Below are 72,089 nucleotides of genomic sequence, written 5' to 3'. Positions count from 1 at the left end.
ATTTCCAAAAACTACATAATAACATAAATAACAAAAATTATATTTCATATTTGTTCTTTTTCTTTTTTCTTTTTTCTTTTTTGATAAGCTTATTGTGTCCTTCACTAGCCACCTGTGAAGGAGATCTGAGGGCAAAGGGAATGATTGGAAAACACAAGTTTCTAAGCTACAGGTTGCAAAATCTTTCTAAGGACTTTTTAGGCCACCTATTCTAAATTTGAAGCCAACATGTGTAGACACGTTTGTCCATTAATCATTGCATAGAACCTTTTTAGGGTTTGATTTATCACCAAAAAGATAGCTTGGCTACGGGAATATGCAGCACCTTCATCTACTTGAAAGAAGTTATTTGTACAGTCTCATATGTGTATTATATGCTGGAATATCTAACCAACAAAAAACCCTAAAGGACTGCCATGTTCAATCCAACCTATCAATTACTCACTAAAGGTCATACATTTTAGGAGAGCTAATAAAACAAAAAATATACAAAGATTCTCTTCAGAACAATTCTTGTTCTTTCTCTGCCTGTTTATTTCAACAAGATGGAAGATCTTATGTGCCAGAATGATATTATATTGGGGACTTAGATTAATTAGGTTTTCAGTTTTGAGAACAAGTCAATGTGAGTAGCTTATAGCTCTTTTACCATGAAGCATCCTATAAAAAAACAGTGGAAAACCCAAACAGTGAAACAGTCATATCCTTCACTGTGTTTCCAGCTGTGATAAAAGAATAAAGTCGTAAAGCCTAAGAGCCTTCAAGGATCTTAGTTGGAAGATGACACTTTCAACTTGTTTCTCATTTTTTATGAGCACACAGAATGGTATTATCTTTTGGTTTGATTGGTTGCTAGAGAAAAATATCATTAAGAAAGCATTTCTTAATTTCCATCCAATATCATCTTTTATAAAAATATATATATCCATAAAGTTACACCACCTTATGATGATGATGGAGATGTGAAAAAAGAATAATGTTTGGGTTATTACAAATTTTATTAGTACATAAGTTTTACAAATTAATATGTCATCAAGCTTGGAAAATTAATTTAAATATTTAATTATAAGTTGATAAAATGGCACAAGTTATGTTTACTTTCACAGTAATTTGTAAGTATTTTGTATTGCAATTTGTAATAACTAGTAAGTTATCCGTGCGATGCATAGATAATTTTGTGATGTTTTTTGTGAGTTTTGGAGAATGTTGTACATATATTATAAATAAAAGGTAAACTAAAATAAAATAAAGAAACTTCTATATCTTAAGATATTAAAAATTAGTTTAGTAGCTTCACTGCACATTTGTTGCATTCTTAAGGTAAGATTTTTTTTTTTTTTTAAATCATGAAATCAAAATAAATGTAAAAGAGTAACAGAACCATAAAAATTAATTAATTTTTGTTATTCACGAATTGCATACTATGAAATGAAAGTATACCCAACTCTCACCGTCTTCCACTCATTGATAGTGCTATATTAAGACATGGCGCGGGCAAGTACGTATGTAGGGATGGACCTAAGGTGGCCCGGGGCCCACTTGGCCCAAAGAAATTTTTTTTCAATTGTTATATTTTTCATTTTTGTAGCTAGGCCCCCTCTTCCGAAACCTTAGGCCCCCCAACTCTCCAATCAGTCTAGCCAACCAAGTCCAATTAGCAATTATTCAACCCAAAAACTTAACAAAAATAATAAAAGCATTTACAATGGTGATTGTATTTTAGAAAAAAAAAAAACTATTTTACCACCAAGAAACCATGTACTATTGGAGAAGCTAAAACTAAATTTTTGCAACTACGGTAAACAAGTAAAAATACTAGTTGGCTGTAGTAAGTTGTTAAAAATAAAATGCAATATTTTATTAGGATTCTCTCTCTTACTTCAATTAAAAAACTCAAATTTTCTCTCTTCCTTTATTATTTTAACGAGTTTTTTATATTATTCTAAATTAAGCGATAACATTTGGTGTTTGGTGTATGGTAAAGTGAGGTGGTAAAATAGACAAAGTAGTTTTCTAAGGTGCTAAAAGCTAAATTTTTCAGCATCACTATTGTGAATGCTCAAACTTCAACAAAAAAAAAATCCTAGCCAACTTTTTTGTCTTTGTTGGCAAATGATTGCATCTTAATATATTAAAAAAATGAAATCATTTATTTATAATTTGTTAATACTATATGAATGTCTATTTTGAGTAAAAAAAAAAATTGCTTATACTCCGGCCCCCTCTAGCTTTAAATCATGGGTTTGTCCTTGTGCACATGTATCTGTCTTATAGATGATTTAAAATCATGCAAGGTAGAATTTGGTTTTACATTGCACACCAAATATTCTCTCTACTTATATACCCAAAGCAAAGCTATCCAACTAAATTACTCAAACCTAAATCATGTTTAAGGCCCTAATTCAAAAAGAAAAATTAAAATTTACTACTTGTAGGGTTTTTAGTAGCTTGATGGTCATGGAAAACCAGTGTGATGGAGGTAGTGATCCCTCACATTCCTCTTTCTCTCTCTTACAAATGTTTTGTCAATCTTAAGTGTTTTATCTAGGTAATGGTGAAACAATGCATTTCATTTAATAATTCACAACATTTTCTTTTCTCTCAATCTTTCCCGAGGGCCTTATTTGGTTAGTTATTACTATTAGCCCATAATTTTATTTTATTTTCTTAGCTTTTGTTTTTAATACTAAAATGGTGAGTATGCTAAAAGACATGAAGAAAAGAAAAATGTGTGGTGTAAACTCAGGAAATTATTGAGTGATTAATGAGATAAAAATAAAAATAAGTTAATGTGATATTTTGGGTAACATAAAAAAAAAATTAAAAAATTAATGAAGAGGTAAAAAAAGGCTAAATGCAAAATTAGAATGCCACATAGCAGAACCTCATACACTCTCACATAAGGTCTCTGCTTTTATTTATACTAGTATTATGTCCGTGCGATGCACCGTTTAGTCATGAATTATGTGTAAATTAATGAAAATAAAAAAAAATTATTTTAATTAAAATTAAATAGATAATAAAAATAAAGTAATCTTTTACTCTATTTTTTTAAATGAAGTAACCTTTTACTTTAAGTTATATAATGAATGAATATTGTGTAAGATTAAGCTTTTATTAATAAATAAAAAAATCATATATAAGTCCAAAATTAATTGAATGGAATATGGTAGATAATTATACAACTAATATAAAAGGAGATGCCTAAAAAAATTATAATGGGAGTTTGCATAATTAAATCCAATATTTAAATGAAAAACCTTGAATTCAATCATTTTGAAAAATGATTGAAAGCATATTTAAGTGATAACCTCAATGTAATAGTTAAGAACTATGAACAACTCAAATTACTAAACTTTTTAAAAAAAATAGAAAAACTTATATAAAAATTGAATTTTTGTCTTTGAAAGTGAGGGAGGAGGCGCCAAATTTTACTCTATCAAAACCAAATGTGTAAATATAAACTTCAAGAAATTTTTTTGAGAGAAACTCAATACCAAGAGTATTGTTTGATTGAGTGTTTTGAAACCTCAAGGAAACTCCCTGAAAAACAAAAACAAAAACAAACAAAGAAATCAAAAACAAACAAACAAAAACAAAATTAGGAGTTTACTTTTTGAAGCGATGATAGATTCTTGGACGTTCAAGATATTAATAAGAAAAATCATGAATCTGGCCTTATTATTTATAGTGACCTGAAAATTTAAAGATAAGAGTCATGGTATAATAAAACTATTCTCCATAATCATTCCAATATCTTTCCAACAAACAAAATTTCAACCATGGTAAACTTCAACCAAAAAAGAAAAAGTTGATAAAAAGTTGTTTCTATTTAAAATAATAAATTTATGTTGTGAAGAAGTTGATATAAAAATCAATTTGTTAATGTTAATTACAAGTATTTTTTCTGTTATACCATAAAATTCAAGTTGTTAACATTATTAGCTTTTTTTCTTTTTTTTTGGTTATCCAAAAATTTGATATTTATACAAAAAAATAAATTAAAACAAAATATATTTGAAAAAACAAATTAGATAATAAATTTATTATCAATTCTTCCCATTTGTATATCCTCCCAATGAATTTTTTTTTTTTAATTCATGGGATTAACTATACTTCTACGTACACAACTACACATTTTAATATTTTATGCTTTGGATTTTTTTTCTTTCTATCCTATTATTTTAGGCTTTGTGGATAATATTTAGATAGACACAATTGTAGATTGTAGTTGTATGGCACCAACCAACTAAATTTACCTCTCAAAGAAAAAAACCAAATAAATACGTGTAGTGTAGTAATTAAACAATAAGAAAGTTGCTGCTTTTTTTTATAATACACTACACTTAAAAAATAAGGATTAGATGGATAAGATGTGATGAATTTGGATTATAATACACTACAAGTAACAAAAATAAGGATTAGATGGATTAGATAAAGAATTTGGATTGTAATTAAAATTATCAACTTAGAAATTATAGGAGAAGAAAAATATTAAAATCTAAAAAAAATTCTACAATTTGGCAAAACCACTTGGCCCAACCATGGCTTCTAAGCCCAACTTTTATTCTATAGTATATGATATTGATATTGATTAATGATTTTAACATTTTCTGTAAGCAAAAAATGGTATTTAGATATGGGTTTCAATTAACTCAATTAGTAACTCTCTTATCTCGAATAAAAAATTTATGATTCAATTCCCACTAACACCCAAAATCAGTTGGTGTCTTGACCTAATAATAAAAAGCAATCATTATGGAACCATAGGTTTAATATATAGTATTAACATATCTAAAATTTAAAAAAAAAAAAATTAACATTGAGTTACGTACTTATTTTAAGGTATTTGGATAATTCAGCCAATTAACTCTAGACTTTTACTTTCATAATATTTCCTCTCTTGAGCAAATTCCTGCAAGTCGGATTGGAGGTGATCTTCCTAAACTCCATTTTCCTTAAAAGTATATCTTGTTAAGTTGTCTATGGTTTCATTTAGTGATTTAAACTTACTCTAGATGTGACCATAGTTCCTAGGATGAAGATCTAACCAGATTCTCAAAGTTCAAGCATTCTCAAAGCCGGCTCAATAGTGAAAGTAAATGATGCAGTCACCTAAGCCCTAAGGAATAAAAAAAGATATGTATTAAGCCCAAATATTAGCGAATAAATAAAATAACTTTTTATCAAATGAAAAATGAGAGAGAGAGAGAGAGAGAGAGAAATGTTATGTCCACAATATTTTTCACAATAAATTCCAAGTGTTAAGTTGTTACAGGCTGTTATTGATGACAAAAAATTAATTTCATTGATGGCTCCAGTAACAACTTATTATCTAGGATTTGTTGTAAAAATATTGTAAATATAGCACTTCTCAAAAAAAAAATACACAAAAATTCACAACATTTTTTATTAGTTGAGTTCGCAAAGTTTTACTAGTTTTTATCTAAGTCTATCACTTAATCACTTTTTTACTTACTACTATCAATAAGCCACCTCAACAGATATGAAAAGTTGTCAAATTTTCTGTCTATAGATTTTGTAAAAAAAAAAAAAATCTACGTGATTCATGTTAATTAATAGTAATTTTGCATCCAAAACAAGATAATAGAGTTTAAGTAATATTCATTTTTAATAAAAAAAATTATATTTAAATATATAATATGACTCAATTTCAATTTTTATTATAATAGTATTAATTAAGCCCAACTATTAGCGAATAAATAAAATAACTTTTTTATCAAATGAAAAAAAAAAAAAAAAAAAAAAAAGAGAGAAATGTTATATCCACAATATTTTTCACAATACTTTCACAATAAATTCTAAGTGGTAGGTTATTACAAGCTATTATTGATGACAAAAACTTAATTTCATTGATGGGTTCAAATTAAAAATAGTAACAACTTATTATCCAGGATTTGTTGTGAAAATATTGTGAATGTAGCATTTCTCAAAAAAAAAAAAAAAAAAAAGCATTACACAAAAACTCACAACATTTTTTATAAGTTGAGTTCGCAAACTTTTATTAGTTTTTATCTAAGTCTATAGACTTTGTAAAAAAAAAAAAACTACGTGGTTCATGTTAATAGTAGTAAATAGTGGAGGGCCCGCGCGCTGCGCGGATAATGTTGTAAGCTGTTATATGAGAATGTTATGTAGAATATGGAACATATGTTAAAGTAATAACATGAACATATTTTTATCTACTAAAAAAAATTGCAATTAAATTTTCAATTAGAAATATACCAATGACATTTGCTAATTAGTTACATGCTGCATCAATAGAATTTTTCCTTTAACATAACATTTATCCACGACTCCACAAATTGTAGATGACTTCAATAAAACAAAACTCACTTGAAGTTAAATAGGGGCACCACCAATTGTACTTGAGCAGAAAAAAAAATGAAGTTACATGCTACATCAAAACAATTTTCCATTAACCACTACAAAAAAATTGGGTTTAGGTGGGGTTTAACATTTATCTCCAACTCCACAAATTACAAATAACTTCAATAAAACAATTAAAAAAAATAATATAAAATAAAAAAAAAAAAGAAGTAACAACTCACTTTTAGTTAATTAGGGGCAGCACTAAATGTCACTAAACAACTATCACAACTTGATATAAAAGGAAATCAGAAACCTTGACATCAAAGACATGTACCTCACAATCTTTGTCTGAGACCCCAACATCGCCACTCACATCCAGTGGAGTTATATCCCTCTACTTGTGAATTGCAAACACAAAAATCAAAACACATCAAATTGTGCCCTCAACTAAAACAATAGTACCTATACAAAATAAGTTTGACATTTAGTCCTTAACATCGACACAGTAAGCAAAAAAAATCAGAGAGCTTTAAAAAAATCCATGCATTCTACTTTCATGGCTTCGATTACTACTTAGAACCAACTCAGCTTCTTCCTCGGTGAGACTTTGTTCTATGTGGAGATTTATATAAGAGTAAAGTAAAATCACAAAAGTTAAAGTTAAAGGGTAATTTCACCCTATTATTCATTTCTATTAGGGGCTAGCCAAATGAAATAGGAGGTATGTTATCAAAATCAAATTCTAAAAAAAGAAGAAAAAAAAAAAAAAGCAAAACACTTAGGCATTTTAACAAACACTTTGCGTGCAAATACCCATTTGATATTCAAGTAGACAACTGAACTATTTAAATAATAAAAAGGAGAGAAGAAAATAGAAGGCAAAAAATACCTTGAGTTTAAAGAAGGAATGAAGTTTGAATCTGATACATAGCTATCAGAGGAAGATGTAAGCTTCAAAGAAAATGGGTATCGATGGAGGAAGCAAAGGGAAAGTGAGAGAATAAAATCAAAGGTATATCAATATAATGGCATTTGGGTTATTCTTTAAAAAAAACAATACACCGGTTCACTTTTCTTTGTCCAGCAAACTGTAGGACTATAACAGGTTTTTATAACATGCAAATAATGGAAGAAACTCTTTGATTTCAGAATAAATAAATAAATTAGTAGTGGAAGAGTCCAATACTGAAGTCCAAAAGACTAAAAACGTTGAAATCTTTTAATCTTCAGAATTGATTGACTAAACCGATCACTACATTGAGGCAACAAATCCTAGTTTTGAGATGAGCGAAATGCGGGAACAATCAATTACTATCATCTAAATGTGGGGACAATCAATAGAGTTACACTGGGCGTAATTTGCTCTAATTTGTCATCTTAATGGGCTTCGTGCCTTTAATGAAGTTTAAAACACCAGCCCATGTTCTGAAGTATAGTAGGATGAGTAGGAAGAAAGTTAATGATTAAGGCTAAACGTAGAATTAGAGTACCACGTAATTTTGGAGAATGTTGTACATATATTATAGCATATCACGTGCTAAAGAACGTAATTATAGCATATATATATATATATAAACAAACAAAAACAAAGCACAAGCATAGTGTTTTTTTTTTCTTTTTTAACCTTGATAGGCCATCAATAATCACAGTTCGACTTGAGATTCTATGCCAATCCATCTGGCTAGGATCATTCATAACATTAAAAGACTACATATAAACCTAAAATCCATTTAATTTTGAAAGGAAATGTTTCAGAATTTTTTTTTTTTTGAGATGTTACTTTCTATGAAAACCAAATAACTTTGTCCACTAACCATCATAATTAAGAATAATGTCGCCCACTAACCTCATGGATCTTATTGCAGTAGGAAAAACCAATGTAAGACAAGAAAAATATCTGCTTATGATTACAATGTAATGAAAACACATTAAAACAAAGAGAAAAACCAGCAGCGTTGCAATACAAACCCAATACAAATATTCATCAGTAAACATGCCTCTTTCCTTGAGACGGGTCTTTCCAACGCTTGGTTTACTGGAGTTAATTGCAGGCTGTACCAAAGGAATCAAAATGATATTTAAGCAAATTTCATTGAGTGCATATTTAAGTTTATCAAATATATAAATTCATATATGTTATTTATGGGAAGAACTAAATACAAATTGAAGGAGTTTTTGAACTTGTTAATTGAGTTCATCGTAGGTTAATCTCATCTACATATCAAGATGAGAATGAACCTTTTTAATAATATAGAACATATGGAAGAATCATATTGTTTATCAATATATATGAAACTAATGACTTTAAGCACAAAATACCTTGGAGAGTGAATAGAGAATGATTTCTAATCTTTGGTCACAATGAAAGCACAAACACCCTCTAGGGAGGGTCCCATTTGATGTATGTCAAGGAAAGCCAAAAAGTGTATGAAGAACTGGAAAGATTAGTACATATATCATTAGAAGAAACTTTCAGCTGTCAAACTATCAAACTCCATTAAGCAAAAACATAAACGTATGTGATCATATACAGAAACATATTAAGCCAAAAAGCTGACACTATGAGATTGATTTGAGAAGATACTTCTAGTGCTTGCGAACATAAAAAGAATGATCCTGGCTCTCAACAAATTAAGACGCAGTCTTTTCTTTTGTAACATCAAATGCGGAAAGGGTCTTCACTACTTAGTCTAGAATAAAGATCTAGTTTTCTCATCAATATTCAGTAGTCAAGAAATGCATAAGAAACTCACAAACTACACTTCATGATAAATATAGCAACAACGTAACGTTAAGTCTTATAGCAAATCTAAAAACCTATACACGAAATTTACTTTAATTTTGGTTAAATAAAAAAAAATTTACAAATTACCACATATATAGAACATTGTAGCACTCTAAGAAATTGAATCAAAGGATTACAAACCACCTTTCTTAGAGAAATTTAATTAAACACATTACATGCAACAACTTTTTCTGTTCATAAAGTTGATCTTTCAAATAAAATAAACAAACGAAGGGATTAAAAAAAAATTGCATAAACATAGAGACAGTACATTCGTATTAAAAAGAAGAAGAATGATTAACCTTCAATTAAAAGCAAGTTAGGCCTGGCCTTTGAAGATTATTCCTTTTGTATCTGTGAATATCTTATTTAGCCTTGAAGTTCTTTCTTTCTTTCTTCCTGAGTAGCAATCATCTTTCTTTCTCCTTTTTTTTGGGCAGTCTCATTAACGGGTTTAATGTTGATAAAGAGAAGACGTGAGAGAGAGAGAGAGATAGTAATTGAATTTAAATATATTATGGCAATGACCCTTAGGTTCATTTCACTTATAATAGATGAAAACAGAACGTAAGAACAGTCATGTTAATTATGAGGAAGACAGAGAGGTTGGCAATTTGAAACGACTAAAGCTTGTAGAAGAAGAGGAAACAACAGCTAAGCTTTTGAAGATAAGACAGAGAGTGGAGTCCTACGTAGCACTGCACAGTGTAAATGGTAACAGTAAAAAATAAAATTAAAAAAAACAGTTAACACGATCTTTTGGGTAACAGTAAAAAAGGTATTTAGGCCCTTATGCATTAAGCCGCCTCTGAGCATTCTTCACCAAATTTTCACAAGATGAATTGCTAGTCAACAAAGTCTCAAATTTGAGAGGTTCATGGAAGGAGAACCAGGCCCCAGAAGTGTGCAGCTAGATAGCACTGAGGTTGGAAGCAACAACAAAAAGGTGAAACACAGTAGTTTTAGGGAATGTCATTGTCCATTCATCCTTAATATTTTGATAGCCGACTCAACAGTTGCATTACGTGAAAAAATTGTAACAAGAAAAAAGCTATTGTTACTTTCTCAAATAATAATCTAAAGTCACAAAAAAATTTATTTTATTTAAAAACCCAAATAAATAAGGAGAAATTATCATTTATCCTCCTAACTGATTCCTCATTTTACATTTGCAATTCTAAATTATGGGAATGCACATACACTTAGCCCCACTAAACTTTTACGTCCTGCACACTTTGCACCCCGCTGATTATTTCTTGTTAACTTGAATGGAAATTAGGCCCATTTACAAATCATGTGACAGCTGCAAAGTTGCATATTATCAAAAGACCAAATTATCCCGTTTTAAACTGTTAAAACATTGCAAATCTCTAGAATGCCCTCGTCTCTTCTTCCTCTGTTCATTTTGCAGGCTATGCCTCATCCCTCCCTCTTCTTAGCCCATGCAGTAATTCAATATTAATTGGCAATCAAACACAGCTGGAAATTATTATTAATTTAACCCAGCTGGAGGAAGCACAAGTGCAACTCAGAACACAAATATCATGAAAGTAGCAGCACCAAGAGCTTATTTAATTTAGGGAAAAAAAGAAGATAAAATTGTAATAGATTTGGATTGAGTGGAATTTTAGATTTTAGACAATAAGACCTAGCTCATTCAATAAAATGTTTCCAAAACTTAACTTGTGTGAAAAAAATTATTGGTAGTATTACTTTTTTGACAAAAAAAATGATAAGATAGTGTGCTTCATTAGACATGTAAAACCATGAAATAAAGATGAAGCCAAAAGGCAGCTTCCCTTTTTAAGGGGTAATTCTAGTCCGATCTAGTTTTACATACATTTAGTAACAATTTTACTATGCAATTAACAATGAGGTGCGAAAAATAATTGTGAATTCATATAAAAGTATCAGATAATCAATGTAATCTACCTAATAAAAGACAAAGAATAAGTAAAAGGGCAGTACTAAAATTATTTCTTTTTAACAAATTTGAGATATAATCGCATTAAAGTCTCCTTCGTAAATTTTTAGGGCCCATCGAAAGGGATTGAAATACTTTTTTTTTTGTAAGTGTCATGCAGTAGGGCCATGTCCAGATATTGGAGAGAAAAATATCTTTTATATTGTTTGGTTAGAAGAGAAGATAGAAAAAATCTTGGTGAGGACTAGGTTTTTTTTTTTTTTTTTGCATCTACCCAAAGCTTATCTCGCTTCCCAGTTTGGAGTGATTGAGAGGAGAGAAAATTGAGAGAAGAGGGGTAGATGTAAAATCAACAAATCTGCCTTTCCATTCATTTCCACTGTGTGTGCACCTAAAGTTAGTTTTTTGTTTCTCTTTTAATCAAAATAGGTAGCATTTCTTTTTCTTTTTCTTTTTTTGAGGAACAATAGGTAGCGTTTCTTAACTCTACAAGTGTGGAGGATATTTTGTACTAGTTAGTTTTGTTTCAATGAAAAGAAAATAGTCATGTGTGTAGCTTCTAACCAAGGGCTGAAAGAGATCTTATTACCGAGGACCAAGCTACATCACAACAATCCCATGCTAAGAGAATCACAGCGAGTGGTAGAAAGTTTTAGCCCGCCTCTTTGGCCTCAACTGAAGATGGGATATTTGGCAAGGTTTTTAGGCTTGGCCTCGGTTTCTGCAAACTTGCTTCAGGGTTTCTCAGATGGTTAACAGATGCATTGGACGCTTTAGATGCGGGATGGGATTAGCATCTTTTGCAATAACCATAATCTCGTCTATACTAATACAACTATACAAGACATGGTCAGGGCATTGGAAATTGATGGGGCTTGAGTTGATCTCAAATCCAGAAATTAGTATTTACTTTGGGCAAGACTATTTTTAATTGGGCTAAACTTTCTTTTTGAGATTCTTTGGGTGGGCTTGTGACTTCGGAAAAATTGGGGCCAAGTTTGATGGTTCAATTGGGTTATGAGAGTGTTTAGGTTCTTGAATGTTAATAATTTTGGATGGAGGTTAATTTGTTGAAAATAGAGGGGGCATTAGAGGGCCAATTTTGTGAGTTTGGTCTTTTGCTTTATTGACTCTCCTCAAGAAGAGGTCATTCAGTCAAAAGTATATGGGAAATTTGGTCAGCATTCAGATCAATCTCTTTAGATTTTTAGGTAAATTAACCCAAAAACTCTAATTTTCCTAGTTTAGCTAGGATGTTTTGTATGCACACATACCAGAGTCAATACTCTATTTTTTACTACATTTTAAATATTAGTGAAAAAGAAAGTCTAAAAATACGACAAAAGGCTAAATATTTTTAATTGGTAAATTTGAACATAACATTTTTTATTTTATTTTATTTTATTTTATTCAACTTTAGCTACAGCTCAATTGTTGTGAAAATAATGTACCATTTTGTTGTGTTTTCGCAATACTCCTAGTCAAATTGTCAAAAAGGGAACAAATTTTATAGTTTTAAGAAATATTACTGTTCATCTATCATAAAATTATTATCAAAACCACATATCATGATGGTAAGCAACTATTTTTAACAATACGTGTCAATAATTGTATGAGAGAACATAACATATATATATATATATATATATATATGATATATAGAGAGAGAGAGAGAGAGAGAGAGAGAGAGAGATTGATTTTATTGGAGTAGCAAGAGACAGTAACTCGCTCCTTTTGGCGAAGTAAAACTCGGTGTTAAATTTTTTGGTAGTTTGTTGAGACTAATGCGTAGACTTTTTGTGGTTTTTAGCTATATTTTTAACTTCAAGCTAGTTTATCGAGACTGATGTAAATGCTTTTATTAATTATTATCTAATTAGAACTTTTGGATGGGATCCCTAGTTTGCTACCAGGGACATGAGTTGTATGATGGTAAGGTTTAGGGATCTTCGCATTTAGTTGAGAAAGTTTAGGAACGCAACTTTTGTTATAACTCTAAAGTAGTTGATGAGTGATGTAGAAAAAGTGATAGATTCATGTGAAAGTAATTGTTTATCACTCACAATCAACTATTTTTAAGGACAAAATTTAATTAACAAATTAGTTGTAAGCTAAGGCTACAAACTTACTCAATATCTTTTTATTGCAGGTGAATTTTGACAGATCCACCATTAGATTACATCTTCTTCGTATATCCTTCATACTTACAAAATTTCAAGAAAATTAAAGATCAATAGCTATGTCATCAATAAATTATTTAAATTGCAAGTTTTTGTAGTTTAAATTATGCATAAAATATAGACTTATAGATCATATAGTAAATAACATCTAATTGACATAAAATTTGATATATGTATTAAGAGTGTAAAGAAAGAACATGCAATTTAACAACTTAATTTTTAAAATATGTAGTAATATTTATTTTATTGAGTAAGATTATAACCAATTTTGTAGCTAAATTTTGTCCTATTTTTAATATAACTTTGCTCCATAAATAGTATGGAGATGGGATTGAACAAGAGCTATTTTGTCATGGTGCCATCAAGGCTTAAATACAAGGAGCATTAAGGGTGATTGGTCTAGGATGGTAGTGAGAAGACCTCGTGGTTGTAGAATGTGTAAAGGCATTTTAGCTGGTTGGAAAAGACTTCATAATTTCATATTGATTAGGGTGGGAAATGAGAATAGTGACAACTGACAAGTTTTGGCATGACGTGTGATGTGAAGATCAATCTTTGCAGGTCTTGTTTCCAAACTAACACTCCATTGCAGTGGAGAAGGTTGCATCATTGCATTAGTTGATTATGTTTGAAGAGGATGGTAGGAATCTTTGATTCCATAGGGATTTCTATGATTGGGAGCTAGCTAGGAGTGAAGTAATTGATGGTTTACTTTACTCCAGGCTGATGGTAAAAAGGAATGAAGATTGTCTACTTTTGGACTTCAAAAAGGGGAGTTTAGTGTGCTCGTGACGTACAACTAACTCCAACTTCGCTTGTTGATGGGGAGGCAATACTGTTGTGGCATGCAACAATTATGTGAACCATATGGAGGGATCCGAACTACTGAAAACAAAGAACAATCCATATGCAAGATATTAAATATGCTCCTTGAGATCATTTTTTTATATATATAAAAATATTGTACTTCGATTGGGGGGAGTGTCTTGAAGTTCTATTGTCATTTTTCAGACCTCATTTGTGTCCGTATGTATTTAAGGACTCTGTCCTTCGGGCGTTCATTCTTTCTAACAAATTACTCTCTTACTTAAAAAAAAATACAAACGAGATTAGACCACATGCATATGCCATCAGTTTAGCAAAAAATAAAATAAAATAAAATAAAAAAGATGATAACTTGCTAAAGTGATATCAAATAGTAATTTAAGTCAACAAAATCATACAATCAGTACCACTACCACTTGCACCAGAGAGAGAGAGAGAAGAAAAGGGGGGAAGAGTGTACAAGTACATAATTAAGCAGATCACCATGACAAACAAGGCATTTTGCTGTAACAAGGACCAGTATAAATCGTATAACCCAAACCAGTCATTGCCCTGTAATAAAAGTTCTCCCCAGTTTCTTAATTAAAGGAGAATGAACTACTCCACTTCAGCCAAGTAATCATCAATTTCAGCCGGTGTTAGTACTCTGCCAAAATTTAGATCATGTAAACAAGAAAACATAAGCAACCAAACTTTTGTACCTTTATAACCAAAGGGTGAATTAGGATAGTGAAGGTCAAAGCCAAAGTTTAGAGAGTTTAATTCAAAACTCAAATGGAAATATGATCTTCTGTGATAAGTTTAAAATCAAAAACTGCATTATAATAAATAACTGGGATTACTTTTAACATTCCACTCATATTTATGAAGATCCATAGTACATTTTATGAATTAAAAATATTATATCAAACAAACTGTTTCATCTTCACATTTCTGCTAGGTCTTTAATTTTCAAATTCATGCTTGTACAAATGTAAATAAGTCAGTTCAGACATGCCCCCATGGCTTGGATAAACACTAAGCCAAGCACAAAAATCAGATCAGTTTTACTTATTCATGCCATAGCATTAATAAACCATGATCTTAGATAAGAAACAAATACATAAAAATACCAAGAAACCACCACCCCACCCTAAAAAAAATTTAAAAAATAGAAAGGGAAAAATCCACCTACAACCACGTGTAGTTATATGGAAAAGAGAACAGGGAAACTTGCCTGAACTTTTTGTCTGTACCAATTATGCCAATCTCAATGTTTTTGCTAGAGATTTGTCCCTCAAACCTAGACAGGATGCAACAATCATTAGCAAGCTGAATTAAACGAGCAGAATCTGGAATAATGCTAAAGTTAATACATTGCTACACAGTATTGTTGAAAGGGATTCCTCAGTGAAGCTATATTTAGCATGAATTTGATGAAGAATATTGAAAGAAGAGAGAATTAATTCCTCTTTCCTTAATAGATTTTAGGCAACTCTTTTTGAAAGGAAATGGGATATTAATCAACCAGAACAAAAAAGAACCAAAGAATTAGATTTATTTGATTGGCATTCATCAAAGAGAACCTTCACATTTATACTGTGACAGTGGTTTTAGAACAGAAGTAGAACTCAAAGCTACAATACCTACCCTTCCTTCAAGGTTAATATTGAAGTGTGGACGGCATCATCAAGCTCCATATCATCTGTATACCTGTAAGACGGACAGGTAAACAATATTATAGGAGGAAATTATGGCCAATGCAAAGGATGTTAAAAGGGTAGTACGTGTGAAATCCACATACATGAGCCCTAATTCAATTCATTTCATTTTATGAATTGAGACAAATGATATATTAACCCCCACACCCACCCACCCCCCCCCCCCCCCACCCCAAAAAAAAAAAAAGTTTTCTCTTAACACGTAGCTGGTAAGTAAATCAAACCTAATACCTCTTTTCAAGAAATGTCTTTGCATTAGAGACATTTTTCCCCATTGCAGAAGCTTTCCAAGAAAAATATGAACCTGATGGATCCACCTACAGCAAACAACAAATAACAGGAACATGTTAAGGTTGAGATAATTTCTACAGGAAAGTGTAATTTGAAAGAATAAATTCTAAGAGGCTTCTACATCTGTGTCTCTGTTGCAAATCCAATTGAAATGCCTAACCAAAGTCTTATCACATTTTTTTTTCAAAAACAATAGAAATGGGCTCAAGTTACAAATCGTGAAACTTTAACAATATATACTATATAGACATTTATACGAGATTAATATTTTGTCAATCCTACTGTTAGATCACATGTTCTCTTTCTGCTCATCATTTACTATCACATCCACGACTTCACACATTTAGTATATTTTTCAAAACATAAAAAACTCAAAATTTTGACATTTGTTAGATGAGATAGCCCTTAATTTCTGATCTTCTGTTCTATAGAAATGAACAAAAGTTTAACTTGACATTTTTCTCTGCAACCATGGAGTTCTCAGAAAATAACATGCTTTTTATCCAAAGCATATTGGAGGAGCATCATTTTGAACTCCATAATCTGGGTTTGGATTTAGTTCAAACTATTTAATGCATGGCCAAAGCATATATTATATATGGTGTCATAAATATAACTGAAACCAAAGTTCTGGGGAAAACAGAGCAAGAAAATTCAAGCCTGCTCAAATGCATCACAAATATAAAATAAAAAATCCATAGCTAACAGTCAGAAGACTGAAAAAGACTAGATCTTAACATGCCATGGGATGTTATTCAAAAAAATTGGATTTTTACAGATGCGCACAGATGTTCTCATAAGCCCAAAATTTGTTGCATCACAGATTAAGAATCAGATCCAAATAAGATCTCATATTAATAATCTCTAACAGCTTGAGCTCAAATGCAATGGCATCTGAAAATTGTTTAACACAAGATTAGGACAGAACTGATGTACCTGATACAATTGTGGGCCTTTGTCGTCAAACCCAGCAACCAGTAGTGAAACTCCAAAAGGACGAACGCCACTAACAGAACCAAAAAAATAAAAATCAGAGTTCCAAAACAGAATGAAATATAGTTGAGTTTACACAAATCAAGCATCCACACGTATTAAAGCTCTATAATTGAAAATCAGGTTCAAAATCTGATTCATCCAATGACAATGCAGCTCCTCCTCCCCTTATAAGTTATAGGCGCTGGATGAGGTCATGGACTCATGACACATTGGGAGCATAACTTACCAATCATAAATAGATACAAAATCTAATTTGACCAACTTTAAGATCTTTTAAGTTTTTCGTGAAAATACACATCTAGAGAAAATCTTGGCAAATCATTTTCAATTATTCAAGTTTCTCAAACATACCAAATTATCCTCAACATGGAACAAATGGAAGTCCTGAGGGTCCCAAGGAACTCAATATAGGGGTATTCAAGATCATTCTGAAAGGACTAAAAGGAATTTTGGCAAACATGATTCAGTAATTCATTAGAATTCTGTTGTTGATATCTTCGTATCCTCTTTTTGTATGTAGAATAAGGTTACAATTTGTGAACAATCAAGCCCAACAAGTGGTGGGCCAACCTCAACAAGCGGTTGGTCAGACCAAACCAATGGGGGCACCTCTTCCGTCATTCTTGGATAGTATCTAGGAAGCACAGGTGCGGATTCTGGTTTGGGTTCAGGTGCAAGTGCAGATGTGGTGCAGCGACTCGGCAATTTTTGAAAAAGTAGAATGCAGGTGCGGTGGGATACATTTATTAATAAATTATTAAATATATTTTTATTTTTATTTTCTATATATTGCTAAGCATATTTTTTCATATAATGGTAAACATATACCAATTTAAGAGCAATAATAAATAAAAAAACCTTAGGGATCAATTTAATATTTATAGCTAATATTTAGGGGGGTAAATTTTGCAAAATAATGTTATTTTTTAATGATAAATAATTATTTAAATTGATACAATTACTAAATTATTTGGATATTATTAAGCTAAATGATATAAATTGTTGAATTTAATATAGTGTTTAAAAAAATCATAATAAAGATATTCAAATTTGGGGGTTTTATTATAAATAAACAAATATGTTGGGATATTTATAAACACAGAAGCTTCCAAGAAGCTGCATTGCCAAGTCCCACCACTACCAACGTGCATTGCTTTATTAATATCACATTTCAAGGCTCTATTTGAAAGCCTACACATCTCCACGTCATCTTCTTCTCCTTCTTCTTCTTTTTTTTTCCTTCTTTCCTCACAAATCATTTGGTAGCAGATCTTTCTTCTTCTCCTTCCCTTTTTTTTTTCTCACAAATCTTTTGGTAGTAGATCTTTCTTCTTTCTCTTCTTATTCGGACAGAATCAGACCGAATTGGGGCTGTTTCGGCCAGTTTCTCACCCAGCTTTGGCGGATTTCGGCCCAAAAAGTGGCGAATCGGCGCATCGAGTGTGAATCGGCGCGTTGAAACAAGTCAGGTGCAGTGGCCCTGGAGCTGCACCCGTGCTTCCCAGGGTGGTATGCCCCAAATGCCGCCACCACCTATGATGCCAATTCCCTAAACTTCACCAGACCCCTCACGATGTACTAAAGGGGTATACCCGGCTTCTACATATCCCTTGAACAGACCAACATGGAACAACAGAAGCCACCAGACCAAAGTAACTTAGCAAGAGCTTGGCATCTGCCCCAGGTTACATTTTGTACTAGGAAAAGCAAAACTGATCCTGAATGAGTAGAAATTTCTCTGCAAGTTGGAGGCTACTTGAGGTAACAACTGGTGTCTAAACAGATGAAAAGTAAAATTCAGATTTGCACTGAATTTTAAACTTGTTTTGGAGTCATTTTCAAGATGATGTACTTGCATCCTTTTAAATTTCAATAACCTCAGCCTTGCGTCCTGTACATTTCTTTTTTCAAATCACCTATGATTAAGGTGCATAATGATACCCAACAGACTTCAACCACCCACCCACCCACCCCCACCCCCCCCCCCCAAAAAAAAAAAATCAAAAACAAACTGCCACTCTTCTCATAATGAGCATGAACTAATTGAAAGAAGCAAATCATATTCCAGAAGAGAAATAATTACCCAGACTGAGTGAACTCCTGCATAACAGCAGCAATTTCCCTCACAAGCTGTGTAACAGGGATGGGCTCCTATAAAATTCCATTGACATATCACTTAGCAACTTATAAATAATCAATTCGCTCAATGAACAAAGTAACAAAAGAAAAGATTTTCTAAGTTGGGAATCCAAAATAAAATATAAAAAACAGGAAAAAAAAGAATGCAGCAAGAAAAATGCCATAAGTAAAACAAGCTAGTGAGTGAATCCAAAACTAAATTGACTTCAATCCAATAGAAGTCATACCTAACAAGTCAATATCAAAGCATGTTCATCAAGATCATTTCAACTAATGTTCCTCCATGTAAGAGAGAGCAAGAAAAGACAATGTCCAAAAGAGGTGAATCATGAATGCCACTACAAGAACAACACAAAGCCATTGCCTCCTCAGAGATGGAAACAGAGAAAGATGCCAAAATGTGAAGCTCTATTTCAAAAGTGCCAATGACCTTTAGGTCAAATAGAATTTCCCAGTCTCTCCAATGGAATCATCCAAGGTATGATTTCCCCCTCTCTGGCCTCCCCCACATCAAAGAGTAGTGAAGTTTAACTCAAAATAGGAAGACGGAAGCTAAGATTCCCTAATTAAAAAATCATAACCTAGATGCACAAATAATTGATCGTCCTCACTTATTCTTCCAAGTAATTTAAATTATGTCAGCCCAAGAAAACCAGCAAGGGCAATCCAGGTTGTTTTAAAAGCCAAATATGGACATTAGTTAGCAACTAGTGGCATCTAACAGAACAAGAAAGGTCAAAATGGAGGTTTATGAAATATTATTGAAGTCTATGTAAATAAAACTTGATGGAACCATTATTAGAAAAAGATGAAAGATCGAAATGACAGGAAAGAGAAAGTCAGATGGTATGGTACGGAGACATGAGGCACAAGAGCATATAATTAATATACAGCTTGAACTTTATTGTGTTGCAATGTGTGCAGAATGATATATGCCAAAGAAAAATAACATTGGTTACTATTCCACAACATAATGAACTGACATGTCATTGGGTTAAAAACATCAAGACCCATTACTTATCTTCACAATTTACATAAAATGAATATATATAAAGAGAAAAACTTTTAGAAACATTATACCAGTGTATGATTGAGAGCAACTTCTGGAACGGCAGAAAATCGACCAAACAACCAAATTAATCATCAGTCACCAATAGAACCATGTAAAACAATCACCACATTCCTTAAAATTTTAAATGCAGAAAACAACTAGTACTTCTCAAATGGAAGGCAACCAATTTCGATCAAGTTGGAAGGTTGTGAAATTTGCAGATTACCCTACAAGATCAATCCAGTCTAGGATACAGACTCCTAAACTATGAGTCTTTGGGAACACAATTGCAATCCAGTCAACAGAATATTATCTGCTTCAATCTAAACACAGATCACTCTATCCAGGACACCAACAAATTCATCCATGATAAATTCCTTTCAAAAAACTGTAAACAACCATTTTTTTACAAGTATGACATTGCCAAAAGCATAAATGATGTAGTATAAATCAAGGAGACAAAGGAGCAATAGCCTCTAATCAAAGCTTTACAACTTAGCTCTATAAGTGAAACCAAATGATAATGTGACAAAATAATATTATAGAGAGAGATATGGATGATGAGGAAAATGAAAAAAAGACAAAGGAAGTTGACACATACTTTGTATAAGCGGTGGTATTGCTCTGCCTGCTTTCTACTTTTTCGTACCAGAACTCGAAAGTCAGGACCCATGCCACTGCACAACAGTTCATTTTAGTTAAAACTCAATTGTTTACCATGTTTGAAGTGGAGGAAAAAATAAGTCCAACCAATACAATGAACAAAAATAGAAAGGTTAATCATGTAGATGGAAACAACCAACAGTTTAGCTTGTTGTCTTGCCATTGTGCCAAATGAGCTATCTCATCCAAAGAGGTAAGGAGAATAGTAAGAGAATCACAATGTCAATCAGTTACAATCTTATTTTAAAGGCAGGCATCCTTGCCATTTTGACTCTTTAAAAAGTGTTTCAAGAAAGAAAATCATATGCTAAGACTTCCCCCAAAAGCTTAACATAAGCATACATACATCTTTGGATAGTAATATAAACCAGCAAATGTGGCAAATTCCGTAGTCTATAGTTACATTGTAATTCACAGTATGAGACAAAAGATAAATACATTTACTCAGAATTCACGTGATGACCAAGGCTAATATGTAACATAAGTAACCCAAGGCATACAGCTGAGATGGTGGTATCACCTATTATACAACAATCCTCAGACAATAACAACTAGTTCTCCACAAAATAACATTCCTATTCAAAATTGTCCGCCTAAATAAAATAACTAGCAAGGTCGTATTTCTAAGTTAACCTAAATGTTACACAATTCTAGAAAAATACTTCTTAATTAACAAATAAAAGAAAAAAAAAATCCTCTATGTTTTCTCAAACTACTTATCAGACACATATCATTACCAAGGGCATTAACACAATTAGACTACAACAAAACCTTAGTTCTAAAACTTTGGATTGGCTATAAATCCTCAACATATTAATTAACTTCACCTCTTTGGGTGGGCTATATATCAGAATATATCCTCAACATACTAATTAGATTCAGCTACTTGTATACTTTTTATCATTCTTTCTAATCCAAATCATACTCTCTCACCTTCTTACTTAACACGTCCTTTTTCACTATTTCTAGATTTACCTATATATATATATAATTTTTGATAATTTAATAATAAGGGGAAGGGGGATTTGAAACCTAGACATCTCCATTAGAAACACCAAGAGGTGTCAATTGAGGTACAAAGCTCTTGGCTTCTAGTTTTACTAATATTATTTTATGTTTTCCTCTTACCTCTTTTTCATTCTCTCAATTTGAATCTAATAACTTTTTGTTATTGGTACATTAATCACACTCCTTGGTGTATGACCATCTTTTTTTTTATAAATAAAAAAGATATATATTCAAGAACACTACCTTATGCAGAAAAACATAAGCCAGAGAGATAAATACAAAGGGAAAAGAAAAAGTAAAAAGAAAAGGAAAGGAAAAAAAAAAACTAAGTACACAGAAGAGAACTAAAGAACATAGGGAGAGAATCACTAGAGGTGAGTCTCCAAGCCCTAGACCAATCAAACAGAGTGCCACTAAGAGAGGCCAATAGCTGGTCATCTGAGTTTTCCATGTCCTCGAACGTCCTCCTATTGCGCTCGCTCCAAAGACACCACATCAAGCATAAAGGAGCTAAATTTCAAATGTTAGACAAATACTTTCCAGGCCAATTCCACCAACTGAATAGAGTATCCGCAACTGATCTAAGCAAGACCCAAGAAAACCCAAATGATCTAAATACCAAACTTCACAGTAAGCCTTTCCACAATGTAGTAACAAATGATCCGCCGTCACCCCATTACTGCGACACATGATACACCAATCGACAAAATTCAACCTTCTACCCCTCAAATTATCCCCTGTAAGAATCCTATCCCATACAGCAGTCCACACAAAGAAGGAAACACGCCGAGGAGCCTTAACCTTCCAAACACCTTTCCAAGGGAAAATAATAGGCGCGGGGCTTCTCAACTTATTGTAAAACGAACGAATATCAAAGTCCCCATTCTTTGTCAACTTCCATTGCATACGATCTACATTCTCAGTGGGAGGAAGATTAGAACCCAAGATACGGAGAAAATCATCCACCCCACCCATTTCCCAATCATTTGGTCTCCGAATAAAATAAACATTCCAACTTCTCCACTCCTCAATCCCCAACCGTTCAAGAGAAGAGGCCACCGATGCCTCTTTATTGGATGCAATCCCATACACACTCAGAAAAGACAGCTGAAGTGGAGACTCCCCACACCAATGAGCAGTCCAAAGCTTCACTCTATCCCCCACCCCTACCTCAAAGCAAGTATTCTTGCTAAAATCCTCCCATCCCATGAGGATACTTCTCCACAAGCCACACCCATGCGCCCCTCTACCTAGCTTGGACTTCCATCTCCCCCATTCTTCCCCAAACTTGAGGGCTATGACCCTTCTCCAAAGCCTTGTCTCCTCAATCCCACCTCCATAACCACTTCCCTAGTAAAACTTTATTAGAAGTAGTTAATTTCCTTACCCCTAACCCACCATTTTTCAAAAGTGCACACACCTTGTCCCATCCCGCCAAATGAAACTTGGAGTCCCCCCACAAGAAATCCCTTTGCTACCTCTCAATTTTATTGGCCACATGCGTAGGGATGGTAAAAAGAGACAAATAATAAGTGGGGAGACTAGATAAAGTGCTTTTAAGCAACGTTAGTCTTCCACCTTTTGACAAATACATCTTCTTCTAACCGGCGAACGTACGCTTAAATTCTCCAAGATAGGATTCCAAACAGTAGGGGACTTGAAAGACGCCCCCAAAGGCATACCAAGATAGGTCATAGGCAAAGATCCAATCCGGCATCCCAAAAGCTCTGCTAGGACGTGGACATTAGGAACCTCCCCAATAGGAACCATCTCACTTTTCAGCACATTAACCTTTAAACCTGTCACTACCTGGAAACAAAGAAGAAGCATCCGAATATGAAAAATCTGCTCCTCATCAGCATCGCAAAACAGAATCGTATCATCCGCAAACAAAAGATGTGATACACATACCCCTCCCCCCCGTCTGCCGTGGGCCCTAAAGCCTTAAAACAAACCAGCCCCTTCAGCTCTTTTCATCATCTTACTGAGAACCTCCATCATAACCAGAAACAACATGGGCGAAAACGGGTCCCCTTGTCTCAATCCCCACGAACTCCCAAACAAATCAGTCGGAGACCCATTAAACAATACCAAGAATTGGGCTGTAAATATGCATGTGCGGATCCACCTACACCACCTCACCCCAAATCTCATTCTCTTCAACAAATCAAGAAAAGCCTCCCAGTTCACATGATCATAAGCTTTCTCAATATCTAATTTGCAGATAACCCCCGGAATCTTACTCTTCACCCTACTATCAACACACTCATTAGCAATGAGAACTGAATCAAGAATTCGTCTACCACCCACAAAACTGTTCTGAGACTCAGATATTAACTGATCCAAAACCTCTTTCATGCGGTTTGCCAACACCTTGGCCAAAATCTTGTAGACACTCCCCACCAAACTAATAGGTCTAAAATCTCGAATATTGGAAGCACCATTCTTCTTAGGGATTAAGGCTATGAAAGTTGCATTAAGAGATTTTTCAAACTTACTGTATTGATAAAACTCTTCAAATACGGCTAAGACATCTCTTTCCACAACTCCCCAACAATGGTGATAAAAAGCCAAAGAGAAACCATCAGGACCTAGAGCTTTATCTCCTTCCATCTCTTTGACAACTCGAAGGACCTCCTCCTTTTCAAACCTCCGTTCAAGCCAGTCCCTCTCCAACCCCTCTATCTGATCAAACTCCAATCCTTCCACAAAAGGCCTCCGCTCCTCTGTCTCCTTGTACAAATTTTTATAAAACTGTACAGCTTGGTCAGCCATCTCGGATTCGTCCTCATAGATAACCCCATTCATTTCCAACATACTAATATGGTTATACCTTCTCCGAGAATTGGCCATCTTGTGGAAAAATTTGGTATTGTTGTCTCCTTCCTTAATGCAAAGCATCCTCGATTTCTGTCTCCACGAAATCTCTTCCAAAGAGAGAAGGTTTTGTATTTGAGATCTCAACCCAGCCCTCTCACTTAACTCCACTTCAGAAAGACCATACTCCCCTTCCTTAACATCCAATAATTTCAAAGCCTCCAACAATTCTTTTTTCCGACGCTCTACATTTCCAAACTCACTCCGGTTCCACTGAATAATATCTGCCTTCAATGCCTGCAGTTTCTTGGCAAGTACAAAACTGGGGGTACCTGAGAAGGAATATCGATTCCACCAAGAATGAACCCTATCTTTGAACCCATCCGACTTTAGCCACATGTTTTCGAACCTAAAAGGACTTTTCCCCCTTACAATCCGTCCTGCCTCCACTAATATGGGGAACTGGTTTGAAATAGGACAAGGTAAAATCCGTTGGGTCACATCCGGATAGTGATCCTCCCAATTGAGAGAAACCAGAGCCCTATCTATCCTAGACATCGAGGGCTGATCCGAACCACTCGACCATGTATAACTCCCTCATTCCAAAGGCAAATCTATCAAGCTAAGCTCCTCAATGAACTCAGAAAAATTCTCCATTGTCGGGGTAAGATGTGAACCCCCCAACCGTTCACTTGGGAACCTAACAATGTTGAAATCCCCTATGTAGCACCATGGAACTTCCCAAAGTTGCTGAATACCAATCAACTCATCCCACATCTGCCCCCTTAAGTTATTATCATTCGGACCACAAACCCCAGAACAAGCCCAAATAAAACCGTCCCCCAAGCCCTGCCACTGAACTGATACAGAAAATTGACCCACCACTACCTCCAACTTGTCTAAAACCCTCCTATCCCACATCATCAAAACCCCACCAGCTGACTGATCCGCATCCAAGGCCACCCAATCTACATAGGGGCAACTCCACAAACTGCAAATCAACTGACTATCCATGCTTGCAAGCTTAGTCCCTTGAAGGCAAACAACATCACAATTCCAATCCCGTAATAAATTTCTAACTACCAAACGTTTCCGCGAGTCATTCAAACCTCGAACATTCCATGACACCATTCTTAACTTCATTAAAACTGTAAACTCCCTACTGCAACCTCAGTCAAGCAGTCAAAGAAAATAAAACTATCGCCCATCATAATTAACCAAGGAAATCAAATTTCTCAACTCCCTCTTCCCTTTATCCTTGGAGACAACTTTTCGGTGGGCAGCATCTTTCCTGTGCACCAGCTTGGCTGCCTCAATCTCCGTCTCAAGTCTTTGTAGGAGCATAATACACCTCTTCTCATGTCGACCCAAAGAAAGCCCCATCAACTTACTGAAACTGGGGAATCTCTGTTTCACCCAATTAGACACCGTCAAAGTGTTATCCAACCTCCTCACCTCAGTATTACTATTCAATTCAGCAGTCACAACCACCCCCAGAGGATTAATAGACATCAAGGGGGAAGAACTCTCCACATCACCCAAGAACTCAACTGCATAGGCTGTTTCGACCTCAGACAAAGCCAATACCGACTGATTAGCCTCAATCCCAACTCTCGGTGGACTCAGGACAGAAGTGGATAGCTCGAGACCTTTAAAAGACCTTTCACCCTCTGTTTCTGCATCACCCAGTGTGAACAGAGACTCAACGGCACAAGGCCCACCAAAAATGAGACTCTTAGCCACCGCCAAAGTCTCCACAGGACAACCCATGTGCTCCGATGGAGGAGCAGACACCAAATCGAACCTCATGGTGTGAAGTAGACCAGTATCGGCCCTGTCCAGTTTCGCCGGTGAGGCCCCGGCGAGAAACCCATCGGAAAAAAAGCCACCGTCCGCCACCGAGACGATCGCCGGTCCACAGCTCATCTCGGTTTGGGTTGCCGAGCTTGCTGCCGTCATCGGAGCAAGTTGTCGCGCTGTGCCGGCCTTCTCCGGTGGCTCCGGTGACTCCTCGGCGAGAGCCGACTCAGCCCCTATGACGTCCAACAAGTCTCCCTCATTTTCATCAATAAGAATCACCCCTATCTTTAAATAATTTTCTTTTAGCATCCTATCTTTCCTGGTAGTTCCACTTATTTATCTTAATATTTGCATTTCTACTACTTCATTTTATGAACATGTTTCTTAATAGCCCAAGATTCAACACACACAGCATTGGTGTATGACCAAACCATCTCCAACAAGTCTCCCTCATCTTCTCATTAATAGGAATCGCCCCTATCTTTTCAAAAAAAAAAATCTTCATTTAGTATCTCCTATCTTTCCTTGTAGTTCCACTTATTTATCTTAATATTTTCATTTCAACTATGTTCATTTTATGAAAACGTTTCTTAATAATCCAAGATTCGACACCATAGAGCATGGTTGGCCTTATTTTAAGCCAGTGGGGTTGGCAGAGTGGTTGGGCACTCAGTCCCAAAGTGACTGTCTCAAGTAGCAGTGAAAGAGCTCGAGTTCGAGCCCCAGCACTTTAGAAATAATCTCTGGGCCAGCAATTTACCTCTGCCCATAATTTCGAGCAAGATTATGGTGACAAATGTGGGCTTAACTGTATTGACCAAGTTGGCACGCGATGAGTTGAGTTGATCTGACTAGATTTTCCTCAAGATCAGTTAATTATTGATATTACCTATAACTTATCAATCAAGTATATTTGCTTTTTCCTATAAAAAATAAAAAAAAAAGCAGTCTTACAAATTTTTCCCTTTAACTTATTAGGTATTCTACAATCACACAATGGTCCACCCTTATGAATTATAGATCCAAGATATTGAAAGCACTCAATCTTTGGTATCTCTTCACCATCAAGTTTTACAATCCCTTCATCTTGGTTTCTACTTGTACTAAACATATGCTCCATGTACTCTGTTTTAGTCCTACTTAGGCTACAACCTTGTAAAGCATCCTTCCAAATCTTCAACTTAACATCAACTCCACATCTAGTTTCATCCACTAAAACTATCATCTACAAAAAGCATATGCCAAGAGACTTCATCTTAAATCAAATTAGTAATTTCATCCAAAACCTATACAGTGAGATATATACTTAATGTCGATCCTTGATACAAACCAATTATGAAAGAAAACTCATTTGTGATGCTTCAACATGTTCTCATGCTACTCGCAGCTCCGTCATACATATCCTTAAATCACCTTCATAAACTTTAGAAAAACTCATTTCTTTTCTAAAAACTTATCATATAACCTCTCTAGTTACCTCTTTAAATATGCATATGGTATTCATTCAAAAGAACATCTATCTCATCAGTTTTACACATCAAAATACAAAGGGAAAATCAAAATATGATTCCATTAATCAATTTTACACATCAAACGACAAAGGGAAATATACATATCAAACTATATATATATATATATATACCAAAATTGTAGGGAATTCCCACTGCACTAAAGACGTAGCAGTTGTAGCAATTATATACCCAATGATGAGGAAAAAAATTTACATCAATAAAATGCCGTGGGTTAAAACTAAAAGGTAAGAAGCATGCATTCTTTTGTGATGGCTATAAGATGGAGTTAGGTGCATTAAGTCTATGGCAGGAACCTTTTTAAGGCTTGTTTTCACATAAATGCCAAAAGAAAAAAATTGTATTCAGCACAAATGCAGCATCTATAGTCATGAGTAGTCCCCAATAAAAATCCATGATCCCATTATTCCTGAGGCAGTATGGCACAAAGGACGTAATATAACATTATAAATATATATATATATATATATATATATATATATATAAATTGAATAAATTAAACATGAAGGTCATATGGTACCTGTAAACAACTCCAATGTTTGGTGTTAATAATTGAATTTTCTGAACCTGAAAATCGAGCAAATAAAATATCAGCTCTGGTATACCATAAAAACCCTTGGAGAAGTTGTCCAAGAACCAAACACCACCAAAGTTCTGAAATAAAAAACTCATAATATGCACAAGATGTAGTTAATGGCATTTTTTTTTTTAAGTTCTAAAGAATTCTATTAACGGAAGGGCTTCCTAAAGATTACAACAGAAGACTTAAATGGTCAAAAAAATCAACTAAAGAATTACAAGAACCACCCCTCCCAAAATCATTGTCCAAGATTCAAATAAAAAGCGCAAAAAGAAGCCTTAAGTTCAATCACAAATTCGCACACCTTCAGAAGTGCAAACATTCCGTTCCCTCCAAATTTTTTGATAAGTAAATAATTTTATTCAAAATGGGAGATGGTTCAAAAAACAAAGTGTGCATAAAACTTCTAAAGAATTATAATCAAATTAGAGGCTGCCCAGAACAGCCATCCAATCATAAAGGGATCTAAGTGTCAACTGCTTGATGACATGATTAGACCGTCCAACACTCCAAAAAATTCTGCGACTCCTCTCTAGCCAAACTGTCCACAAAACACACAGGGGAGTAGCCTTCCAAATCTTTGAATTCCTACAACACTGAAATTTTCCTTAATAACATTCAAACGTCTGAATCATCTTCTTTGACATAATAACATAACCAGACATAACCCAAGATACACCAAAAAGAGTAAGTACAAACAACCAAATATATCCTGCCACTAGTCAATAAAGAAGGTGATTTACATACAATATTTCTCACAACGATTACAGAAATTATACTTTTGTCCTTAATACAAAATTGACCATAACTTGTTAAAGAAAAACTCAAATAGAAAAACCCGCTTCAATCCTAGAACACACATAATTAGACCTTTCAAATCACATGGATTTTATTTCAATTGGACTTCACGTGTGCCCCATAAGATATGTCTTGAATAGGAAAATATACGAAGTAGTAACAAATTAATCTTCCATGGCTGCATCAATTGAGTTCAAATGTGTGCAAGTCTCCTGGTACGATAGATAAAAGAACAGGGATGCTCTAATGTTTATATTAGTATACAATTTCTTTAAGTGATGTAGCAATAAAAACATGTATGTAAGATCTCAGAGAATCTCTCCTAGTAAAAAATAAAGAAAGGTTTGGAATGTTTCATTCATAACATAGTTTTTTCTGCACCTACAACATGCATCTATAGACATGTGGGAAAAAAAAAAGTCACTCACAGATGTTTCATCAACTAAGATAGATGGTAGTTTCTTCTCTGTTGCAATGACAACACCATTAGCAGCTGCAACAAGCAGTTGAACATATGTAAATAACAATAGCAATGATAACAAAGTAAGGCTAAATTATCGATATCACAAGACATTAAAACCTATAAAATAACATGAGAATGCAAACAATCTAGCAATTATTTTTAAGATCAAGGTTTCTGCTAGCAGGCAATAAAATCAGACATTATCCACTTAAGATGATAATAGAGAGAAATGTGATAATTTATTATAAACATATTTTTAATGTAATGAATGAGAATATTAGAGAATATATAAGATAATAGGTGTATTTGAGAAAAAAAATAGCAAACATGAAGCTTTACAGTGAGAAGTTTTTTTAAGTTTCTACATACAAGTAATAAAATGAATAATCCTCAGTATTTCATGATTTTTTATATTTCTTTGTAAATCAAAACTAGAATATGATGCATCAATCTTAAGTTGTTAAACTTTATAAAAAAAAAAGGTAATATTTCATCATTCACAAAAAAAAAAAAATTCAAACGAAAGGAAAACTGCCAGAACCTAAATTTTAAATAAATAAATAACAGAAATGTAGCTCAATGACTTATTTAATTTAGCTTTATTCTAATAATAAAACTTTTAACAGTAATTAAACCAAATTAGAAGAGCAAATCTACTATACCACATCATAAACCATTACTTTACTACAATACCACAATTTGTTACTATTTCCATTATCCATTGATTTTCATGTTTATATTGATTGAACTAACCATCCTGTTCAACAATTGGGGTGCATGTGTAACTTACCAAAACACAGAAAAATGAATCACAGGACTAACGAAGCATAGGCACTGTCAGATTACCTTTAATTCCTAAAGACGTTTGACCAGATCCCACAGCTGTTAGAGCATGTTCAATCTGCACAAGCTTCCCAGAAGGACTGTTTCAACATGTGACATGGTAATTGAAGATCAGGTGATTTAATCAAGTAATTACATAATACTACAAAGTCATGTAGCTTAGAATGTACATTCTAGCATACATCTGTGCATTCAGTTTTAAGTCCAAACCTGAAAGTGGTGAGAGAAAATGAGTACTGGCTATCCCCCATAATGTGTTGGACAAAAAATAACCCTGCAAAAAGGCGACTCACAAATGGTGAAATTTTTTTTTTTCAACAAGTAGTAAATAGAAATTAACCACAGACATGAGTCACACAAATGAGGCTACTATCACTAGGCTATCACTTGAACCCCAATCAGTCTTCTTGATATAGGTTATTATGGCCAAATTTCAAATGGGTTGGCCAACACAAATATCAAAACCCCTCAACCCTAGAAAACCTATATCATATCATTAAAATCATTAAAGTATCAATTTTTCCCATTGCTTCTCAATTTGTTTTAAGTTATGAACCAATTGAACGTAAAATTTCTGCTAGAGTCAAAGACATGAATCCTTATTGGCTCAAGCCAATTGATTTTTTTTCTTCTTCTTCTTTAAAAAAACTAATCTAACTTTTGATTTGAGCAACGAAATCAATTTCAATTCTTTTACATTCTGAGTCATAGCCGTCACTTATTGAAAGCCATACCATTGATTACATCATAATTTATACCACACACATTGTATGGGTTAGATTCCCTAGAAAACCTATAAATGTCATTAAAATCAACAAATATCAATTTTTCCCATTACTTCTCAATTAATGTTTAGCTCTGATCCAATTGAACATAAAATTTCTGCTTGAGTCAACTGTATTCATTTTCTTCTATAAACAAATCCATCCAACTTTTTATTTCAGCAATGAAATCAATTTCAATGCTTTTACACTGATTCACAGCCATCACATATTGAAAGCCATATACCACTGATAACATTACAATAAACAAAAACATGCTTCGAAGCTTACATTATATAGCACACACATACACAAAGAGTTCAAATCTGTGTTAGATTCACAAGGAAAAAAAGCAGCAGAAAAAACAAAATACAAAGCGAGTTCAAAAAATTGAATCATAGGGAAAAAAAAATTCTTCTAATCAGTCAATTTTGAAGCTTAAATTTTCATTATTTGAAAACTAAGAACAACTAAAAAAAAAGGCATAAAGATCGATTTCGAGAAGAAAAAAAAAATTTCTTTACTCTTCCGTGGGTTTTCTGAGCAACCAAACAGAGGCTTAGTTAGGGTTTCAAGTAGAGATTTCAAATGTGTACCTGGATGGATCAAAACGAGAGCGTTTCACACAGAGTGAGAGAGAGAAAGAGAGAGAGAGAGAGAGAGGTGAGGTTTCTTGCAGAGGAGTCTGTCGAATGTGAAAAATAAAGAGCACAAAGAGAACAAACACCGAATTATATAATATATAGCTTTAAAAAAAATTTAAAAAAAAAAAACCTAAACGACACCGTTTGGGATAGAGCATGCTATATACTTTTCAGTGTTTCCGTGCTTTTCTTTTTTCTTTTTTTTTCTTTTTTCTTTTTTTTTTAAGTATTGAGAAGGTCTACATTTAGAATATTTTCATAACACATTTACAACAAATCCTAAGTGATAGGTTCTTATAGGTTTCTTATGAGAGATGCTACGTCAACAATATTTTTACAATATTTTCACAACAAATCATAAGTGGTTAGTTGTTATTGGTTCAAATTTGAACCTAATACTAAGATTATTTTTTTTATCCACAATATTTTCACAATATTTTTACAATAAATTCTAAGTGGTTGGTTGTTACTATTTGTTATTGTTGGGAAAAAAAAGTAATTTTATATTAGGTTCAAATTTGAATCAATAACAACTAACCACTTATGATTTGTTGTGAAAATATTGTAAAAATATTGTGGACGTAGCATCTCTCTTTTTATTTGAATCCACCACTGAAATTATTTTCTTACCCACTAATAATCTGCCACATAAGATTTATTGTGAAAATATTATGGACATAACATTTCTTTTAAGTATTACTATATATTTCTCAACAAAAAAAAAAAATTCACATACTTTCAAAATTCAATTCATACTCATCTTTTTCATCTAGCTCACATTGCTACTTTTTTTTTTATAGTAGAAACAACAATAGACTTTATTTATACATAATCACATTGTACAATGGAAAAGAGAAAAGAGGAGTATTCTTTTACCAAACAATTACCTCATTTTTCTCTTTAACAGCACTAGCTAAAGCTAGAACAACACAATTACATCGTAAAGGAATATTAACAAAAAGAAATATAATTAAAATTATCTCTAATCAAAGTAACATCTTCAAGAATCCAAACAACCTCAAGTGAGCAACTTCTATCAGAGTTCAGAAGATCAACGATTTCAGTAGAATTTCATTCCACTTTCATTTTTGAAAAACTAGTATTTTCATAGAATTGCAAAGCTATCCTCATCACAGAAGACACTATACAAAAGGGATTCAAATTCTTCTGTACCTGAACACATGATGCAACAAACACTTCACCTCTATTGTTGGCCATAAGAAAATCAAATCCCACTGATGTAATCTAGCAAAACCATCCACATCCAATCAAGTTTTAGACCCAAAAAAAAAAAAAAAAATTATTTGGGACCTTCTTTGCTTGCTAAACAATAGAGCTCTTGTTTTGTCTCTAGGATCCCAAGCCCTCAACAATTAAGGATTAAAATTTTCATGTGGGAGGAAGGGGTGGAAGAGTACCACCACCAAAGGGTTGAGAAAGACACAAGCTATCACTATTAATAGCTTGTTTTTTGTGAGTAAGAGACTCTAACGAAGAAGGAACTATGGATGGGTGTTTGGTTGGATGAAGATAGTTATTTTGTATATTAGGAGATGATTGAATGTTGTAATTATCCATGATACATTTCCATGATCTAAGAGATGGTTTGTTGTAGCTTGAAAAATCCTCAAAAATATTTGGGGTTATCTCAATCTTAACATCAATGTTTGAATACCCCCCATTTAAATTTTTATCATCCATATCTAAAATATTTTCCAAGTTTCCTTTGATAGACAACTTCTTATTCTTCTCGCCTACCAATTGTTGCCTAGAGCACGTATCATTCTTGTTATTTGTTGGAGTATTTGTATTTGAAATACTTTCCTCCAAAATAGTGGTAGACTTATCTAAAGGAAGTACCTCATTAGTTTTAGATACCTCTTGTGATGCCCTAATTTGATTGATTGTGTAATATGTATGGATTTGTGATGAGTCCCACATTAGGCATATACTGGGTTGAACTAGACTTTATTAACAACTACAAGAAGCCTCAATTGTAACTAGTCCTTTTGAGGTATAGCGTAGATATAACTAGCGTTTTTCCTTAGGTCGTTACATATGGTATCAGAGCGTTGGTTTATGATTCTGTAGACTTATACATTTAATCTTAAGATTATTTTGGAACAAGAGTGTGATCATGAGGAATTTTAGTGTTAGAATTATTTGACCTTTCATTGTGCTTTTTAGAGCATGTAGGAATGGTTGTTGTACTATCTGTGAGCTTGGTTTTGACCTTTAGGGATATTTAAAATATGTACTTATGATACATTGTTGTATTGCTTAAAGAGATGGCTCCACCAAGGAGGAACACAGGGAACGGTCAATCAAATGTTGGGGGAAACACTAATCTTCAAACTATTATTGAAGTCATTGGTGGCTTAACCAATATAGTGCAACATCAAGTAAGAGCCACCAATCCAACTAGTGCTTTGGAGAAGTTTAGAAAGCTTAACCCTCCTCCTTTCAAGGGTACAAAGGATCCAATAAAGGCAGACAACTAGCTTCAGGACTGGAAAGGCTCTTTAGGGCAATGGAGGTTAGAGATGAGCAATAAGTTATCTTTGTTGTTTTTGTATTTAAAGGTGATGCATTGGAATGGTGGGAGTCCATAGAGAGGACACATGGGAGAGAAGTTATAACTTGGCAGCATTCTGTTAGGCTCTTTCGCAAGAGGTATTTTCTCAATAGCCTGATGGTCCAAAAGGAAGTTGAGTTCATTTGCATAGCACAGGGTACACAATCAATGTATGAGTGTGACCGGAAATTTGCTGAATTATCCCATTTTACTCCACACATGGTTGACATGGAAGTAAGGAAGGCTAGGAATTTTGAATGGGGCTTAAGGGAGGAAATTCAAGGACCGGTTTCCATGTTCAAATTGGAAACATATGCAGAGGTGGTAGATCGAGCTCTCATAGCAAAGAGAAATTGCAATCGTCTCTCAAAGGCCAATGCTCAAGAGAGGAAGCCAAATTAGAGTAATTTTCTTAAGAGAAAGTCTAGTGAAAGTTCATTCACAAAGCAAGGGGTGCTTGATTCAAACAAGAAGACACATAGGACTTGTCCAAGGTGTGGAAAGGCTCATAATGGAACATGTTATTTGGAGTCAAGAGCATGTTTTAAATTTGGCAAGACTGGACACTTCATTAAGGATTGTCCAAACTTGCGAGCTTAACAAGCTACCAATATATATGGGAGCCAACAAAAACCCAAGGTTCAAAGTCGAGTTTTTGCTTTGACTAAGCAAGATGCTGAGGCATCCCCTTCAGTGGTTTCAGGTACACTTCTTATTTCTAGTCAACTTGCACAAGTGTTATTTGATTCTGGTTCAACCCATTCTTTCATCTCACATAGATTTGCTCAAAGGCTAAGTATGGTACCTGAAAGTATATGTGTTGCTACACCTTTTGGACCACAAATGAATACCAACAAAGTTTATAAGTCTTATAATGTTTTAGTTTTTGGAAGGGAATTAGAAGCATATCTTATATTGCTGGATATGTTTGAATTTGATGTGATATTAGGAATTGATTGGTTATCTACTTTTCATGCTTCCGTAGAGTGTTTTGGGAAGAAAGTGGTATTTAGAATTCCTAGAGAAATAGAATTCTTCTTTGAGGGAGATTGTGTGGTGAAACCACCTTTATTGGTTTCAGCTATACAAGCAAGACAATTGCTTAGGAAGGGTTGTGAAGGGTCCCTTGCTTGTGCTTTAAAGGGTGATAAAATAGAATTAAAAGTTGAAGACATCCTAGTAGTGAAAGAGTTTCCAAATGAGTTCTCAGAGGACTTACTTGGATTACCTCTTGACAAGGCGGTTGAGTTCACCATTGACCTAGTTCTTAGTACTGGCCCAATTTCCAAAGTACCATACAGAATGGCCCTTATAGAGCTCAAGGAATTGAAGGAGCAATTGCAAGACGTGCTTGATAAAGGCATTATTCGGCCTAGTGCTTCCCCTTGAGGGGCTCTAGTATTGTTTGTTAAGAAGAAGGATGGTAGAATGTGGTTGTGCATTGATTATAAGGAGTTGAATAAGGTTGTGCATTGATTATAAGGAGTTGAATAAGGTAACCATAAGAAAAGTACCCTTTGCCACAAATTGATGATTTGTTTGATCAACTTCAAGGCGCTCAAGTCTTCTCTAAAATTAACTTGAGATCTGGTTACCATCAGTTAAGAGTTAAGGAGGATGACATACCAAAGACAGCTTTTCGAATAAGGTATGACCATTATGAGTTCTTAGTGATGCCTTTTGGTTTGACTAAAACTCTAGCTGTTTTTATGGATTTGATGAATAGGGTATTTCATGAGTACTTGGATCGGTTTGTTATTATATTTATTGATGACATCTTGGTTTATTCTAAAAGCCAAGAAGAGCGTGAGGAACACTTGAGGATTGTTTTGCAAATTTTGAAGGGATAAGAAGTTGTATGCTAAATTGAGGAAGTGTGAGTTCTAGTAGAATCAAGTGGTGTTCTTAGGGCATGTGATCTCTAGAGATGGAATTACAATGGAGCTTAGTAATATTGAAGCAATAGTTAATTGGGCTAATCTGACTAATGTAAGTAAGGTCAGAAGTTTTTTGGGCCTTGCTAGTTATTATAGAAGGTTCATGGAAGGATTTTCTAGTATTGCAACTCCTTTGACTCGATTAACTCAAAAAAAAAATGCAAATTTTGATTGGACTAATGAATGTGAAAAGAGTTATGAGGTTTGGTAAGAAGGGTAAGTTAAGCCCGAGATATGTGGGGCCCTTTGAAATTTTGGAGACAGTTGGTTCTATTGCTGACCAACTTGCCTTACCACTAGCTATGTTAAGGTTACATAGCGTATTCCATGTATCCATGTTGAGAAGGTATGTCCCTAATCCTTCTCATATTTTGAGTTATGAGCCACTCCAAGTTCAAGAGAACTTGTCTTATGAGGAGTTCCAATTCAGATTTAGGATCATAAAGAGCAAGTGCTACATAATAAGACTATAGCTTTGATCAAAGTATTATGGAGGAATCATTCCATAGAAGAAGCTTCATGGGAGCGTAAAAATGAAATGCAATCCTAATATCCCCAGCTATTTCAAAATTAGGGTATGTTTTGAATTTTCGAGGATGAAAATTTTATAAGAGGGGGAGATTGTAACACCCGCCTCACTTAGATTAAAATTTTTTTTTTTTTTGCTTCTAGGATGGAATTGGTGAATTATTTGATTTGTTTTGAAGGTGATCTTATTTTGTTTTATGATCATTACAAATAAAATAAATAAAAGAAGATATAACGTGGAGAGTTACTTTGTGGGTTATTTATATAAAACCTTTTGTCTTCATTCTTATCAGTTAAGAAAAATGATAAGATATTAAAACCTATTTGAATTAGAAGTTTAAAAGTCTATTTGGGAACAGCTTATTTGGCTGAAATTGAAAATTTTTTACTGAAAGTTTGGAAAATAAGGTTAAAAGCTAACAGAATAGTACAATGAGATTCGTGAATAGTACCAAAAAGAACTTAAAAATTCAAATAAGCTGAAACTTGTAGTTCATCGCAAACGAGCTCTAAGTGTTATTGGAATCTTTTATAGTTCCAGCCCATCTAAACAGATAAACCTTTATTTGGGGCTAATTGAGAATTAAAATCTTGGAAGCATATTTAAGTTTTATGGGCTTCTTGGAGACTAAAGAAATAAGTTTTAGTGGGTTCTAAACTCCAGCCCAAATAGGAAACATATTTAACGTGTAAAACTAAAAAGTAATCTTAGGGTTTCTTGCATGAAAGGTAGAGAAAGAGACTGCAAAATTACGAGAAAAAAATTCTGCATCCATGTGGTCAGGTATATATCTCACTCAAAGATCTATGGGAATAACCTACGAAACTAGTGTAGTCTATAGATTTGCATGATTATTCCATATGAACTCATGAATAGGTGTTAAGCCTTTAAATGTATAGTTACTGGAGTTCATGCAACTTTGGAGTGGTGCTGAGTTCATGACCCTTGTAATCTATAATATTGTTTCAAGTTTCAAATACTTCCATCAGTACATGCATAAGCTTATTTGGATGCCATATATATATATATATATATATATATTGGGTTAATATCATCTACAAGCATATGTTTATTTGGAAGTCAACTTGTACTGAGAGAACTTCTAAATAACATAGATATCTACGTATTCGGCTCATTAGAATTGGATTGTTTACTAGGTATTGATTTTTGGAGTACTTGATAAAACAATTGAGTACTAAATTAGTCTTAGTTTCAGAAAAAGTTGTGATATAAGAATTTTAGAATGAAATTTATATTTTCATTGCTACCTTAGTGTATCTATTCTTATTGAGTCATCTTGTCCTTATTTAGGTCCTAGTTGACATTGATTCAAATAGTTGAAGTGCAGTTTGGTTTAGCAACTAGAGGTAAGTAGACTTCTGAATGTGACGTCTCTCAAGACACACATGCGCGTGCGCGCGCGCACGCACACACACACACATACATATTTGCAAAAGTGAAGTTTCAAAATATGTTATTATTGTCAATGCTTTATACATACCCAAATTTGACTATTTCTTGTATGTTTCTTTCAAACTATATATGTTAAGAATGACTCAAAAACTATATTTTTGAGAAAGTATTCATTATATGATATATGATTACCATATTGTAATAAAGTAAGAATGTTTTCTAGTGGTCAGCTAGACAGTCTGCAACCTTTGCCAACACAGGGTTAAATGTTGGTCTTTGGGCGAAGTAGTGTTATTGTGGTGCGGTGCAGTGTTATCGTTTACTCTTTGGAGCTAGTGTTACCTCTTTGAGGTTATTGTTATTGTTTCCCATGGAAATCACCCAAAAATGTTTTAGCATTTTATGTCTTGTCTGGCTAACCTTTCTAAACTGAATTATTGATTTATTATTGTTGGCCTTTATAAGTGGAAGAAAATTGTTTATATAAAGGCCAACAACAATAAATCAATAGTTCAATTTAGAAAAGTTAGCTAGACAAAACATAAATTGCTAAAACTCTTGGTGGGTGATTCCTATGGGAAACAATAACAATAACCTCAAAGGGACAACATTGGCTCCAAAGAGAAAACAATAACACTAGCTGCAAAAGACAAACGATAACACTACACCACACCATAATAACACTACTTCGCCCAAAGACCAACACTTAACCCTGTGTTGGCAAAGGTTGCAGACTGTCTAGCTGACCACTTGAAAACATTCTTACTTTATTATAATATGGTCAATGCAAATCATATATCATATAATGAATACTTTCTAAAAAATATTAGTTTTTGAGTCATTCTTAACATATACAATTTGAAAGAAACATATAAGAAATGGTAAAATTTAGGCATGTATAAAGCATCGACAATGATATAAGATTTTGAAACTTCACTTTTGCAAATATATATATATATATATATATATATATATATATATATATATATATATATATATATATGTCTTGGGAGACGTCATGTTCTGAAGTCCACTTCTAGTCACTAAACGAAACTTCACTTCAATTGTTATCTATATATATATATATATATATATATATATATATATATATATATATATATATATATATATATATATGTCTTGGGAGACGTCATGTTCTGAAGTCCACTTCTAGTCACTCAACGAAACTTCACTTCAACTGTCTGAATCAATGTTAACTAGAACCTAAATAAGGACAAGACTACTCAATAAGAATGGATGCATTGATAGCAATGAAAATATAAATTTCACTCTTAAAATTCATATCTCACAACTTATTCTAAAACTATGACTAAGTTAGTACTCAATTGTTTTATCAAGTACTCCAAAAATCAATACCTAATAAACAATTCCAATTCCAATGAGCCAAATACGTAGATATCTATGTTATTTAGAAGTTATACTAGTACAAGTTGACTTCCAAATAAACATATGTTTGTAGATGATATCAACCTTATATATATGGCATCCAAATAAGCTTATGCATGTACTAACGGAATTTTTGAAACTTGAAACGATATTATAGATTACAAGGTTTATGAACTCAGCACCTCTCCAAATTTGCGTGAACTCCAGTAACTATACATTTAAAGGCTTAACACCTATTCATGAGTTCATATGGAATAATCATGCAGATCTATAGACTACCCTAGGTTCGTAGGTTATTCCCATAGATCTTTGAGAGAGAGATATACCTGATCACACCGACCACACGGATGCAGAATTTTTTTTCTCGTAATCTTGCAGTCTCTTTCTCTACCTTTCACACAAGAAACCCTAGGATTACTCTTCAGCTTTACACGTTAAAATATGTTTCCTACTTGAGCTGGAGTTTAAGACCCACTAAAACTTATTTTTTTAGTCTCAAAGAAGCCCATAAATCTTAAATATGCTTCCAAGACTTTATTTCCCAATTAACCTCAAATTAAGGTTTATCTGTTTAGATAGGCTGGAACTCTAAAGGATTCCAATAACACTTAAACTTCTATTCCAAATAGGTATTAATCTCTTATCCTCTTTCCTAATGGATAAGGATGAAGACTAAAAGCCATATATAAATAACCCACAAAGCAACTTTCCACTTTACATCTTCTTTTATTTATTTTCTTTGTAATGATTATAAAATAAAATAATATCACCTTCAAAAGAAATCAAATAATCACCAATTCCACTCTAGAAGCAAAAAAAATTAAATTTAAGTGAGGCTGGTGTGATTAAACAGATTCTAAGTCAATGCTTTCGTGGCTTGATACTAAGTTGCTCGAACCCTATTGTCGATACCAAGCTTGAGCCTTGTGGCCTGGACTAGCACCGCTATCCCAAAGTAAGGCTACGATCATGGCTTGCTGCGAAACCCAAAATTATTGAAAAGCATAGGGTCGGGTGGTTAGACCTTCTCAGGTCTGCCCTCACCTCGGAAACTGACCTTAGTCAAGTTGGGGGGTATTCTACACCTCCACTATGGTTACATTCAAACTCCCAGACCAACTTTATAAGCAAATGGATGCAATCTTAAGAAGATTCACAACTTGTTTGTAGGTTGAAAAATCCAAAGGTTGCTTGTCTTGGTAATAGGCCCATGGATATAGAGTTCGATTCTCATTTGTTATATAAGATTTGCGATGGCAAGATACATTTAATTTGATAGTTCTTGGGACTTGTAGAGTAAATGCAAAAGCAAATTTTTTGCCTTACTTGGCAACAGTATGCAAGGAAATGACCTCACTACGGAAAAATGATGCTTCCTTTATCATGAATTTAATAAGTAGACCTCACTATAAATATAAGAAAAAAGGAGTATCATTCTTCGTGCTTCAAAAGTACCTAAGAATTACTCATTTGCTGGACAAGCTTAACAAGTGCCCTCAACAAATGGCTTGCCAAAGGCGTATGCCGTCATCACGTTGTTTTTTAACATTCTACTTTGATGTGTAGTCATTACTCATTAGTGACAATATAGAAGTAATGATGCACCCCAACTGGAATTCAGTTTTAAAAAAAGAACACGTACCCCAGCTGGATATTTTCTCATTTGCTTAAAAAATAAATTATATTTAAGCACAGATCATATACCTTTTTTCTAAGCTACCAAAAAATCGGATGGGGGTATATCATGTATTTTTACAATAGATGCTTGGGATTTGACCCAAACACATCCTGTTGATTGGAATGCAATCTCATATTACCCCTTTTTTTTACATCGTCCTTCGTTTCTTGTTGTTCATCCATCTCCCCATTTTCATTGTCATTATCTTCCTTTTCTTGTTAGCACGATGCTTAGCAGCAATTCTCAACTTCCTCTTGGCATTGCGCATTGGATTGACAACAGCCATGATCTTTTCTTCTTGTTTCCTCTTATCCCTTTTCGCCTTGAGATTCTTCCTGATCTCACTGTAAATTTGTACAAAGCTCTGGATGCCTAGAACTTTCCTTAGAGTTTCACAAACTTCCTGCGCCAACTGCTTAATATCATCTGGAGGACAAGGCAAACACATTAAAATCAAATTCATTAGGTTGCACTAGAAAAACAGTATGTACACGACATGACATAGAGCATGCAATTTCTATCTGATATTCTGTGAGAAAATTTCAGTCATATCAACAGATGATTCAAACCATAATATCGTATCATGTCACCTTAGGAGTTTGTAAAAAAGATAACCATATTATGGAAGCACTGCAGGATTGTGCAGGTGTGTGCAATGTGTAAAAAAGCCCCACTTCAGCCTAGCTGCTATATCATATTTAAGCCCAGAAGTTAAAAAATTAATTCCGTGGAAGCTTTGACCAAATCATATACAAATTAACAAACTATCAAAAACGGGGAAAAAAAATTCAAAGGATAGAGATGGCATAATACATTAATGTATAGTCCCTGTCACACATTCTTCAGACGTTCAGTTAATGCCTAATAATAGACATCCATTTAATCATCTTAACTCTGTGGAAAGAAACCACCCCCCAAAAAAAAAAAATCCATTTTATTAATTTAATAGGCAACAAATTTGAATTTAAAAAAAAAAATCACACATATTAACCTTCTAAAAGGTTTTTAAGATTTAAAAGATTATATTACAAACAATGGATAAAGGCTCAGCACCTAAGGAAAAGGAGTAAACAAAAAATCCCTTGTTTCCTGGAAAAAGTCAAAAACTAGATGCATAATTCATCATCACATATCTCAATTACTTAACACTTGAAACAAAACAAAGCACCTGAGCAACAATACAGACAGAAAATAGATATATTTGTAATGTAGCATCACTATTCATATATGGAATCAAACTAGGAATGTGGAACAGTGGGAACCAAACTCACCAGGGATCACTTTCCCAGCAAACCCTTCACAAACTTTATATAGGGGTAGAAGGATTTCATATGCATAATGCAGGCAATCATCCAGACTGATTTGTGATGAGATTTTTTCAAAACTATTGAATACAATTTTCATCTGCATAAACATTTAAAAGATCATTAGTAACAAGTATTTTAGGAGGTAAAAAAAGATAAAGAAGTGTGTTGATTTCAAGAGTATGAATAGTGTCTGAATAGGAATCAGAATCATTGTGGAAATTTTCAGGGAATATCTATGATGAACCTAACAAATCATATTTCTCAACATCTAGAAAACAAACCTGAATAGCGTCCATCTGAAGGGCAATCTTTCCCATTCTTTTAAGTAGATAAGAAATGATCAAATATCGAATATCTTTGGAGTGGTCATGATCCTTTTGATCACCAGATGTAAGAGAAAAATATACGTTTCTCCCTTTTCTTGAATCAAGCAATTGGAAAGCTTTAAGAAATCGGCCTTGCTCATGCTCATCAAGGCTAGACCAGAAATTTGGAGAATCTAAGTACTCCATTTGTCCCATTAAAGAATGCACACCACATATTGTGAACACAAAGTTTTGTGTTATGAGGTTGCTGGCAGCATCATCATTGAATGGTGTCTTCAATTGGCAGCAGAGGGAAACAGCTATAATAAAAAGTCTACTTGGTTTCATAAGAAAATAAGTCCCCAGTGATTTTTCTTGATTTTCTCTGCTAGCATCTATTACATTGGCAAAGTACAAGGATATAAGGCGACTTGATATGTGGCGTAACCACATGTGTGGGTGCAAAAGCAGCTCACAGATTGCTTCCCAGATATCCTGAAAATTATACAAAAGAATAAACAAACAACCGAAGAAATGAAACCAAAAGGGATTTAATTTAATTTTTTTTAAATCCAACAAACCTTTTGGGCTTGGCTTACCTTTTCAACTGGACATTTAGTTAGTTTTTCTTTGAGAGAGAATGATGTGGTAGTGGATTTTAATTTCCACCAAAGGATTAGTTAGTGGGTGATGTGGCTGCTTCTCATAAAAACAAAAGGAGATGTCTAGTTAAAAAACTACTAAAGGTAAGCCAGACCCTAAACCCTTCAATCATCAAGTTCCAAAAAGAGACAATTAAGGAAAGTCAACATAAACCAAAACCAGCTTAAAGCAACAAAATCCAAAATTACAAGGCCTTATCCAACTACCAAGGGATTGTTGATACTTGATAACCAAGAATGTCCAACTTGGTTAGAATCCAGAAAAACAATTTCACAATTTAACCAGACAATCACATTACAATTGCCTTGTTGGCAGCCAATTTCATAACAATATATATTTTCAGTTTCAGATTATTTAAAAGATCATTATGTTACACTAGGAATAAAAAGAATTGGCCACATATTTATCAGACAAACCGTTCACCATGACTAGGCCTGTGAGAGGATTTTTCAAGGATATGATTTATGACTAGTAACTCAAAGGACTTTATTCTAAAAAGATATGAAGAGAGATTATAATTTTGATATTTGAGCACCCATAGTACTGACCATCTCCATTTTTACACAACACAATATTAAAAAATAACAGTTGGGAGTACATTAAGACTAATAATGTAAAGATTTCATGAACAATACTGAAATTCAAAGTTGGATTGTACTAGACCACCAACCACACTATGTTCAACCAACAAAGTTGAGTCAATAAGTTCTACTGTTCCCTACTTAAGGACTTGTACCTGACCCCATAAGGACTTGTCACCTTCTTCGTACACCAACCACCCCAAATAAGTTCTACTGTTCCCTATTTGGCTAGTACAATCCAACTTCTTTGTGCCCCCATAGTACATCCCCAATGTACTCGGCTTGGCAATTTTTTTATTATTAATAATATTCTTACGTTATTTATCAAAAAAAAAAAAACTAAATATTATGTGAAGAGTGACATACCTCAAGATCACTTTCAAAGAACAAATCATGGAACTGATGCAGCATCTTTTCCAACATAACAAGTGAGTAATATGTCTCTCTCCAGGAAGTAACAGCAGTTTCTTCAGAAAAATTTAGTTGCCTATTAGTGACAACATTGACAGCAGATTGCAAAATTTTTCTAGTCACAGGCAATACTTTATTGACATATCTTTGAAATCCTTTCTTCATAACCTCAACTGATAATCCCAAGACCTGTACCAAAAAATTCAAAGATCTCTAAACTATGAATATTTTGAAACACAAGAAAGAAATCTGAATGAGCATCTAAATTTATTAGGATTTATGTTATACACAAGGGGATTAGATCATATCAGATCATTAAATCTAGTTTACAATGTTCGGAAACAAAATGTGATGAGACAGAAAAATACAGTTCCCACTGCACTTTTGGAACTGTTATTAATCTCATAATACTCAACAGAACACCTTTTGAGGCCATATCAAATATATAAACACTGCAAGATTACATATCCCAATGAAATGTAAAAGCACCTTCCACTAATGAAAACGGCTTGGGGAATAGAGTTCAGTTTTAGCATGGTTGTTAGTGTTTAGATCAGCCACTTCAAGTGTCTTTCCCACTTTTATTGCTACAAATCGGGAGGCATCTGTGAAGAAGTTGGTGGTGTGGCAGAGTGTGGGAGAAAATTGGAGTTGGGATGTGCAATTCCAACGTGATTTTAATGATTGGAAGGTGGCGTTGGTGGGGGCTTTTCTTCAAATGAGGATGTGGATTGGGTGAGGTGAAAGTTCAAGAGTAATGGAGATTTTATCATCCGCTCTATTATATTTCTTTTGACTTTGAAAGGATCTTTTTCTCCACGTTCCCTTGGAGAAGCATTTGGGGGTGAAAGCTCCACGTCGGGTTTCCTTCTTTGTTGGACGGCTACATGGAGGACAATTCTCACAGGAAAGAATTTGAGGAGAAGAGGTTTCTCAATGGGAGATTGGTGCTGCATGTGCTGGTGTAGTGGAGAGGATGTTGATCATCTTTTGATTCATTGTGAGGGGGCTTAGTTACGGAATGATGCTTTTAGATCTTCTGGAGTCTCTTGGGTCTTGCCTAAGAGGGTGCTTGATTTGTTAACTGGGTGAAGGAATTGGTTGGGGAAGCGCTTGTCAGATATTTGGAACTTGATACCATTGTGTGTGATGTGGATAATTTGGAGGGAGCATCATGATCATATTTTTGAGGGTTTGGAGCGTTGAGGGAATCATCTCGTAGAGTTATTTGCAGGGGCTTTGTTTGATTGGTCTTGGGCTTGGGGATCACTTCTAGTTATTCCATTTCATTTTTCATAGACTCTCTCTTATCTGGTACATAATAATTATTATTATTATTTTATTGTTTTGGTTGCTTTTACATATCTTTTTAGGCTACTTCATCCTTTTCGAATGAAGTAGTCCTTTCTTTTAATAAATTTTTTCTTACTTATCAAAAAAGATTTGAAAAAGATTAGTAAGCACGCAGCTTAGGCAAGCTAGCCCAGACCAACCAGACCAATCCTGAAATTGGGCAAGCTTGATTTGGTGTTTCTAAGCCGAGGTTAGCTTTTTGATGAAAATCCCATCCCTAATTTAGTTCAGGCTGGGCTAGGGTTGTGGTTCCTACAATCCAAAGCTAACCTGTCACTTCATCGGTTTATGTGATCTCATTCAATTTTTTGTTACTGCTCAGATAAACCCATGATTATTTGACTTTGGTTATCTGTATTTTTTATGAGTATTTAGCTTTCTTCTATAGCCATGTCTTTGGTTTTTACATATCTCTCATGTCTATGATGTCTTTATTTGCATTCTGTAATTGACGATTATTAATATTATCATTTATCTTATGTACCCCTTTAATATTGTTAGGTAATGAAAATAAGGACAAAAATTCAAATTATTATTTTTCTAACATGAAACTAACTACCAGCCTACATTGACCTAAACCTCACCCTGCCTGAAGATCAATTTGACTAAAATTACAAGCTAGCTTGAGCTATTCCAAACCCAAAAACTTGGTTTGGATTAAGTAATATGACTTGAAGTTCAAGCTGGACTGCATTAGGATTTGAGGTGTAAGAACTTGGGTTGAGCTTGGTTTGGCCTCCAACCAAACCAGCTGACCCAAGCTGGAGCTCTACGATAGTATGTGCATGGTATGCATGCTGGACCATTTTACAACTGCCCAAAATTTTTGAAGTAATGGTTCTACAACATGACAAAAGAGCCTGGTTGTCTGTTTTTGTTTCTTGTATATCAACTTTAGGTATCCCACTTATATTGACAATTCTATCATTAAGCCTGTAAATGTGGGGGAGACAAGGGGGTGTTAGTGTCTGAATAGTTAAGATTTTTAAATTCATAGCTCTACAAAAAGTTTTTCTTTTTGATAAATAAGATAATTTATTAGAAGAGAGGATCACTTAAAATAGTTCTACAAACAGTAAATTTCAAAAAAGCTGCAGGTATGCAAAATACATGGTGGAGACGATTTATCAGTAGTTCTTGACATCAGCCCTATATAGGTAACTTTGAGTGATAAAATAACTAGATTCAGAAGACATTAACACTTTAAGCATGTTTACAACCATACTTGGAGGTAGTGGTGCCCCAGAAGGGGGAGGGGTTGGGGGGGGGGGGGGCAGAGAGAGAGAAAAGTACCATTAAGTGTTACATGAGTATACTGACACTACTTTAATTTCTGGTTGATTTCTTCTTCTCAGAGAAACACACTTTTGTTTCATAAAATTTCACGAGTACTCCGGGTCTTGATATAATAGACTAATATACTTTTCATCTTTTTCCTATTTTATCTTAAACTAAAAACAGACTATTTTCTACTATTATAAATGAAAGGTATTGATGAGACAAAGTACAAAGTACAACGAGCAATACATGTATGACAGGATTGCACTAATGAAGACGACTAATCCACCCACATCAGAATTATCCACCTCAGACTACTTACAAAAACTGAAATAAAATTAACCACCTCAGAATAAAATTCACAGAATATTACCTGGGCAGCAGCACTCCGCAGTTTCTGTGTCTCTTCTGAATATGAATACCAAGATAATGTGTAGTCTAGAATGGAATGAAGTGAATGTGGGCTTACACACCCAATGAGTTTCTTTATAGCAGCACCAGTCATGGACCGAACTTTATTATCATGATCGTTGGATAAGCAAATCACCAGATGCGTAAATAATGTCAGTGATTGCTCATCAACATTTTTTTTGGGAAATTTGACTATGATTGCATGAATCATTTCAAGCACAGATTCTCTCCCAGTTGAATGCTCATATCTGAAAGAATTGTCAAGTCATTTTAGGAAAAATAAGGAATTTTTATTTTTATTTTCTATAAAAAGAAACCAAAATTTACTTGCAGATACTTGCCTTAGATTTGAAAGCAGAAAAGCTAGATGTTGTTGCAAGCGTTTTACAGAAAGCTGATAACCAAGTAAAAATTGCAACAAAATTTGACTAGATTTCTTTCGAATTGAATCCACTTGACTTGTCACCATCAATTCCCCAACTTGAGTTACAAGATCATATATCTCGGGAACAACTAGCTTGCGATTAACAATTGCCTTGAGCAAAGAAAGGGCAAGGCTAGAAGGATTTCTTTCGAGATCAACAAACAGGGGAAACTGAATTAACAGATGTAACTGAGCTGACGAAAGGGTAATTTTGCTACTCCGCAGAAGCACAGCTAGCAATCTTAGACATGACTGCATTAGAGGACTGCTAGAAGATACCAAACCTTGTGCAATATCCAAGACTGCCACCTTTATTTTATCAGCTTGAGACTCAAGGGATTGTAAAGGCAGTCTTACCAATGGAGTAAGGCAACTAAGGGATGCAGATAAAATATCTTCATACCTGGAACCTAAGCAGTTGCCTAGGAGTGTGACAAAAGGATCCAACATTGATAACACATGTTCATCAATTTTGTCCCGTTTCAAACTTCTTATTCGTTTATGCAATATCCTGAGAGCAAACACAATAATAAGATGTGAAGATACATTCACAACTCGTCCAGAAGTTATTCTTTTTCCACTCACATCTTTTCTAGGATGTTTTCTTGCCTCCGCAACCAATGATTGTTCACCTTGACCATTTCCATCTTTAATCCCATCTTCAATGAGGCCATACACAAAGATGAATAGGTCAGTCTGATCTACAGATGGATTACGTTCAATACCAACAGCTATGTGATTCAACATCCTTTCCAATTCTGTTTTGACTTTTGGTGTCATCTGCTTCTGCAAATGAGTTGTAACAGGTGAAAGAAGCTTCAAGGCATGGGTTTTGAATGTTATACTCTGGGCTATCAATTCCAGTGTTTTAAAAGACATTCGTGTCTTTGTTTCTTTCATTTTTGAAGCAATCTTTCCCACTTCTTTTTCTTCGGCAACATCTCCCATTATGTCATTTTCTACTATGGAAAGGAGATCTCCCAAACAGTAATCCAACTTCCCAATGACAGGTATTAAAAGAGACTTGGACAAGATGAAATTGAGAGTGTATCCCAATACATGCATTTCAAATCCTCGTTTCAAGGTCGCTCGCAAAACCCTGAGCACAAACTGCAGGTATTCCAGCCCAAGCTCCTTCAAACAAGCAGCCAAAGCTGATCTAGCTTCATCACGTATACTTTCCAAACGATTCTTTAAGAAGTTTGCAATGCGATGAATGATACTTGAAAGGAGTGAGTCCATCACATCCCCAGGAAGCAACTTTAGTAGCTTCAGTGCAGCAAGATTGATGTTAATGCTGACCTTATCAGGCTCAGAATTCAGTAGCTTCTGTATCTTAGGGAGAACAGTTTTATGCAGGCACGTCTGTATCTCAGTTGCAATATTCAAAGTACTACACTTGTGCACAATGGCTGAAGAACCACTACCAATGGTCACGGAATCAGAATCATTCACGAAAGAGTCGTTGCCTTCTTGGCTCTTCGAAATTTCTAGAAAATGAAATTGGTCCAGAATAGAGCAAGTTAGTCTCAATAAGAGCTTTTGCTTGTCCGGTTTCAGAGTAATCTCTCGAAGGCATCTAACTAATAATGCATAGTATGACTTCCATTCTGCATGACCAGAAATAGCTGCAAGGGCCTCTATGCATGCACCTCTAACATGTTCTCCTTTTCCGTCTTGTACATCAAACAAAATATTAAAAAAGAGCGGCACAAAAACCCCATTTATGATTCCCTGAAGCAAAATAGCAGCACAGTAAATTTCAGTACTTAGCAGCACATTTTGAGGAAGCAAGAACATAAAGCGTAACATAATTACCTCCGACATACTGCTAGTACTGATAACATTCTTAAAACGTAATAATGCCCTTGCTCTCCTATGCCTCTGCAAGAACACATGGATACATCAGAGGTAAGTCTACTTGCTTGGGAGAAACTAATGATAAAAAATATTTCGTTAAAGGTTATAGCATACTGAGATCTGTTACAAATAGTTACAACCATGACACTTAAGATGCTTCTCTCAATGTTAGAGAAAAGAAATGCAAAGGATTATCCTTATTCATTCTGAGTCATATTCTTTCAATAGAGCAAGGTGATTATTATCAAGAAGATTAGACATAAACAACTCTACTATCACATGTAAGACATGAAATGAATAAAGTTCAGATAATGATAAACACAAAAACATGTGAAGCCTTAGGAGGAAATAACACAGAAAACTCACCTGCAAATGAATAATATTATTGAAAAAATCTACTTCAGCATCATTACTGCACAGCATCCCCAATGAATTAAGATTTCCTACTTCTGGAAGTTTCAACACCATTTCTCGTAGTAAATCTATCCATTCCTGAAACAAAAAACATAATGATACAAAGGATTTAATTTATGCAATTTTGGTTAATTAAAATAATCATTATTATTTTTAATCATGAAAAAGTTTTAAAAGTTTTTTGATATTTCTGTCTGCCACCAGCTCTTTGCACAGTCCTTATAAAGGCATGGAGAAAAAGGTCCAAGTATCATATTGAACTATTATTAAGTCATGCATGCATGAAGGAGCAAGTGCATTTGTCTGTCTCTGTATTTTTAATGTTAATTTACCATCAATTCCTACAAGATGAATCACAGAAACTTGATACCTTTTTTATATTAGTTTCTCTACTCAATGTATTCCCCACATGCTTCAAAAGAAATTTGTTTGTAATACGCTGAATAGATGCTCTCGTCCAACAACCACCATCAGAAGTAATCATGTTAGCAATTACTTCTTGGTGACTTTTTCCTTCTTGGCTGATAACTAGTGCAGAAAATTCAATAAACGAACACATTGACCTAAAAGCACTATGCCTTAAGATCAAGTCTTCAGATGACATATCATACACACAATGTGATAAAATGAGCAACACATGATCCTCGTGAATAGTATAGAAGAAATCGACACAAATCTTTTCATAAGCATTGACTATAGTGTCATAATCAAGTCCACCCATTTCTGCAGCAGAGGTTGCATTCAAGTCACGAACAAGTTTTGCCTGCATTCCAGTCAAAGTAGACAACAGGGACAAATGGGTTTCAGAGATCAATTAGGTTCCATTAACACTCTGTTCATTTTATGGAAAACCTTGTGTGAAGATCGTTTTCCGCATTTTCCTATGTTTGGTGTGTTTGGTAGTATCAGAAGAAAAAAAAAAAGGGTCACGGAAAACTTTCCTTATTTAACTTGGTGTGAGATAGATTTGTTTTCCGCTAATTTTTTTGGAAAACAACTCTATCTCAAGCCAAGCTAAATAAGGGTAGTCTAAGAGAAAGTTTTCCAACTTATTATAAAATCACTACCAAACATAGGAAATTGAGATAATTTTCTAGAAAATGATTTTTGAAAAATTATTCATTTTCTAGAAAATGTTAATTTTGAAACAAACAGGGCATAAAGCAATACTTAAACGTAAAAATAATTGAAGATACGAGTATTACCACTAACAGGATAGAAGGATCCACTTCAGCAAGAGAATCAAGAAGATCACAAATAGACAAACGCATATCCAGTTCAACAGAAGTAAGTAGTGGAGAAATTGCATTCAAAATTGTTTTAGTACTGTCGCTCCCTAACACTGGTATGATATCTCGAAAGACTTGCACAGCTTCAGAACAAAGATCTGCAAGAAGAAATAGAATTTTGAAGAAAAAGTTAAGACTCTTACAGAGAGTACCAAACTTATGTTTCATGAGATATTCTTACCAGAATTTTGAGCTCTTTTTGCTAAAAATGGGAGCAAGATATCTACAAATTTGCTTGCTAGCAATGGATCCTTTATATACTTTGATAATAATTTGAAAATTCTTATGTCTCTCTCCCCAGGACATTTGATCAATTTCCTGGTACATAAAAAGGGTAAGTCATTAAGAGGATATCTTTAATAAGAAGCTTTTTCCTTTTCCATAAATACTTTTTACACCAAAGGTACATACATACATAAACATAATGCATATGCAGAATGACTAGAAATAGAAGGGAAAATGGTGGTTTAAATGTGTTGATTCTGACCAGAACTGTCAGTATTTTTTGTTTTTCTCAACTAAAAATGATAATTTTCATTTCACTTTACAAGATGGATGTGAGAGTGGTTTGTACAAAATTTTATGACAATAACAAGTGACAAAGAACACATTAGTTTGTTTCCAAAATCTTGGACACTAGGGTCATTGAGGATAGTTTATTCCAATAGCATGAATGGAAGCAACCTCGCAAATGTGGAGTCTGACGCATGCAAAAGCACATGAATACAAAATAAATAAATAAATAAATGCACCAAAAACACCATCCATACCTCTTGGTGGCACTATCACTTAGGAAAAGGCAATGCAAGCTGCAGATAAGTGCCTCAAGGTTTGGAAGTAGAACTCTTTTTGCAGTATCATCTTTATCATCCAACTCACTATCAAGATTCAACAAGTTCTCAACGAACTTAAGAACACATGATACAATAGCTTCAGAAGCTGACTTGACACTAAGTATTGAAAATATATCCGGAACAAGATTTGTTTCTCTACTTAGCAGTGATACAAGCCTGTGGCTTCTACTCATAGCAACAAAGCAAGAGAATAATGAACTTGGCTTCTCACTACTGGAACCCTCCTGTTTAAAACCGTCAACTAAATTTTTCACAGATGCAAAGAACAGGTCCCAGAACTCACAACCGAATTCGTGATCTTCATACTTATTGAGGACAAAAGAAATTACTTTCAGGCATAGAGACCTTAAATCTTTGAACTGCTTCATAGCACTGCTAGTCTGCATGTTGACCATAAATTTTTATTAATAAGTTGCCATGTTCTCATCTACAACATAACAAAAAAGCACACTAGCTTTCCCTAGAGCTGTTACAAGTCAAAAATATTGGCTGATAAAGAAGATATTGATCCTACATGCCACCTTACTAAATTGGGACAATATTAAGCACTATTAAGATGGGTATTTACCTAGACAGCACCAATACAGATACAGAACATGTATGCAACACAGTACAAACATGGTGATACATCAATCTAAAATCTAGAATACAATACAGCATGGATAATTCAATAAATACATAAATAAATACTTGTAGGCACTTATTCTTTAATTTTATGTTTAAAAGATAAAGAAGAAATGCTAAAAAAGTGTAAAATACAACTAAATAATAAAGGGTGACATACTAAAACTATCCTAAGGTTTGCACTAATACTAGGTACCATCAAGACTTTTCAAAATTATCAAATTTGTTCCCAAAGCACAAATGGCACTGAACACCATTTTAAAGTTCCGTACTCCTCCAAGTTCTCTGCATCCTTCCAACAGCTTGTCTTGACTACTCAAGTCTTGCATTATGGAAATTATATGCACGAGAGAGTTTCTGAGTAGCCAATGATTGATAAATAACAGCTAGAGATGGAGAGGATGTAGAAGCAGGGGAATTTTCAAATGGTGTTATGTGATGTTTATGCTTAGGGAGAAATTTGGATATTTTTTAAATGTTTTGGTAGTAACTGACATTAGCCCAAACCTTAAGGATAGTTTTTAAATTTTACCCAATAATGAAACTAAATAAGAAGCTATTACTTTCATAGGGAGATCATAAGTGAGGGAGAGGAAGAGAAAAATAAGAAGGTTAACAAAGTATCCCATGGCATCCAAGAGACCCGTATCAAATACACAGAGTTTGCAGTATCATGCTTTCTAGATTTTAACCAACCTAGTATCAAAGTATAAGATTAGGGGAGTTATCAATCAACTATGACAACAAACTTTCAGTAGTATTCGAGATTCAGCACCCAAAATGATAAACATAGTACCAGGACGTGATTTGTTGGAGCACCATCTTTCTCAAGTAAAGTTAGGTCAGCACTAGAATGATCTTCAAGTGAGGAAAATCCATTGCACTTTGCAACGTCAATATTTGATGCACAGCTTCCCAATAGCCGAACTATACACCCCATTAATAGATCAAGAAAAGGTCTAAGATGCAATTCATCAAAAACTCCTAGAACATCTTCAATCACATGCAGAAAACCATATCTTTTCTTCCAAGACAGAGCTAATATATTATCCACGGTGAAATACTTTAAGAAATTAAAAGCCTGGAATTGATCCATAAAATTTTCAGGTGAAGTCCAAAGCCAACAAGCAGTACTATCAGCTTCTTGTGAAATAATGTGCAGTGGCTTTATTAACAATGCGAAGAAAAGAGGAAGCTCCTCAACATCAAGTTGAGCAATGAAACCCAGGACTGCCTTTCGGTGATTAATGCTTGCATTCTGCATAAAAAGGTAAATAATATTAAGTAAATTAGATGAGATTTTGAATAAAAAGTGAGGAAAACATACGGAGTGAAAACCCCTACAGATATTAACAAGATTGCATAAAGGAATGAACATCATATAATTCAAATTAGATATACCTTTCTAGAGGCAAGTGTCTTCAAATTTCTGACTTTCGGCATTAGAAGACGAATAACTATAGGAACCAGATAAGCTCTGTGTTGGTCTTCAATTAGATTAGATTCTTTGGATAAACTCCATGTTGTTAGTTCTTCTCGCAAATATTTGGAGCTTATCAACTTTTTCAGATGCTGATCATATGGGAGCAAAAAATCATCCTTCCAAATCAAGAGGCAATCAAGAACCTTCATCTGTATTTCAGCATCATTTTCATCCAAAAGCCTAATAGAAACATCCAAAAGATTCAAGGAAAAGCAAAACAAGAAAAAGGACTTAGTGCACCCGGGCTGAGATCAAAATCAAACACATCAAAAACTAGAAGAAAAGATGAGCATTAAATAAATAAATATTATTACATCATTGAAACACTTCACCAACCTATTTTGCAGAACCTCTTTAAGAAATTGACTCTGATAAAAAGACCTAGGGTTTCGCATTCCTTTCAGCAAGTTCAACCATTCTTTAAGGACACCTTTCCACTCTTTGCCTTTACAAGCATGTGAATTGAAGATTCCCACGCTGCAATACAACATTATAAAGAAAACCAACTTTTAATGGGATAGGTTATAAAGATTTGCTAGTTCACTGAGTCCAAAGTATATCCAATAAAAGGCATAAGATCCTGCAGATGATTACCTTGCAAGAACATTGCAATCATAGCCAAGAAACTTTAAGAACAAAGGTACAAACTCTCGTGACCGAGATTCAATAACAATTGGAATCTTTTGTAATGATTGGAGCAACAAGGATAATACTGTTGCACAAGGAGTGCTCTCAGAGCCCGGATATACAAACGAATCAAAACGCTTGACAAGATCTGGAAAAAAAAAAAGGTTAAAAACTGAACTTCAAAAGGAATTTTGGATTCAAGAAAGAGATAACTCAGCAAATAACCAGTTTATTATTCTAAAACATGCACTATATAACAGCAGCTGAGTCATAATAAATATCTACCAATATGGTACAATAAGGATAATGATACATGATAATATCAAAACTCGAGTTGTCACATACCACTTGACTCGTAAGCTTTAGAATTCCCTTCATATACTTCATTAGATGTATGAAATATGGATTGGTATTGCTCAAGATAAGAAACAAATCTATCCCCTACAAGTCCAAAATGTTGGCTCATCAAGACTGCAAGGCACTCTATTGCTGGATTCCAAAGATAGCTGAATCGGTTATTCAATATGCCAATTATCCCATTCAAAACAAGGGGCGCATAGGCATCAGGTAATCTGCCAGCTGAGAGGCCCATTTGTATTTTAGAAATCAATAGGATAACTTTCCTGCTGGTAGAAATTGAAAGAGGAGTTTCCTCAATAGACAAAAGCAACTGAATAACCTGACATTTGAAGGAAAATCAGCCCAGGATCATCTACTTTAATATAGTGTCAAACAACAAAAACGGTAATAAAATAGACACATACATTAATACCCTGACTTTCCACAAGGGAATTTTGAGAGACTTCAGTTCTCATTTTCTTTGCAGGCGGTTGATCATTTGTAGAATCCACACAGCCCAGAGGTTGATAGTGACACAATATTCTAAGAGTTGAGATGCGAATCTCCTTGTTTGAGTGGCGCAAATTATCAGAAAATATGCTTACTGCATCCACAACCTTCTCGCCAGTAAGTTCTTGATGATACATTCTATTGCTGTTGACAGCTTCCGATGTAGGCCTAACATTTTTGTAACATCAAGAATTTAGAATTTAGAAAAGCAGAGTTTTTAACATAGCCAGCAATCAACAAGCATTAAAATTTGAACAATGATAAGAATTTAGATTAGTAATATATTAATATGTAATCAATTATTGACACACGTCAACTTACCCATACACAAAATCTAAATAATCAGCAACAGCAAACAATACTGGTAAAGAAGATCTGTATCTTTTCGCAAGATGCAAAAATTTGCTCGTTTCTTCAGAGTAAGATTCTTTACCAAGATGTGACTTGTTGTAAGAACTCAAAGCAGCCCCAATTAGGCATTGCCAAGTTTGTTTAGGAATACCAGCTATGCAGCCTGAATGAATAACATATAGATGAATATTAAGAGAGACAACGACAGCATAATATTGTACAACAGAAAATGAGAAAAGTTCTATATACTAAATAGAATACCGCTAGCTTATCTTGTTGTGAGCATTTAAAATTCATTGAGAAGGCCAAGCATTGTGGATATGGTGAAAAGACGGAAGAAAATGTCAACAGAAACAATCACCAAGACATTATTAGAATATCCTCCCTGGGATATAATACACTGATGGATCCATAAAGTGCATAAGTGCAGGATACAATACACTTTGATGGGTCCCATGAAGTACAGATACAAGACATTGATGGGTCCCATCAAGTGCATTAGTGCTTATATGAAAAACCAAGATAGACATTATATATTCAGGGTGTTTAGTACATCATAGAACCAGGCCAGCTAAGAACAACTTAACTAATTTTAATTGTTTTTAGTTTGGTAGATTTTTTATTCAAAATGAGACCATATATCATCCCTAATAAACTAGTTTTAACTTTTAGTTCTTTTAAACATACCTTCCCTACAAAATCAAGTTTTAAAATTTTGATGTTTTTCACATGAATATTCTCTCCAGACTAGTTTTATATTTGAAATTTTCAGATGCATATGTTATTAATACTAGATCTGAGCTGATTCTAGACAAACTTGATATAAAATAAACTGATTAGGTTCAGCTTGTATCAGAACTAAACTAATTTCGAGATTTGCCAAGCACCCACACTATCCTCACTTGAAAATAAGGTGAACAGACACAGTGTTTCAAAGTGCATACAGAGCAAGAAATTAATCTGAATAATACAGAACGTTCCATACCAGCTTCCATCATCAGTAGCTGATTGAGTGCATCTATCAAATCCATTAAACAGGATGATTTCTTTTGGATATCAATCAATTGAGGATAGCATCTAATGATTCCCCACAGCAGAGCCAACTTAGTCTCATGAATATGAGTTGATGATGGATCTACTCGCACAATTTCTTTTATTTCCCTTATCCAATCAGAAACAGCCTCCTGCAAACAACTCTGAATCTTTGGAAATCCTTTTCCAAATGTGCCGACTAAAAAGTCGGACCCTTGCGCCTTCACTTCCATTATTTCACAGAAGGACAGTAATAGATAAATAACTTCTTCTGAAGTCTCTACCATATCATTTAAAGCACTGAAAATTATATCAGAAAATTAAGACTGTCCTATAAAAAGAACCATATTGCATCCCAGAAATAACTAACATATAACATTACCTTAAGATGTTAACTCTGAAGATATCTACTATGCAAGGGTCCTTCTGTAGTAGTTCTCTAATAAAAGTCAACAAACTGCAAGACAAGCCTAACAATCTATGTCAAATGATATTAAGAAAAGGGAAAGAGGTAGGGGGCAGGGGGGCACCAAACTAGGAATTACCTTGAGTTCCTTAACTTAAATACAGGAGCCCATTGCAATGAACAACTTGAGATAGTTGACATATCATTAGAACTATGGAGCCCATTGAGAATGCATACAATCATTTCTAGAACCTTATCAACAACTTCTTCTTGATGATCCTCTGCCTTCACCAAGTCAGAAGGCACGACAAACCTTTGCACAAGCAATCCCACATGTTCAAGTAATGATTGGTAATCTGTGCAACATCATAGTAGTTTAGCTTGGTAGGACAAGAAGTACACAAATATGCAATTGACATTATTACAGTAATTGAACTTAAAACGTACAGCTGTAAAACAAACCAAGCTACTCAAGCTCCACTCAAGAAAAATTGGGTGAAGTGATACTTGAATGATTAACTACGTGGCTCAAAAACCAATAAGAACCAATCTTGAGCAACCTATTATCAGGATCAGCACCAATTGATTGTCTACTTTAGAAAAGTCAAACTACTAAAGCTCCGTTTGTTTTGAAGTGTAAAATATTTTCAGGGAAACGTTTTCATTTTACCATGTTTGGTTGCTTACAAGAAAATGCTGAAAATGTTTTCATTTTATAGTGTTTGGTTGCTTACATGAAAATGTTGTGGAAATTATTTTCCAATTTCACCGTAAAAAAAAAAAAAAAATAATAATAATAGTAATAGTAATTTAAAAAAATTTCATATTTCATAAAACCCATCAAATGCAAGCACAGCTGCACACAACCGCTGAACCACCACCAACCACCCAAATTCAGAAAATAAAACAAAATTCCACTCTCAAAAGTCACATCAGACACACAGATACATGTATAGCAAGTACTAGGAACCAATCGAAGTAATCAAACTCCAAAGCGCCAATTGAGACAGAGACCCATGGCTGTTGGGGGCAGCGGACCTAGAAAGTCCACCACCAAAGTTGCCATAACCACCACAAAACGAGCAACCCACAAACCCAGATCCGAAAAAAACCACCCAAAAATCTTAAGCATTAGACCACGAATCCAGATTTCAAAACCAAAAACCCACAAATCTAAAAACCCAGATCAGAACTTGAGAAGCTGATTGGCGAAAGAGAGGTGGGTGGCGTTTGCATTGGGTCACGAACCTTAGATCCGGTGGGTGGCATTTGCGTTTGGTAGTGTTGGGTCATGAACCTGAGAACCAATTTGAGGATTGATGACAGTGGAGCTAGTGATGAGTGGTGCCGACAATGGTGGATCTGGGGATGAGTGGCTGGTCTGGTTTGTGGGAGAGAAGAGCTAAGAGTGAGAAAGGCTAAGAATAGTCGAGGGTGAGACACTGAGAATGTGTAAAATGTTTAAGCAGTTTTTTGAGCTTAAAACATTTTACAACTTTTTTCCTTGAGTTTGAAAGTTCACTGAAAATATTTCACAATTGACCAAATATTTTACTACAAAACAAACATGGTAAAATGTGTAAAATATTTTACTGAAAATATTTTACTTTAAAACAAACGGAGTGTAAAGCTCAATTGAAATTTGGCTTTATGGCCCTTGTCAAAAAGCACATTTAATAAACCAACCAAGCTTGAGTAGCCAAATATTTGACTCGAATCAGCTTGCTTTACAGCCTTTCTAAAAATAAAAAAAGAAACACTAGTTTTGATATGTAAAAAGAAACACTAGTAAATACAGATATTATACAGCTCACCATAAACTATTTGTCCATTGTGGATCTGAACAATGGAAATAAGCAGCGACAAAAGACGACTTAAATGCAAAATGCATCCATTAGTCACACACTCAGTAATTTTCTCATATAAGCATTTCCACATCAAATCCAACTCCTTTGGCTCTATGTTCTCACATATTCTTTGAAAGGCAGTAATTATAACTTCAACAACCGCATCTGAACCTGCAGGGAGGACAGAGGCAGAGTCTTAGAAAAATTCATAACCATGAACTTGTAAATTGTGTCAACCTACATAGTAACACAACCATTGACCTACAAATTCAAGTAAGTGTTTTTTAATTGGTAAGTTACACAAACCCAGTGGGCGTTGAACCCACGACCTCACCCTCCATCTAGAACTTGTAAGAGGAGGTGTCGGTTGAGCTAAAGCTCATTGGCAAATTCTAGTAAACAAATTAATGTGGAGTACTATGATTATGAGCATATGAGGGGAAAAAAAGTAGGCTTTTAAAGTTAACACTCGAAGCCAAATTCGGCAGTAGTATAGAGACTACAGGAAACTCAGAAAATCACTTACTGATAATGTGATATTAATTTGATAATGTCATTCACCTTTCAGCTGTAGATTTTATCCCTTTTTCATATGAGACAATGCTTTTTATGTCCAAGATACATGTTAATTGAAACTCAGTGAATTTCAGCTTTTATATTATCATTTTTCAAAAATGTTTATAGCAAAATAATGACCGCACATGCATAAAATTAATTTACAGCATTCCTATGGATAAAATTCTTAAATCTTCATTATTATCCAAAACAAAAATCTTTAATCTTCATTGTTGGATGAAATACTACTATAAGTTCATTATGCATGTCAAGAATCAAGAATGCTTTCAATACCCACTAAATCAATAAATTCAACCTTTTTTGATAATCATTCAATAAATTCAACCTTCTTTATGTAGATGGAACAATGCTTCATGCTGGTCAGCTTGATACATAGAAAGCAAGACAGGCATGATGAGAACCATACATCTAATAGTGGATTTATATGGATTTGCCAATACGAGTCCAGTGAAAATTTTGAGTTAGAAAGTGGTATAAATTATACAGTTTTAACAGATCTCACCTAACATACGTAAGATCATGCAAATACCCATAGAGATGCATATTTAATCAGGTATTTGTGGCCATAAATCATTAGAGTATGTATTATTTTAATTGCACTGCATAATTGTAAATGGAAATTTATAACAAAACTCAAAACATTTGGGTTGGCATTGGCACACATATGTATATGTATGTTTGCAATACCAGTGTGCAATGTTATAGTTGTAAAGCACAGTTCTAAATGGATCTCTCTCTCTCTCTCTCATATATATATATATAGGCAACTGGAGCAAATCTTACATAACAATCAATTACAGAAAAATAGAGATCCTATGATGTTAAGAAAGAAACTAGAAAAGATCGTCATAAGAATCTTGTGGGACTAAAAATAAGTATAAATTAGAAGTGAAACACACAAATGAAGATATGAAATACATGCAAGAAAGTTGAAATCATCAATACCAAATATTGAATCGTCCATCAATAACCGCAATACTCGCTCTGCTCTTGAGTGTAACCTTGATGAGGCCCCTCTCATAACATAAAAAAGTAAAGCACTGATGCCACATTTCCTGGCAGGCAATGGTTTCTTTATGACTTCAGTCATGATCTTTTTAATACCTGTTCCAATCCCATGAAACATTAATTTGGTCAGCTTAGAGTAACGCAAGTCCATTAGAAGACAACTTTGGCTATGCTATATACCAACTAGTTGAAGTCACATAAATACTATTTACCAACACAATAGTCAAAGAACAAAAAGCAAATATGCACATACAATCCGTCTATTTTCAGCCAATTATAAAAACCAAAACCTTGACCAACCTTTTAGTGCCATGTCACTTGCAATGTGCCACAATGTCTGGCACATGTATATCAGTATGCGAAACATATATAAGTGAAGTTCATAACCAAATGAAAAGCATGTGGGAATAGGAAAAAATGATGAAGAAGTGGAAGTAAAGCACCTTGAAAAATTACACAAAATCAACTTAGTATTCATGTGGTAACAAGGTTACAAAGAAAGAACATTCTAAAACTTAGGACACTGTTTGGAAAGAATGCATCAATGTGAACATTTGATGAACCACAAACTAAAGGCTACTATAAATAGCCTCTTTTGAGTCATTATAGGCAATCTACCTTATGAAATTTAGAGTTGAATATTTCTTGAGCTCTTTCAGCCTAATAATTGATATTTGATTGTTCCAACTCCAATCCTAATATCCTTTTCATTTGCTTTAATCTTGTTATGGTTGCTGGAATTGCTTTTTACAACCTTCTTCTACACTAGATCTAAGGTCTAATTTATTTTTATATATATATATATATATATATATATATATATATATATATATATATATATATATATATATATATATATATATATATATGGATGTATGTATGTTGGTAGGAATCAACTTAGCTTGACAAGAGACTTTTTTATTGATAGGTAATCAGAAAACTTTTATAAATGATAGAATAAAAAGGAATACAAGGAGTTCATGATGATGAACAACTAGAAAAAACAAAAAAAAACAAAAAAAAGGAACAAACAGCACAACAACCAGAGGAAAGTCAGGAAACTAAGCTAAGGGAGGACAAAAACTCAGAGAGAGAAGAACAATCAGAAAAACCACAACACCGAGACCACTCCAATAGGCTACACTGGCATAAAAGCTTTAACTCATCCAACGTCTTTTCTTTGTCCTCAAAAGATCGACGATTACGTTCCAACCAAACAACCAACATTAAGCACCCCAGAACCAAGTTCCAAATGTCTGAGTTATACTTCCCAAGCCACTGATGCCAGCAAGATAACAAACCCACCACCGATCCTGGCATAACCCAAAGAATACCAAAGGCCTGAAGAATGAAAGTCCATAGGGAAAGGGTGACAGGACAATGAAGAAGACGGAGATTAACCGACTCCCCATCACAGCAACACATACAACATCTATTCGCCAAAGGGCAACCCTTAAGCATAAGATTATCCAAAGTGAGGATCCGACCATGAGCAGCAGTCCACAGAAAGAAAGCCGCGCGCTTAGGAATCTTAGGTTTCCAAACACCCTTCCAAGGAAACGAAGAATTCGAAACACCCTGGATTGCAAGGTAGTAAGACCAAGTGTCAAACATACCATCTCCTTTAAGCCGCCAAAAAAGAGTATCTCTCCTATTATCCCGAGGAATATGAGTTTGGGTAAGCTAAAGAAGAGAAAATGATGCAGCCAACTCTCAATCTTCAAAAGCTCTTTAAAATCTTAAATTCCACACTCTAATAGTACCTCCTTCTGAAATCCACAGAACTTCAGAGAGACAAACATCTTTAACTGCTAAACATGCATAGATCTCAGGATAGAGATCTTTTAGTGCGATTTCACCAATCCACCTATCATGCCAGAAGCTGATCCGAGTGCCTTCACCCACTGTAATCTATGAAGCACAGGTGCGTTTCAGGATTCAGGTGCGGGTGCGGGTGCGGGTGCGGGTGCGAGAGCAGGTGCGGGACTCGGCAATTTTTGAAAAAGTAGGGTGCGGGTGCGGCGATTAAAAAATTATTAAAAATATTTTTATTTATATTTTTAATATATTGCTAAACATACTTTTTTCACATTATATAAACATATATCAAATTTAAGAACAATAGTAAATAATAACTAGAATACAGAGAATGGGAGAGAGCCTAGCTGAAGAGTGAAGGCAGAGAGTGGGAGAGAGGCGCAAGAAAAATGAAGAGGGAGAGGGCTGGGTCGGCTGAGAGCTATGGAGTAGAAGCACGGACTGAGTGAAAATTGAAGAGAAATGAGAGTACATGTATGTGTTATAGGGTTTTGGTTTTTTTCCAAACGGTGCGTTTGCACCTTTTTTTTTTTTTTTCCCGGCCAAGTTAAATGGTGTGTTTCGCACCTGTTGTTTTTTTTTTTTTTTTGAATTTCGGCCGTATCAGCCGATTTCGCCGGTATTGGCAGATTTCGCCGGTATTGGTGTTGCACCCGATACGGACCAATTCGGGCCAAAGCAGGGCCAATCGGCCCGATTTCACTCGCGTCGGCCCGAATCGACGTCGTATCGGCGCGTATCGTGCCAAAAAAAATATTTTTTTAATGTCCGACGCGGCACGGACGCGTAGGCAGCGGCGTCACCTGTGCATCCCCGTGTCGCGCTGCGTCGGACGTGGGTGCGGCGGCCCAAACGCTGCAACCGTGCTTCTCAAACTGTAATAGACAGATGCTTAGAAAAGCTCACCCACCCTTCATTAATGCTTTCTCCATAGGCCACACCCATGAGACCTCCTACAAACCTTAGTCCTCCACCCCCCTTGACCTTCACCATATTTAGAGGAGATAACTCGCCGCCAAAGGTGGGTAGCTTCATGACCGTATCTCCACAACCATTTCCCTAAAAGAGCTTGATTGAAAGACACCACACTTCTAATCCCCAAACCACCCATCTTAACGGGTAAACACACCTTATCCCAAGCCACCAAAGGATATTTGAAACTACCCTCAGAAGACCCCCAAAGGAAATTCCTCTAAATACTTTCCAATCTAGCCGCCACAACTTTAGGAATAGTGAAAAGGGATAAAAAATACGTTGGGAGGCTTGAGAGAGTACTCTTTAGGAGCATGAGCCTACCACCCTTAGATAAATAGAAACGCTTCCACCCAGAGAGCCTCTTCTCCATTTTCTCCAAAATAGGATTCCAAATCGAGGCTGTCTTAAACGAAGTTCCCAATGGCATCCCCAAATATTTCATCGGCAAACTGCCCACTCTACAATGGAGAATATTAGCCAAAGTAATTAGATTATTCACCTCCCCAACAGGGACAATCTCACTTTTCCCTACATTGACCTTCAAACCCGTAAAAGCCTGAAAACAAGACAACACCAACCTTATGGATAGCAGCTGTTCCCTAGAGGCATCACAAAATAAGATAGTGTCATCAGCAAGTAACAAATGGGAAATACTCACACCAACAAAGTTCCCAGCTCCCACATGAAAACCCTAACTGAGATTACACTCCTCTATCTTCTTTAAGAGTCTACTTAAGGCCTCCATTACCAAAAGAAACAAAAGCGGGAATAGAGGGTCCCCTTGTCTCAACCCACGAGAGCTTCCAAAAAAACCTCAGGGAAACCATTTACCAAGACTGAAAAACGGACAAGAGACTTTACCACACTAGAACTTCATGTATGCACTTTTAGATGCATATTAATCAGTAGCATTATAAAATAGTGTCCGGATATATTTTATTTTTATTTAAAAAAAATTGGAAATAAATCACAAGTACTTTTCTTTTTTGGCTAGGTAAACATTCACACAACCAATGGTTTAAAATTGTGCTTGGATTTTTTTTTTAATACTACTAATAAATATTGCATACATCAAATTCTAGCAAAGTTATGCTCACTATGGAGATAGTGCTAATGGTGGCATCATAAGGTCATTTGAGTGACAAGGTGGAATAATTGCGGCAGTCAATGAGCAGCACTGATGATGTTCAGGTGGGTAATGGACCAAAATAATGCTTAGAAGTTAAAGTAATTTGAAACATGGAAAGACAAGGCCAGTATCTTTGTCAGCTTTATGCATAGTCTCAAGCAAGAAGAATAAATAGATGAATTATCCAAGTCATAGTTACTACTAAACATGATGAAATTTGTACAGTACAATTTTCAACTTTTTTGAATAAGTATATACAGTACAAAATATGAACGTACTTTTATTTCGAAGAAGTTAGAATAGAAGTATATGGTAATGGTACTTAAAAGAGTAAAGTTTACTATATTCCAATTAGTAGCACACTTATGCTACCTTACTATAATTGCTAAAGATAATATATTTATCAAAAAAAAAAAAAACTTAAGATTTGAAAAAAATCAGCTAACCTAGGATAATAATAAAAATTAAATATACCTTGTTATGTTGTCATACTTCATCTTTCAAGCAAAGTAATAAATAATTCAAATATTATTTATTTTCTCATATTATTATAAATGAAAATAGTTTAATTTTTGTTCAAATATAAAATTTAAATACATATGTATGTGTGCGTGTGTTTTGAGTGTGTTATTTTAATAAGGTTATATATATACATATATACAATGTATATGTATTTTAATTTAACACATATATTTGAAACTAAGATTTAATGATCTAAATTCTATAAAAATATTAATAGCTCAAAGAAAAGAAGATTAAAATATACTCTTAAAGACAGTCAGTCCTTCACGTAGATGAATGGGTAAAATAATCAGTTGTCCTTGTGGATCTGACATTAATCCTCTCACACCGACTAATTGGTGTTCTTGAGATGCATTTCCTCTAGCTCCCGGAAAAGACATCATATTAAATAAATATAAAAATTTTGATGTCTAACATAAATAGAACATGATGGAATTAAGAAATATTAATTATGATAATTTTGTTCTCATTTGTAATAAGTCAACATAATACACTAAACAACTGCAGTGCCAATAGGATGATTAAAGTTTAGTTGAATTGGAGTTTTTTGTATTTTGTTTACAAATATAATGCAAAAAAAAAAACAAAAAACAAAAAAATCATTGAATTAATGATTACAAATGGGCAAAGAGTACAATGGCGTGGGGGAATCAATTAAGCCATGATTCACATATGAATACAAATGGCTCCATATGGATAAACTTAGACAATAAAGCATGTACCTTCCTGCAGCTGCTCAGCTGGTGCATTCCTAAACAAGAATGATATTGCCTCAGCCATAAATTCTTGAACGTACTCCTTGGGATAATATCGTAGTTTTAATGTAACCCTTAAAAAAATTTGAGAAAACCATATAAGTATATATGTTATGTAGGTTTGTAGGTACATAAATATGCAATGAGACTTCTTCACAGGGAAAAAAAAATGTAATGAGGTCTCCAGTATCTAATTGCTACAGTGAGCTCCATGACAGAAAAAGTCTACACAAATGTATCAGATAACATGTAATCATGACGGTGACAATGAAAACCAACCAGATTCTGATAAGATAAACACCTTTGGGGAACACGAATTAAATCATACTAGTACAAATGTACTTACTTGAGCACATAAACAAGGTCACGTATTAGATATTTTTGCAAGTACATCATAATATATGACCACGACGTAAAAATCTGCATAACATCAGCCAAAAATTGAAAAGCTTAATGATTTTGAGGCAGCTAACAAATATACATAAAAAAAAAAAATGGAAATTATAGCTAGACCTGCTCAATTATCTCTGGTTCCCTATCAGCACCAGTTTCCAGGAGAGACACTAAAGAATCAGCAATCCTTGGCATAAAGCTGGGAAAGCTCCAATACACAAGATATAAGTCATAAATATAACAAACTATAGAGACATATATATGTAAGAATACCACAAGTCTGGCATAGGACAAATTCAAAGAAATTTATAAGGGAGTAGGAAATCTTAAACAACAATCTAGGCATTCTCTTCTTAAGTAGAAATTCTAACAAAGTAAAATCAGGAACAAACAGAGCAGCAATTCTAAGGTTAGAAGCCTCCACGACTAGTTAGCGACAGGGAAAATCCTATGAGATATATTAAATTCAAATAGAAAGAACTTACGGTATAAAATCAACCAGGAGATCTCTAGATAGAGCTGCAAGTAACCTGCAAAAAAATAAATAAATAAAACTATCAACCTACAAGAACTTAAGGAAAACACACAAACAACTAAAAAAAGAAGAAGAAAAAAAATCAACAAACAGGTTGAAAGAAGAAAATACACAAGCTAGAATTCTTTTGATAGTTTACCTTATCAAAATTAACCCTAGTATTTACAGGTTTGATTTTGTACTGAATAATTAGTTTTTCTAGCAGGACATCATTTTTTTCTTAATAAATCTCTCAGTGTATAAAGCAGTGATCTTAAATATTGAATAGCTATTGACTTCATCTTGAATTCTACAACAACACAAGCTAATTCGCCTACTTGTTGTCTACAGCAAAGAAACAATTCAAAACCCAACACCAGAAAGAAAATTTAACAAAATAAAAATTGCAAACCCTTATAAAAGTTCAGGTAAAACTTACGTACACCAAAAATGTATATATCTCAGGCATAGCATGCTAATCATCAAATGCATAATATGAAAGTTAAAAGGATCTGGAACCAGGTGGATGGTTGGGAAATAAAACATGGGAGTATTTTGTCGTATATTAATACAAGGGGTTTTCCCGGAAAATAATACTTATTTATGATGAATTATTAAAAATAGCATTGTGGTAAAATTAATTGCTACAATAGCCTCTCTTTGAGAACCTTGTTTTGAAAAAACGATTTTAAGCATTTAAATTTCAACATTTGCACTGAAAATTGTGTTTCCAAAACAAGATTTCAGTTATATCACACTTTGCACTGAAATAGTGTTTGGAAAACACATCATCAGTGTAAACACGTTTTAAACTGAAATTGTTTTTTGGAAACATGATTTCCAAAACATTATTTTCAAAGGAAGGCTATCCTCCAAATAATTTCCCCCACAGTGCTATTTTTAATAATTAAAAATAAATAATATTATTCTGATATTCTGTAAACTGTAGTTCTTCTGAAGAAAATGACTAAAATAAATAATTGCAAAAAAAGAAGCAGAAGAAGAAGACGAAGAAGAAGAAGAAAGGTTGAAATGGCAATTCACATAACAACAATGGCGGTTCTTTGGCATACTAGCATCCTTTGGCCTGAAAGAGATCAGCATTTCTAATTTCCACCTGACATACCTTCCTTCTTAATTCCCTAAATGCTTTTACAATTCATTCTTCTTTTGAACCAGCAAAATACTTCTCACACGACTTCCACAAATATTTTATTTTAAATTAAATTAACCTACTTTTCAGGGGAAGTTTTTACAAATCATTCACCAATAACCCCATTAAAAATAAAATGAATTGAATCCTTAGTTAATTTCCAACTCTATAATTCTAACTTGCATCAGCTACTGCTTCTGAAGATTTACATCAGACTGACAATCCAGATTTAAACAGAAAACTTAGTCAATATTTAGACACCCACATAAATTGATGTCATTGATTACTACAACCATATCTAAAAAGAATTATATAATATCAATTTTTATGCATTAACAATATTGAAAGCCAAACAATGGATTCATAGACTGAAGAACAAAACTACCCTGCCTGAAGAAGTAAATTCAGTATTTTGGCTATAGTTACTAGATACATGTAAGAACATTTTTCTATTGAAACAGAATCATCAAATAAATAGATAACACAAGCATCAACATAAGTTTATCATTCAATCGTAACACATAAATATCCTGAACACTGTAAAGAAGTAATTAACAATATAAGCTAGCTTACCTAAGAATAGGCTCAAGAGATAGCCTCGCAGTCATTTGTAATCGGGGGATGAGTTTCGAGAAAATTAACTCCTTCTGTAATATAATCAAGGGTAATGTCTGTACCAAGGGCAACATTTCCTCGTAAAACGAAATGAAATCCTCTGCAGTATTCAATTCCTGTTCATAACAATACAATCACAAACAAAATATCAACAAATCAAAAAAAAAAAAAAGGTTAGGATGTCCTATTCAAAGTATCATAGCAGCAACAAAGAACCAACTAATAAAAAAGTAAACTTCAGCGCTGTTTTGATGGGCCTTTCCTTTTTCATCGAATACTAGCAACTTAGCCAAAACAAGCTTCCAATTACAAACTTCAAATTATAAACGTTACTAATTACAACAACAAAAACTTTTCTTTTAATCCCACTTTTCTTTTTATATAGAAAAGAAAAATTTGAACCTCCGGCATCCACACCATGGTAATTATTCTTAACCATTAAGTCAACACATTAATGGGTTTCTTTTTGGTATAGCCAAGATTACGTGGGCGTTTTTTAATAATTACTAGTTGAGCTAACTGAAACCGGAGACACAGAACATTTCACAACTACCAAGATAGCAAGTTGGTATTAGTTGGTAAAAAAGTGATGGCCAAGAACCAGTAAATGTTGCACATTTTGATATTTTTAGTTTTTACTAACAAAATAAAGACCAAAAGCTATAAACAAAAACACAGTAAAAAAGTAAAGGCATACCCTCCATTCTGTGAGGCAGTCACGGAAAAAGGAAGACCCTTCTGAAGGCTCAGCCTTCACTTTATTAAGGCTTCGAAACACATCGATTTCAATCTCCTCTACTCTCTGAGAAAAATTCTTGAACTGCAAAAACAAAAATCAATCAAAAACAGCTTTTGGATTACTAATTCAAACGTGCAAATAAAACTAAATCAATTTTTTGTGAGAAGAAAAGAATTTTGAGAAAATCGGGGGGTTTAGGGTTTAAGGGTTTGTGAGAGGGTTTAAGGTGTGTATGGGGGAGCTTACAACAAAACGGCGTCGTCCTGGGGATTTGTTGAGAGACTTCACTGCCTGAGCTTGCGACGGTGTCGCCATTGCTTGAATTAGGGTTTTGATTCGATTCGATTCGATTCGATTCTCACCGAAGCTCTTCTTCTTCTTCTCCTCCTTTCATAGAGAGAGAGAGAGAGAGAGAGAGAGAACGAGAGAGCTATATTTCAGAAGAGAATGGAGGCGCCGACTTTAAAAATGTTGGGTTTTTTCAGGTTTGTGTTCGGGTTGAGTCGAATGGGCCGAGCTAATTCGGGTTTATGTGGATTATAAACTGGGCTGGGCTAGGCTTTTTTTGGGAGCCGTAGTTTTACTGTTATTACACATTAATGATTAAACCCTGACTTTCATGTATGTACCCAAACATGCTAAACAAATGTCATTCTCACGCATGAAATGTATACGTATGACAGTTGTACGTTTGGTAACTGTTTTTTCATTTTATTTTTTATTTTTATAAAATAATTTTTTATTTTTTAAACTAAAAAATTTGTTTGGCAATTCAAAATGGACAAAAAACAAAAAATGTTCTCTAAATTCAACTTGTGAAGGAAATTGAAAATATGTAAAACACTGTTTTCAGTTTCTAATTTTCAAAAGTTAATGAAAATACGTATTTAATTCAATAAATCTATCTCATTTAATGAGTTAGCATTAGAGTTCAAATCTTAGTAACAACATATTTTTGTATTTTTTTTTTCAAAAAACTATCTTTTTAATTTCAATTAACCAAACATTTTTTTGTATTTCAAAAATACAAGAAATTTTTTTTCTTTAGGTTATGTTTGTTAACAATCTTTGTTGTCTATTTTCAAAAACTTGTTTTTGGGAATATAAAGAAAAAATGATTTTCTTGTATTTTTTAAATCAAAAACATGTTTGGTTAGTTGAAATTAAAAAAAAAAAAAGTTTTTTGAATAAAAAAATAGAAAATACTAAAGCATGTTGTTACTATGATTTGAACTCTAATGCTAACTCATTAAATTAAATGTGTGTTTTCATTAACTTTTGAAAATTATAAACTGAAAACAGCTCACAAATTGAGTTTTGAAAACAGATTTTATTTTCTATCCATTTTGGGTTGCCAAACAAGTTTTTTAGTCTTAAAAATAAAAAATTGTTTTTGGAAACAGAAAATAAGGGGAAAAAATAGTTATCAAACTTTTACCAAACATAATCTTAGTGTTTAAAACATCTCTACTCTACATAATATCAATATAACTGTGGGATTTAATTTCAAGTTCCATCTCTTATGCCTCCATTTATTTGAAAAATTTTATATTTAAAATAAAATAACATAGAACCGTATCTCTTGTGGTCTGTTTGGAAAGAGAGAGAGGGAGGAGTAAAATAGAGTTTAATGAAAATTAGCCTAATTTTTTGTCAACTCTTCTCTACTCTCCCTCCCTCTCCTTCCCTCCTTCCTCAATTCAAACAGGCCATGAGTTAAATAACTAGATTTTAATTTGGTTCAAGATTACCAAGGTTGGACCATCCGGTCCAGCTTGAGTCTGACAATCTTGCCTTACATAATATCAATAAAACTATGGGATTTTTTTTTTTTGGATTGTTTGATGGTCAAGG

General features: G+C 34.1%; 3 protein-coding genes across 3 annotated transcripts; 1 reads left to right on the top strand and 2 right to left on the bottom strand.

Annotated features, from left to right (window-relative positions):
• Window positions 1-14,399: 14,399 nt before the first annotated feature.
• Window positions 14,400-32,198, bottom strand: LOC142615524 (proteasome subunit alpha type-2-B). Its single transcript, XM_075788259.1, has 12 exons — window positions 32,083-32,198; window positions 30,936-30,999; window positions 30,729-30,805; window positions 29,848-29,912; window positions 28,562-28,608; window positions 20,826-20,901; window positions 19,118-19,185; window positions 16,975-17,044; window positions 15,979-16,064; window positions 15,677-15,739; window positions 15,264-15,329; window positions 14,400-14,693 (listed from the first exon to the last, which is right to left on the bottom strand). The coding sequence occupies exons 2-12, from the start codon at window positions 30,974-30,976 to the stop codon at window positions 14,645-14,647; spliced, it is 708 nt and encodes a 235-aa protein (XP_075644374.1). The 5' UTR covers window positions 30,977-30,999; window positions 32,083-32,198; the 3' UTR covers window positions 14,400-14,644.
• Window positions 32,199-35,503: 3,305 nt separating this feature from the next.
• Window positions 35,504-36,094, top strand: LOC142616043 (uncharacterized). The gene has a single exon (XM_075788933.1). The coding sequence runs from the start codon at window positions 35,504-35,506 to the stop codon at window positions 36,092-36,094; it is 591 nt and encodes a 196-aa protein (XP_075645048.1).
• Window positions 36,095-41,579: 5,485 nt separating this feature from the next.
• LOC142615642 (uncharacterized) lies at window positions 41,580-70,689 on the bottom strand. The gene is made up of 31 exons (XM_075788381.1): window positions 70,482-70,689; window positions 70,194-70,316; window positions 69,455-69,612; window positions 67,700-67,744; window positions 67,335-67,413; window positions 67,168-67,241; window positions 66,789-66,895; window positions 61,560-61,718; window positions 60,006-60,209; window positions 58,331-58,547; window positions 58,168-58,242; window positions 57,739-58,085; window positions 56,724-56,916; window positions 56,318-56,570; window positions 55,899-56,232; window positions 55,521-55,701; window positions 55,263-55,403; window positions 54,845-55,106; window positions 54,240-54,701; window positions 52,736-53,199; window positions 52,147-52,283; window positions 51,882-52,063; window positions 51,047-51,439; window positions 50,629-50,754; window positions 50,221-50,286; window positions 48,320-50,136; window positions 47,941-48,226; window positions 44,892-45,125; window positions 43,258-43,776; window positions 42,941-43,073; window positions 41,580-42,095 (listed from the first exon to the last, which is right to left on the bottom strand). Exons 1-31 carry the CDS (start codon window positions 70,548-70,550, stop codon window positions 41,818-41,820), a joined length of 8,118 nt encoding a protein of 2,705 aa, XP_075644496.1. The 5' UTR covers window positions 70,551-70,689; the 3' UTR covers window positions 41,580-41,817.
• Between the last annotated feature and the right edge of the window lie 1,400 nt (window positions 70,690-72,089).

Source organism: Castanea sativa, chromosome 11, assembly GCF_040712315.1.
Source record: "Castanea sativa cultivar Marrone di Chiusa Pesio chromosome 11, ASM4071231v1".
NCBI lineage: Eukaryota > Viridiplantae > Streptophyta > Magnoliopsida > Fagales > Fagaceae > Castanea > Castanea sativa.
This window is presented reverse-complemented; position numbering and strand designations above follow the sequence as displayed.

What these genes read in the sequence shown, in the direction of transcription:
- LOC142615524 (XM_075788259.1), bottom strand. Translation starts at nt 30,976, where the DNA reads ATGGGGGATAGCCAGTACTCATTTTCTCTCACCACTTTCAG. An exon ending in TCTTAGTTGATGAAACATCT is followed by an intron (nt 28,609 to 29,847) that starts GTGAGTGACTTT and finishes CTCGATTTTCAG; the next exon opens with GTTCAGAAAATTCAATTATT. An exon ending in ATATTAACCTTGAAGGAAGG is followed by an intron (nt 15,330 to 15,676) that starts GTAGGTATTGTA and finishes CATCCTGTCTAG; the next exon opens with GTTTGAGGGACAAATCTCTA.
- LOC142616043 (XM_075788933.1), top strand. Translation starts at nt 35,504, where the DNA reads ATGGTACCTGAAAGTATATGTGTTGCTACACCTTTTGGACCACAAATG.
- LOC142615642 (XM_075788381.1), bottom strand. Translation starts at nt 70,550, where the DNA reads ATGGCGACACCGTCGCAAGCTCAGGCAGTGAAGTCTCTCAACAAATCC. An exon ending in GATGGACGATTCAATATTTG is followed by an intron (nt 60,210 to 61,559) that starts GTATTGATGATT and finishes TCCTCCCTGCAG; the next exon opens with GTTCAGATGCGGTTGTTGAA. An exon ending in AAAGAGGTTCTGCAAAATAG is followed by an intron (nt 55,107 to 55,262) that starts GTTGGTGAAGTG and finishes TGTTTCTATTAG; the next exon opens with GCTTTTGGATGAAAATGATG.